General features: G+C 41.0%; 1 protein-coding gene across 13 annotated transcripts; it reads right to left on the bottom strand.

Moving 5' to 3' along the window:
- Positions 1-16777: 16777 nt before the first annotated feature.
- On the bottom strand, positions 16778-45024 carry SLC30A4 (solute carrier family 30 member 4). 13 transcript variants are annotated; one of them, XM_059702347.1, is made up of 7 exons: positions 43768-44626; positions 34614-34760; positions 24907-25060; positions 23283-23484; positions 22074-22179; positions 20741-20875; positions 16778-19889 (listed from the first exon to the last, which is right to left on the bottom strand). In XM_059702347.1, the coding sequence occupies exons 1-7, from the start codon at positions 44156-44158 to the stop codon at positions 19735-19737; spliced, it is 1290 nt and encodes a 429-aa protein (XP_059558330.1). In that variant the 5' UTR covers positions 44159-44626; the 3' UTR covers positions 16778-19734. The 13 variants fall into 13 exon arrangements, 8 of the variants coding, with proteins under 8 accessions (XP_059558330.1, XP_059558341.1, XP_059558355.1 ...); XM_059702358.1 differs by lacking the exon at positions 34614-34760 and having other exon boundaries at positions 43768-44624; XR_009453563.1 differs by lacking the exon at positions 22074-22179 and having other exon boundaries at positions 19755-19889; positions 43768-45023.
- Between the last annotated feature and the right edge of the window lie 12597 nt (positions 45025-57621).

Raw genomic sequence — 57621 nt, 5'->3', positions numbered from 1 at the left:
TATCAAGTTGTCCATCGTTAGCTCACATGGTTTGGGAGAAGGCAGTTTTAGTTCTCAATGATTCCTGGTCAAAGAATGTGAGAAAAATTGGAAACGTGTGGAGAGTCATAGGCAGATAATGGAGGAAACTGGAAGAATTCAGGATCCAATCTAGTTTATAAGCAGAGAACAAAACAAAACCCAAAAGACAAAGGACAACACTAAAATCTATTATATAAAGATATTTTGTAGTTTCTATTGAAACAATTTTTTTCTCTCTAGAATCAGCCCTATTTTTAGCAAAGATAGCCAAATTAAGACTATTTTCTTTGCAAAATAAATCTAATTTTAATAAACTTGGCCTGATTATTTGTATAAGTCCAGCAGGAATGTTAATTAACCATATTGGCACTTTTAACTCTGCGTTGCTGGAATCTTCCATAAGGAATTTCCAGGTTAAACTTAAAAGGCCTCTCAAGGCCAGAAAAGCCAAGGTAAGGACTTGCCATCAGACACTGCATGCAATACCTGTGGGTGTTGGGTGAGTGTCTCCTTGAAGTCTCCAAAGTATCTCCAGTCGCCTGCACATGCCAAAAAGTGACATTCTTTACTCCCGTAGTAAGGAAGGTATCTGGCCAGTGTGTCCAAGGGTTTTTATTGGCTTTCATATGTCAGCCTTAATTCCTTAAGGCTGTGAGGTCATATCCAAGCCCATGCATTTCTCTCAAACATGACATTCCAGTCAAAAGTTTGATGATAACAACCAGTTTTCAATTATATGCTACTAGAGGCCCGGTGCACAAAAATTTGTGCACTCGAGGGGGAGGGGGGGTTCCTCAGCCCGGCCTGTGCCCTCTCGTAGTCTGGGACCCCTCGGGAGATAACGCCCTGCTGGCTTAGGCCTGCTCCCGGGCGGCAGAGGGCAGGCCCAATCCCTAGGTGCAGCCCCTGGTCGGGCTCAGAGCACGGCCGATTGGGGAGTTGGGGTGCCGCCCCCTGTCATGCACAGAGCAGGGCAGATCGGGAGGTTGTGATTCCACCCTCAGTCATGCTCAGGGTAGGGCCGATTGGGGGGTACGGGCACCGCCCCCTGTCACACTCAAGGCAGGGTCGATGGGGAGGTTGCGGCACCACCCCTTGTCACCCACAGAGCAGGGTCAATCAGGAGGTTCGGGAGATCCCCCCTGTCACGCACAGAGCAGGGCCCATCAGGGGGTTGAGGAGCTCCCCCCTGTCACTCACAGAGTAGGGCCGATAGGGGAGTTGGGGCACCGCCCCCTGTCACCCACAGAGCACGGCAGATCAGGGGGTTGGGACGCCACCACTGTCACACTCAGGGCAGGGCCGATGGGGAGGTTATGGCTCTACCCCATCACACACAGAGCAGGGCCTGTGTGTGTGTGTGTGTGTGGGGGGGGGGGGGTTGGGGCGCCGCACCCTGTCGCAAACAGAGCAGGGCCGATCAGGGGATTGGGGCGGCACACCCTGTCACACACAGTGCCGCAGGGCGATCAGGGGGTTGGGGAGCTCTCCCCTATCAGGCACAGAGTAGGGCTGATCAGGGGGTTGGGGCGCCTTCCCCTGTCACGAACAGAGCAGGGCAGATAGGGAGGTTGTGGCCCCACCCCCTGTCACACACAGAGCCACAGGGCAATCAGGGGGTTTGGGCGCTGCCCCCTGTCACGCTGCTCCAGGGGCCAGGAGGCCTCACGGCTCCGCTGATCCCGGTGCTGGGAGGCATATTACCCTTTTACTATATAGGATAGAGGCCTGGTGCACGGGTAGGGGCCGGCTGGTTTGCCCTGAAGGGTGTCCTGGATCAGGGTGGGGGTCCCGCTTGGGTGCCTGGCCAGACTGGATGAGGCGATGATGGCTGTTTGCAGCTGGTCACACTCCCTTCAGGGTGGGGGTCCCCACTGGGGTACCTGGCCAGTCTGGATGAGGGGCTGAGGGCCGTTTTCAGGCTGGCGGGTGACTGAAGCTCCCAACCGCTCCTTTTTTCCTTATTTTTTTTAATTCTTGGATTTATGGCTGTCACTGGAGCTGAGAGCTGGCTTTAGCTGTGAGACCTCACTGCTGAAAGCAGGTTTCTGGCTTTGTTTACTTTCTGTATTTGAAACTTTGTTGCGACTCCAGCTCTGAGATCCCAGCTGACTGAAAAGAGGTTTCTGGGGTTTTGTTTAGCTTCTATATTTGTAACAATGTTTCTTAGCAGCTCAGAGCCCAGCAGCGGCAGGCGGGGAACGTTGGTTTCCTCCGTCACTGAAGCAAGCAAGCTTCCTGTTAGTTTCAAGCTGCCTGGCTGCTGGCCGCCATCTTGGCTGGCAGTTAATTTGCATATCGCCCTGATTAGCCAATGGGAAGGGTAGTGGACGTACACTAATTACCATGTTTCTCTTTTATTAGATAGTGTTATAAAGTGAATATATTCTGAGAATGCAGATTGGTGCAGCCATTATGGAAAACAGTATGGAGTTTCCTCAAAAAATTAAAAATGGAACTGCCATTTGACCCAGTGACCCCACTTCTAGGAATATATCTTAAGAATCCTGAAACACCAAACAGAAAGAATGTATGCACCCCTATGTTCATAGCAGCACAATTTACAATGGCTAAGATCTGGAAACAGCTCAAGTGCCCATCAGTAGATGAGTGGATAAAAAAGTTGTGGTACGTGGTACATCTACACCATGGAATACTATGCAGCTATAAAAAAGAAGGATCTCCTACCCTTTGAGACAGCATGGAGGGAACTGGAGAGTATTATGCTAAATGAAATAAGCCAGTCAGAGAAAGACAAGTATCACATGATCTCACTCATATGTTGAATCTAATGAACAAAATAGATCCAGAGACATAGAAACAGAACAGACTGCTGAATCTCAGAGGGAAGGTGGGGAGGGTGGGTGGAAAGACATCAACCAAAGAACTTGTATGTATATATGCATAACCCATGGACACAGACAATAGGGAGGTGAAGGCCTGGGGCAGGGGGTGGAAGTGGGCTAGAAGGGGCCAGTGGGGGGAAAAGGGGACATATGTAATACTTTCAACAATGAAGATTTAATTTTTTAAAAAAGAAAATATATTCTTACTGAACCTTTGCAAATAGTCATATTGCCATGAAAGTAAAAATACTCTTAAGAGTTTCTGAATTCTGCTTGTGGAGTCTAAATAAAATAAATGAACAAACAAAATAAAACAGACTTGTAGATACGGAGAATAGACTGATGGAGGGCAGGGTGAAAAAATATGAAGGGATTAAGAAGTACTAATTGGTAGTTACAACATAGTCATGGGGATGTAAATAAGGTAAAGCATAGGGAATGTAGTCAATAATCTATATATATATAAGGCTAAGCGACCATCTGACCGGTAGCAATGAGGCATACTGACCACCAAGCGGCAGATGCTCAACACAGGAGCTGCCGAACTGTGGTGACTTGGCAGCTGTGGTTCTCAGGTGACGCACCCTGGAACCAGAGAGGAGGAAGTCCAATTCCAGGGTATGTCACCCAAGAACTGCCCTCTCGCAATCTGGGACCCCTTGGGGGATGTCAGAGAGCCGGTTTTGGCCTGATCCCCACAGGACAAGCCGAGGGACCCCACCTGCTGGAGGGACCCCACTCATTCTGCAGATGCCCTTTGAGCCGCAGCACCGCCCCAGGTGGGCTGGCTGGGGAGGGGCCCCAGGAGGGTGGCTCCAGGCGTGTCTGGCCCATCAAGCCCAGCCCCACCCCACCGGCCACCTTCTAATTAATTTCCTTTCAATGTGCATGAACCCGTGCACCAGGGCACTAGTATTGTAATAACGATGTAGGGTACCAGGTGGGTACTTGAATTATCACAGGGAACACTATAAAGCATATGAATGCCTACCTGCTGTGCTGTGCTGTACACCTGAAACTAATACGAAAACATGTTGAATGCAAACTGTAATTGAAAAATCAAATTAAAAAATAAAAGTTTCTGAATTCTGGAGGGATCAAATAGAAAGAAAAAGAGTTTTCTGTTTACAAAGGTGTAATTTACCATCATTGCTAAGTCATAGTAGTTTAAGAGAAACAAGTTTCCTTTTATCTGGAAAACAAAATATTAAAAATATCAGCAATATTTTAAACAAAAATTCATAAAAAATATAATCATATCAGTTCAGTCAGTACAATATAATCAGTTCTTATTTATTTTGCTCAATTGACCGCATTTCATGAATACAGTTATTCTTTATAGTTCTATAGATCTTTATCCATTTTAAAGGTCTGATCCAAAAGTTTATTTTCAGAGCCCTGTATTTTGGATTAAGTCAGCGTCCTCTCTATCTTTCTGAAGATGAAACATACTTGCAAAACTATCAGAGTAAAATAACTGTCTGTAAATGACAAAAACTTTAAATGACATGGTTATAGATTGGATTATAATACAATTGACAAATTTTTCTCTGCAGCATAATATTTTAAGAGATCAACTAGAGTTACAAATGAAAATATTATATCAGGACATTGCAGACTCTTGGAGATTACAGTCTCTGAAACATTGATTTTTAGTAAGAAGAATATATGCATATAAATTAAACATAATTATTTCTTTATTTAATAAAGCTTCCCATGTAATTTTAGTATATAAAATAGGCCTAATTAGTTTAAGTTTTCTCTTTTATAAAAAAAAGAGAGAGAGAGAGAGCCCTAGCCGGTTTAGCTCAGGGGACAGAGTGTGAGCCTGTGGACTGAAGGGTCCCAGGTTTGATTCTGGTCAAGGGCATATGCCCGGGTTGTGGGCTCGATCCCCAGTAAGGGGCATACAGGAGGCAGCCAATCAAAGATTCTCTTTCATCATTGGTGTTTCTACCTCTCCCTCTACCTCTCCCTTCCTCTCTGAAATCAATAAAAATCTATATATATAAAAGCCTAATCTATTTATATAAAAGTGACTGTCTGAGCGTTTGACAATTTGGCTGGTAGCTATGATGCACAATGACCACCAGGGGGCAGACGCTACAACCAGTAGAGGAAGGAGCTCAATTCCTCATGGAATCAGCCATAGGTTAGGTTGCTTCTGAGGCACTGTTGGCCTCAAATCTGCTTCCCCTGCACCCCAGACTCAGAGAGGAGGGAGTCTGATTCTGGGGTGTGTCACCCAAGAACCGCCCTCTTGCAATCCAGGACCTCTCGGGGGATGTCAGAGAGCCAGTTTCAGCCTGATCCCTGCAGGACAGACCGAGGGACCCCACTGGTACATGAACCCGTGCATCGGGCCTCTAGTATATTTAAGAGAGAGAGAGAGAGAGAGAGAGGGAGAGAGAGGGAGAGAGAGAGATCAAATTTTGGGGGGCCCACTGGAATAACTCAAAGCCATTTCCAGGTTAAAATAAGTCTCCTTTTATATTCTGAACCCTGGAAGTTTGTCAAACATGCTTGTCCAAAGGATTATATATCCTTTTAGAACAATATGAAATGATCTGTTTTCTCAAAGTGAAAGTAAGAGATGTCAGACACAAATACAGGTTACCTATTATTACCAAAACCTGAGTTCTTAGGATTGAGAGGATTGTTTTCTTGAGAAATCAAGTAGCTGATTAAGACACTATGAGAGAAAAACCTATTCTCATAAAATATAGAATATTTGCTTTCTAGATAGAAAACATAATATTTTATCTGGCACAGAACAATATAGGAAAACGTTATCCTTTTGACAGTGTGAAAGAGAACCAAACTCCAATTCTGTATTAACGTATTTTAGGTACTTAAATTAACTTTATTGAATTTATTTTAATCTTATTCAGTTTGATCATACAGAAAAATTCTTTCTCAGAATTCCTTTTCAAAAAACCTTTTACAGCTTTCCTAGGCTTTCTTAGTTTGTCTCTTCTTACTCATTCAGAAATAACCAAGTTTATTTTAGGACAAACCGCTTTCTCTTAATTCCTTCAAAAATGTATTTCCTACTCTATAAACTCCTTCACTGAAAACACACATCAGTTCCTTCCATATTATTTATAATTCATAACCCTTAGCACCTTCATTTTTACTGACAACTAAAATGCAAATCATCACCCTGGTTGGTGTGGCTCAGGTGGTTGGAACATAGTCCCAAACACCAAAAAGTCACGGTGTGATTACCAGCCAGGGCATGGGGTTGGGGTCTCTCCTGATGGAGAGGCACCAATCCATGTTTCTCCCTCTCCCTTCCTCATTCCTTAGGTTCACCAGCCAGCATCCTTTAGTTAGCAGGTTTATGAATCTATTTCATAACCTTTAGAAACACGTTCTTTTCCTGGCAAAGCACAAAATTTTTTGTTAACCGATGCAAATTTATCTTTTAGTGCCTCTGTAATAAGAGGTCAAAAGTAAATAAATTTAGACTTATCTAGCCATTAATGTTTCAGTATTTCAGGTTATTTGGAAATATCTAGATATTCAATATTTTTTGTCTTTTAGTAAAATTCTAAAGTTTCAAGTTACCAAAGAGAGCTAGAAAATCATTTAAGTAGAGATACAATATAATTATCACTAAAGAGTTAACCTAAAAAACTTTATAATCCCATTTAGTTAGTTTACTTGCTCCTAACAATTAAGTTTAGATTACTTGTGAAACTGTTATCATGCCAAGGTATCTTTCTTGCTGACAAATTTTGCAACAGAGATAACGTGAACTTATTTGACTAATAAACACAGGTAAAATAAAAGTATTATTTAGTGCTGATGATTTCAAAGATATGCCCATTTAACCAAACCAAACTCAGAACCAGCTTTAATATAAAATATTTTCCCAAATCCTGTGATTCTGAAAAGCAAATGGTTTAGTCTGTTCTATTTTTGAGAATTTTCATATAAGCGCTTGTTTGTTTAAGCCAATTTAGTACCACAAATTAGCAATACCATTCAGAGGTAGAAATATGCTATATCTGGAACATACATACATAGACATAGAGATAAACATAAACAGAGATCTCATAGCCTTCATTTTAAATCGCTAGCTTTTGTGTCCCAGGTACAATTCAAAACCCAGAGGAAAAACTGGATCCAGCTTATGTCTCTGGCTGATGGACTAATTTAAGCTTTTGCCAAGATGACTAAAGCTTTGCATGCTGAAAAACAAATAAGGGTGACAAACAGCATCTCACTCAGTCACATTCCTATGCTCCGCCCCAAACATAATACCTTCAAATTTAATTTGCCAGATCTAGACCAAATTCAAAACTGATTTCAAGTTAGAAACAAAATTCCACTGCTTGGAGACTCGGACTCCACAAATAACAGATACAGTTCTGGTGATCAATGCTCGTTGTTAAATGTAACCTCTCAGGTCCTTGCCCTAATCCAGCCAACAGGGGGAGCCCCAAACAAAGTCCAATGAGCTTCTGGAGGACCCAACCATAAGCAATCCCGGGGTGTCCCTGGGGTTATCACCCACCAGGTTACTCCCCTGAAACCAAGGACCCCATCGCTCTCACGGAAAAACGAGAGCACGGCGATCAGCCACGCTGTCAGCCGTGAGCACTGCAGGTCTGGTCCTGGACCAGTCAGTCCAGGCCGCTGCTCGGACAGACCTGGAGAGGCTCACCGGCCAGGGTTGCTAAACGGGCTGGAACGTCCACCCAGGGCTGAGTCCCTTTGTAGCTGCTATTTTTGTTACAGAACAAAGAGTTTGTCCACCCGCGCTAGCAGAGCCGAACACAGAGTTCAGTGGAAAAAACATTGGTTATTTTACAAACGGCACCATCAGGAGAATGGGAAGCTGATTTCAACACCCCCTCCCCTCGGTGGTTTTTTTAGGTTACCGGTTATCCGGGGAAATCACAAGACACCATGGGTGAAGGGTAGGGGCGGTGCCGGGAGCTGATTGGTGGAGGTGAGGCAACGGTAATGAATCACTTCTTCGGCCCTTGAGGACAGCTCTGCGGTCTGTTTGGTGTTCCTCTGTCTGGTCTCCTGGAAAAGGAGCCAAAGGCAGTTCCACCTTAGGGCGCAGGAACTGACTCATAACTCAGGTCGCGCGGGGGCAAAAGGCGAGGCCGAGAGAGCCAGGCTGCTGGCCACCTACCGGCCTCAGGATTCAAACATGTCCACCTACAAACACCACCTTCCCATCCCAGCAAGCGGGGCTGGTTTCCCACTGGGATTCTGGGGCTCACCAAGTCAGTTTTAAGCAATCACAAAATATAATTAATGAAAACAAAACAAAAAGGAGGAATAAGGGAAAGGAGGTGGAAAAATACTTGCACCCCCTAACCAAACCCGTTCTGCTCTCCTTGCAGACCCTGTGCTTTGGTCCAAATGTATGGTAGTTACTCTTCCATCAGCCTGCAAGTTACTCTCAGAGGGGATTGCCATGGATTCTGCTTGGTGCCCCGCCCACCTTCCCACAGCCTCACCTGGCTTTCCTGCCTTGAGGTAAAGACCTTTCATTCCTTTATTCTGAGCTAAAAAGATTAATGTGTTGTTCCTACCAAGAACCCCGGCCTATTTGTATTCCATCTATATCTAATGGTTTAAAATTTGTTTTCCCATTCTTTAACATTGCTCATTTGCAAAATATTTGGGGAGATTTAGGGGAAATTCAAGAAAAGAAAAAAAACACCGTGTTACAGCTCAGGAGCAAGGCTAGGGCGCCATCTGCTGGTCACTTCGGATTATGACAAAACTGAACTTGCATTGAGCTTCCTGTTTGTGAAAATGAATTGATTTTATTATTATTTTTAAATTTCTTTATTGATTAAGGTATTACATATGTGTCCTTACCCCCCATTACCCCCATCCCCCCACTCATGCCCTCATACCCCTGTTGTCTGTGTCCATTGGTTAGGCCTATATGCATGCATACAAGTTCTTTGGTTGATCTCTTCCCCTTACCCCCACCCTCCCCTGCCTTCTCTCTGAGGTTTGACGGTCTAATCGATGCTTCTCTGTTTCTGGATCTGTTTTTGTTTATCAGTTTATGTTGTTCATTATATTCCACAAATGAGTGAGATCATGTGATATTTATCTTTCTCTGACCGGCTTATTTCACTTAGCATAATGCTCTCCAAGTCCATCCATGCTGTTGCAAAAGGTAAGAATTCTTTCTTTTTTACAGCAGCATAGTATTCCATTGTGTAGATGTACCACAGTTTTCTAATCCACTCATCTGCTGATGGGCACTTAGGCTGTTTCCAAATCTTAGCTATGGTGAATTGTGCTGCTATGAACATAGGGGTGCATATATCCTTTCTGATTGGTGTTTCTAGTTTCTTGGGATATATTCCTAGAAGTGGGACCACTGGGTCAAATGGGAGTTCCATTTTTAGTTTTTTGAGGAAGCTACATACTGTTCTCCACAGTGGCTGCACCAGTCTGCATTCCCACCAGCAGTGCAGGAGGGTTCCTTTTTCTCCGCATCCTTGCCACCACCTGTCGTTTGTTGATTTGTTGATGATAGCCATTCTGACAGGTGTGAGATGGTATCACATTGTTATTTTGATTTGTATCTTGCCGGGGTTCATGTCCCAGCATCAAGAAGGGTTCAGGAATCTGGAAAAGGGGCTGAGCATAGATGGCATAGGAATCCAGAGACTAATAAAGAATCTGGAGATGAGATATAATTTTGAAAGGCATTGGAGGTCAGAGGACCTTCAGCTAAAGGAACTGAAGACTCCCTCCTTGTCTAGGACCCTTGCTTTTATTAACACAATTTGTCCTAAGGCAAGGTGGAGATAATACACTTCAAAGGGTAAGGTTTCAAAGGGTACAGAAGCATTGTCAGTTTGGGGAATAGCCTACAGCTGTTCAGGTGTTTGGCCAGTAGGAGGCAATAACATGTAGATTAAGATGCCCTTTAACTGTCTGGCAGCCACAATCAGTTTCCTATTCAGGTTTGGGGAAATGCCTTTAGCCATTCCCAACAGGTGACTACATGTATGACTCAGCCCTGTTGAGTCCCCAAGTCTCATCAACCTTTTGATGAAACTCTTTAAATTATGACATGTTGGAATTGGTCTACGGCAGTATCTCTTGGATGATTAGTGACTTTGAGCATGTTTTCATATGTCTCTTGGCCTTCCTTCTGTCTTCTTTCAAAAAGTATATATTTAGGTCCGTTGCCCATTTTTTGATTGGGTTGTTTATCCTCCTTTTGTTAAGTTGTATGAGTTCCCTGTAAAATGTTGGAGATTAAACCTTTATCAGTGATAACATTAGCAAATATATTCTCCCATGCAGTGGGCTCTCTTGTTGTTTTGTTGATGGTTTCTTTTGCTGTGCAAAAGCTTTTTATTTTGATGTAGTCCCATTTGTTTATTTTCTCTTTAGTTTCCATTGCTCTAGGAGCAATATCAGTGAAGAAATTGCTTTGGCATATGTCTGAGATTTTGCTGCCTGTGGATTTCTCTAGTATTTTTATGGTTTCTCATCTTATGTTTAAGTCCTTTATCCATTTTGAGTTTATTTTTGTGTATGGTGTAAGTTGGTGGTCTAGTTTCATTTTTTTGCATGTATCTGTCCAACTTTCCCAGCACCATTTATTGAAGGGACTGTCTTGACTCCATTGTATGTTCATGCCTTCTTTGTCGAATATTAATTGGGCATAGTGGTTTGGGTCGATTTCTGGGTTCTCTATTCTATTCCATTGATCTATATATCTGTTCTTGTGCCAGTACCAGGCTGTTTTGAGAACAGTGGCTTTGTAATACAGCTTCATATCTGGTATTGAGATCCCACCTACTTTGTTCTTCTTTCTCAGGGTTGCTGTAGCTATTCGGGGTCTTTTTTTTTTATTTTTTATTCCAGATGAATTTTTGGAAAGTTCATTCTAGGTCTGTGAAATATGCCGTTGGTATTTTAGAAAATGAGTTGATTTTAAAGTTAAAGGTGGAAAAGGTATGTGCAACAACACGTGTAACTAGCAGAGAGTTTGTGTCAAGATTTAAAGAAGTTTTACAAGTTAATATAAAAACTCAACAGAAACATGAGCAAGGAGATTAAAGGACACTGCATAACAGAGGATATTCAATGGACAATAATTTTATGGAAGATGGTCAACTTTTTATTCTTGGAGACTCGGGGAGGAAAAGAGGTGGAGGCGGCGGAGGTATAGTGGAAGACTATATGCTGTGAAAAAAAAAATCTCTCAGGTAATTCAGATCTTACCACTAGGGGGAGGTCTTTCACTTCACTTTAATTTGCATCAGGGAAATGCAGATTCAAACCAGGAGGTAGAACCTCCTGGTTTATATACTACTCTCCAGAATGGTTAAAATTAAAAGACTGACAATGCCAAGTTGGCAAAAATGTGGGGCAATGGGTACTCTCATAAACTTCTGGTGAGAGCACAAGTTGATACAATACGGAAAAATTGTTCAGCATTATCTGTAGGCAGAGATGAGACCTGCCATGAGAAGGCCTTCTGGGGCTGGAAATGTTATATTTCTTGACCCGGGGTGCTTAATGTTTACTTTTGATGACTTATCTTTAATTTAAGCACTTAAAATCCACAGAACACTTCAGTTGTAAAGTAAAAAATAAAAAAAGGTTAAAGGTGGAAAGGTAAAATGGGATTCCTAACCAGGAGAATATAGGCAAAAGTATGGAAAGAAGATAGAAACTCAGGAAAAGAGAAAAGCAGGTATATGGGCTGCAAAATAACTCCACATATTTCAGATTCTTCCCCTGAGGGGTCTGCCTCTCCTTCTTCGCCCGGAGAATTCTTGCCCCCATACAAACAGTTTGTTTCGACTTTCCCCCCCCCCGCCCCCCCTCACGCTCCCCCCCCCCGCCCCCTCCCCCCTCCCCCTGCCCTTGAATTGCCTTCATAGGGAATAGCCGCTTAAAGGGCTAAGACATGTTCAGGGGCTTTTAGAAGAGCACCAGTGTCCTTAGGAAAGGTAGTGTGGGCGAGCGGAGGCAGTGAAATGTAATTGTATAAAGTCAAGTGCTCCTAAACTTTTACACTTCCATTGCTTTTATACATCTATTACCTAAAACTTGGTTGTGATTTTATTTATTTAAAAATATTTTTATTGATCTCAAGAAGAGAGAGAGAGAAATATCAATGATGAGAGAGAATCATTGATGGGCTGCCTCCTGCACACCTCCCTGCACTAGGGATCGAGCCCACAACCAGGGCATGGGCCCTGACTGGGAATCAAACTGTGACCCCGGGTTCATAGGTTAACCTTCAACCACTGAGCCATGCTGGCTGGGCTAAAGGCTGGTTGTGTTTTTAACTATATTAGTCTACATTGGATCCCTTTTGTATTAACATGTTTACTAGTTTTACTATATTTAAGAGTTTTCTGTGACCTATTCCCAGTACAACTCTACCTGTCTGACTTTGGGCAAGTCACTTAACTTCTCCTGGTCTGTTTCTTCATTTGCAAAACGAAGATTATAATGTTCTTCAAAGTACCATCACAAGATTAAATAATACATATAAAGTGCACAACACAGTGTCTGGGATGCAGTAAGGGCTCAATAAATATTAAAATTAACATTTCCCCTGTAAACCAAAAGTTGACTGTTGTCTGGTATGGCTGATACATGGGAGGCAGGATAGTGGTGGTGGAGAGGATGGACTGTGGGTGGAGAAAGAAGTAAGCAGTCACCAGATCAGCAGGGTTTTGTATGTCATTACCAAGGTGATGGATTTTATCCTACAGGCCACAGTTTCTCAAGCCACCCCTAATGGGAGCGTGATCTATCTGTAGGGGTGAGGGGTAGACCAATATGTCCCCCCAAAACATAATATTATTTCATTTCCCATTTAATTTTAAAAATACATAGGAATTTTGTGTTTTATTCCATAACATGTTCAGTGGTTGGATAAAATGAATGGCATTTGGAAGTAGTCTCAGTCCACTTCAGAGAAAACCACTTTCAATCATTGAACCAACTTTCTGAGATGTCCCCAATTTCAATATCATGGTATTTCAAAGATAAGAATGACATATATATATACCATATATATTGTATATATAAACATATATATGTATTCAATGGTTAACATTGTAAATTCTGTAATATTTTATTCACAGGGGCTCAAAACAATCCTGGGCTTTGGAAAACATTCTTACACGTAACAGCAAGTGGGAGTCTGTGCTGTGGGACTCTTTCCCCTCCCCCACGGGAGTCTGTGCTTGTTTCTCAATAAATTCCCACCTTTGCCATAAAAAAAAGAAGCAGAGAGGATGGAATAGTCTTATATTCTGTTTATTCTGAAACTCCAGTCAAGCTTAATTGATTAAGAGCCTTTTAGAACTAGGCTTTGCCCTGTAGCATTCACAGGTGAATGTGATAGGATAATGAATGGAGGGGCAGGAAACTCTTCACATCTTCAAGCCTTGGCTGAGGTCACACATTCACTGTAATCACTGTTCAGAGGCAACATCCCTGTAACCATTTACCTGTCTTTCCTCTGGAAAGGAAGTGAGGCAAAGATGAGAGAGGAGGGTGGGGTCAGATGTTCAGTCCCAGGCCAGTGGAGGGAACAGAGGTGTCAGCTTGTCTAGGACTGGCCTTGCTTTCATGAGGTCTCTACACATTTCCTACTTAAAAAAACAAACAAAAAACACTCTCTTACCAAGAAGTAGCTCTATATATTTTGGGAAAAAAACCACAATTTTTCCCCATGGTGTCAGCATTTTGGTAAAGTGACCAAAAGTGTTAAAAAAACAACCCATAAACCAATATGTGGAAATTGGCAAGTGAAACACAGACAACAGGAATTTGAAAGTCTAATCAGAACAAGTTTTTGAAAAGTCGAGGACAGGAGACATGAGAGCTCTTTGGTAACTTACAGAGTATAATCTTCAGGTATTTTGGGTAATACTCATAGGCTAAATTTTACAGTTTATGTTTTTTTCAAAGTCACATGAGGGCCTTAAACCGGAATGCTGCTTTAAAATGATGAGATCTTTTGGTGATATTTCATTGAGGCTGGATTTTTAAGCCTTCTAATCTTAAACACATCATTAGAGGTGATATTTAGTCATAAGGCTTCATACTTCCTATTTATACTTTGTCTAGTCTATTTTATAGCATATAGCTATTACAATAGATCATAGTTGGGACTGAATTATATAATAAAAAACATAAGCCTACTAAAACATTAAATAAAGCTGAAAGCTTAGCATAAACAAGAGCTTGCAAGGCTGTGGCCCCAAATTAGAATTTATTTTAGCATATGACATGGACAAAAAAAAAATGACACATCAAAACAAATATAGCTAAGCAGATAAGTAGATAAACAATATGCAACATCTCTTTATTTGCTAGAATAACTTATTTAAAACTTTATTTTATTACTATTTTCAAAAATAGTTGAGTCTTTTCCTAGGTAACTGGAAAACTTTTAAGAACATTCTTTTAAAAACTTCACAAACATCTTAGCAGAGAAAGTGTTTGCATTTGTGAGCTTTCACTTGGCACAAACTGCATAAGGTACTCAACATACATATTTATTTTATTTTTGTCATAACTTTAGTAAAAAAATTAAAAATCAAATGAATAAAACTTTATGATGAAAAGTATTGTTAAATGATTCTGTTGATCATGTTGTTCTGGGTAGAAAACTGCTTTGCTAGTGAACATTAGATACAGCTTATGGTGCATAGGTAACATCTGAAACTTGCTACTCTTTTCCTGTATTTCTGCCCAAACTCCAAGGGGGATAAAGACAAGAAAATGGATCAAAGGGAAGAAAAGAGCCTTCGGTGACTCAGCTAGCCTCTGAGGGACCAGTCTCAGCAGCTTCTAAGTGGGCTCTCGAAGGGCTTGCTGCATCTGCATATGCTGCCAGGCCTCAAAGGGTACAACAGGGGCTTCCGCCAGGGGTTGGCAAACTTCTCCTCTGACGGGACAGATGGTACAGGCTTTATATTGTTGTAACTACTTAACTTTGCTACTGCGGCATGCAAGCGGCCAGACAACACGTAACTGAATGCGTGGTTGTGTTTAACATTTTATTTACAGGCACTGACTTTTTTTTTTAGGGTGACCTCATCATTTATTATCATAAACTGGCCACTTTGAGAATAAAAGGAGATGCTATTGTTAATTATGCCAGGACAACAGGCATAATTGAGTGGTCACAGACAAACTGGGATTTCAGCATTGAAATTTAAAGTTCATAGAATTTTCACATCATAATATATTATTATTCTGATTTTTAAAAACCATTTTAAAATGGAAAATCCATTCTCAGTGCTTTGGCCCTGGCCCCTGAGGTAAGGTTTGCTGACCCCCCATCTACGTTCTTGGAGAGACACTAGGTCTTCGCTCTCGGACTTGGCCGTGTCTTCACCAATCTCACTTTCTCGGGGGCTTCTTTCTTTCCTTTCTGTCGCTGTTGCTGGGCTGGTGGGACATTAAATGTGACTGATATAAAACAAAAAGATGAAGGTTCTTTAGTATCTTTTTATCCAATTTGGAAGATTTTTTTTCAGGCTTGTTTCTTAAACATCTAAGAGGGCATTACAATCTGAGATTATAAAACTGGATAGGTTATCATCTATTTTCCATTGCTTTTTAAGAAGATATGTTTTGAGGCCTACTACTATGACTTACTCAATAGAAACCCAGAAACTTAATTTAAGGAACTGTATTTTTTCATTTTTAATAAACCACATGGCAAAACAATACTTTATTTAATAAAGGCATAGGAAATTACAATTTAAAAATTGTAAATACAGTACATATACTATACTTTGATTTTAAATTACATGGACAAACACCAGCTTCCAAATCTTTCTAAAATCAACCATATGCAAAATACTGGTTTCTGAAGGGGTATGTGGAAGAGTATCTACGCCTTGTTTCACTGTGATATGGTTTACTCAGCAACATCTATTTAGAGAAGCACAAACCTTCCAGGTGTACAGTAACTTCCAGGTGCAAAGCAGACATACTGGCACATCCCAGTTTTCTGTGGCAATTATTTCAGAAAACAAGTAATTGCAGTATTTAAACTGACACTGTCAGAGAAAGTCCCCATAAATGTTTTCCAGTCTTACTGAATATCAGAAACTGTTTGTTGGTCCTCACAGTGTAACTAGAAGAACAGGTTAACCCCTTTGCAGCCAGAACTCGATGACAGGCTGGCCAAACGCATACACACAATTCAATGCTGAGGAGCTACCACAAGTTATCCCCTCCAACTTCTGTGCTCCCACCACCACCACAAATGATGTCCCTGCCTGGTAATCTGTGAAACAAGTCTCAAGCCCTGTCTGGCGATTCACATAACAGATCTGCAGTTAGGCATTTTGGTTAGAAAGATATTAAGCTTAATCAGTTACTTGGAGATCAGACTTGCCTCCCCTCAACACAGCATAGCGAAATGTCACTTCATTTGTGACTGTGACCCAGATGGCTCATGAGCGAAGCGTGGTTCAAAGACAAACTGAACCAAATGAACCGATCTTATACTTAGGAAGATAGTCTGTACCTTTAAACTTACTGTATGAAAAGTACAGTCAACAGAAAAATTGCCTAAAACCTTGTACTAAAGGGGCTCAGTTTCTCTAAGAACACCTTATTCCTTATGACGAAACAATGAACATAAATGCATAAAAAGAAAATAAATTTAGCTGACTGTGCTTGTTTCAGAAGTGAGCGAGTCTCCCTTCCACAGGAGTGGGCGTGGGAGTTCAAGCAGCACAGGCCGGCATCTCATTAGCGATGACCTTCACTCATGCTTGCAGTGTGCTGTTCCTCCCGCCCGAATTGTGTGCAGAGATTCTGAATCAGAACCATCAGCTGTTGGAAAAATGGTTTTTCCCACCCTGAAGCATCTTTAAAATGGTGCTTTGTTTCTGAAAGTTTTTTCCCCCCTCACATTAAAAAGAAAGGGAAGCTGATGTCTGTTTATTCTGGGAAAATTCTACCAAAGATTAACACTGTCAGTGAGGACCTCTGGGTTCAAGAGACAGAACTAGAACACTGAGACTCCTAAGAGCAGGAAACTTCGGTTCAGAAATGGAAATATGGCATCCAGAGTTGAAAAAGAAACAGAAAGATAAGAAATCCAGTGAGCTGGCAAATAATACTGACGGGAGCCGCAGGTGTGAAAATCTGGGCTCATGCTCCACAGGCAGAGCTAATGGAAAATGCATGTGGGAATGACGTAATTTCGGTTCTGCATTTCAAAGCTCTCTGAAATATGCTTATTCAACTGCATTCCCCACGGTGTATTTCTAAGGCAGTACAGTCATCAACGAAACAATAGGCCTTTTCCTAAGATAAATCAAAAGGCTAGTCTGGCCAGAATTGTGAAACACAGGTTTATGTACACAACTTTGATTATTTGCAAATGTTAATGAAAACACATCGCACTGAAGAACTGCCCAGTTTTTGTTATGATGTTTTCCCGGTGCAAAGTGAACAACGGTAGGTGTTAATCCAGGCTCAGCTGTGCTTTTCACAGGACAATGGGTGGCTCTTTCTCTGTGTCTCTGTCAGACGCTGTGCAGCCCCTGCTCCCATCTGCTAAGTTCACATCCTTCTCTATGGGTTTTGTCAAGTTACAAAGAGTTAAATCTATCAATTATCAAATCTCACAGATCCAGTAAAATACAAGCATAAAATCTGTAGTTGCTGCAAAAAAACACACAAAACAACAAAGCACAGAAAACTTCATGTGTACCTAATTTTAAACAGAAAATAATTAAGATTTACAAAAGTTGTCAGTGTTTCTCCATTATACAAAAGGATCCTTTTCAATCCTCAAGTGGATTTCAGACTGTTTTACTCAATAACTTTTCAAGGAACAGGTCGATGTGAAAAGTTAGATAAACCTATTTAAGATAAAAGAAAGTTTACAAGAAACGAGCTCAGTAGATATGGGAACAGCTGCAAACGTGGAGAAACCTATTAGCACAGGCACATTCTCTTCCTTCCTCTGCTAGGTGCTCAAAGTCATAAATGCCCAGATGTGCACGGACATGCCTCTCATTTATTCTCACTTGCCTTCTACATTTAAGAGTATTTTTTGAAATACAGGACATTATATAATAAAGGAGTATTTTTTATTATATGTTCCTAAAATTTTTGAAAAATTAAAATCATTATTTTAAATGGATTTACAGTAAGAATCCTATAAAATTTTCAATTCAATTCAACAAATGCTGGGCTTTACTAGGTACCATTAACACTCACTAAAGCTTTTGTTGGACACCATTGACGCTTAACAATCTTTTAGGTGAATCCAGGTCTTACCTTAGGTTTATTTATAGTGAGGCCCTTGGCAGAAAGATGAAATGTTTCATATTCTTCCCTTACATTTTAAGTCACTGGCCTGCCTACCTAGGATTTCATCTCACAGCCTGTCTGGTACATGTTACTTTATCCTGATTCTCTGCTGAAAATGGACTCCCTAACGTGCACTAAATATAATCCCAAAACCAACAGTTGACAGGAATAGTCACAGTTGCCTCTTTAATACAACTGTTACCAGCTAGGTTGCCTTCTGTTTGGAAACTTTTATGCTTAACTTCCCTACCACACAGATTTAATGTCCATCCATCTGATTCCAGTGCTTTAACACACACACACACACACACACACACACACACACACACACACACACTCTCCAAAACCCTTAAAATTTCTGTCTTCTGAAAATCATGTCTTCCCCCAATCCCTTTCAGCTTTTCTGCTATGGTATTATTGGAAAACCTCAAAATTATATCTTAGGGTTTCTGGAGCCCGTGGAGGATTCCTAATCCATATCATCATACAGAAATTCTCTCTGGAGAAATGTAGTTAATCTGCATGGGAGAGACGGGTATTAAACTGAACCTTGGCCCTCTAGAGCTCTACCCTGAAAGGCACAAGCAGATGACCTGGTATGGAGGCAGGAAGCAAGGTACCAAGCAAACTTTCTGTACAAAACATAAGGCAATTTCTAAAAGGACAGAGCATCACTGTTTGCATTTTGCGTCGCTTGCTGTTCGTAAGCAAAGATAAATTTCATGGGCAATAAAAGTGATTTCAGAAAGACTTAAATCTGAAACTCCACACCCCATCCTTGCTCCTATATTTGTTCAAATTATCATATAGTAATTCCAGTTTAAGATTAACTTCTGCCATTCAGAATAAACTGAAAATATTTCCTAAGCAATTTAATGACAGTGACCACAATACATAAAGATTTGGTTCTGATAAGATTACAAATAACCAAAAATTGAGATTCAAAACCCTGTAATATCTGGAAAACTTTGTTGATAAAGTATAATAAAGTATACCAATAAGACTTACTTGTGAAATAAAACATTTCTGAAACATTTAGGAATACATGCTTATTCCACTCTGGATAATTACTAGTACTTTCTGAAATCTGCTGAGAAATAATTTCTGTAAAAAGAGAGAGCTGGGTGTCAAATTCCAGAAGCTGGGTATCAAGATTACATTAAAAAATCAGTTTTCCAGCACTGGCTTGATAGAAATGGGCTTTAAAAAGGATTTTTAAATGCAAATACAGAACTCTTGATGCTTCCTTCATGACACATGCTCTGCTGTGATTGTGAAGTACGGTCTTCGATTGTCTTCTCTGAGGTATCTGTAGAGTCACGTCTCATTCTGTAAACAGTGTTTTGGAAACATCTTCATCTGAAAATCATGGTGAAGTCTCACTTTACCATTGGACAGAAACTAGCGCTCTCAGGCTGACTGCGAGGCAAGTGCCTGGGCATGGCTCTCAGGAATTCCATTCTCCCATTCAAGTGCATTTATTGCTCTCAAGTCTGTGACTGCAGGGTAAATAAGGCAGTAGTCCCCCAGACATCTTCAGTTAGGAGCTGGCATTCTGGCAGTTTGCACAAGTTCTGTCCACGTCTTGCCGGTAACTCTGAAGCTGAATAGTACATTTATACATGCCAAATGTGTTCAACAACAAATGCCTGGCTTTGGACTGTACCTCCTCCCATTTAGATGAACTTCCAGGAACTGCAATGTCAAGAAAATATCGTTACTATTCATTGTACATTACACATTAGTGAATAAGACCCAGGGAGAAAAAACAACCTTAGTATGCTCTGAACATATTTTTACTAGTTTGATTTCTACCCTCCTGAAGCTATTGTGAGAGAAGTGTGTCAGTTTGCCAAGCCAGATCAGCTTCTCATTATCCCTCTCTCTCCAGTCCACTTTCGGGTAGAGAAAGAAATCTAAACATCAATTACAAGTCTTTCACCTTTTGTACTTTTTAAAAAATGTATATTTTATTGATTTTTTACAGAAAGGAAGGGAGAGGAATAGAAAGTTAGAAACATCAATGAGAGAAACATCGATTCAGCTGCCTCCTGCACACTCCCCAATGGGGATGTGCCCACAACCAAGGTACATGCCCTTGACTGGAATCGAACCTGGGACCCTTCAGTCCACAGGCCGACGCTCTGTCCACTGAGCCAAACAGGTCAGGGCTTATCTTTTGTACTTTAAAAAATAAAACTCATGCACTTACTATTTTGATCAAAAAATCAAATAAAAAGCATCGATCTGTGAAATGATTTAAAGAAAAAACACAGACTCTAGCTTTTCTTATGTAGAAAAAGCATGGTAAATACACCCAGTACATTTAATCTGAAGGCAAAAATCTGTGTTTCATCTCATCCCAAAGGGATAAAAATTATTGCTCTGCTATAAACATCAACATGCAACTCATCTTTTGGAGAGCCCACACCCTCCCTTAAAACAAATATTTCCAGAAGTCTTCCTACTTAATTAATTATAAGCACAGATATTTAATCCCAAAGACAGAAGTCCACCAACCCCAGTATTTACCAACAGCAACATACTTAGCTGTATGTGTGCAATGGCCATGGGCTTTCCTGAAGTGAGAGACCAGACATTTAAATCTTCCACGGAATGGACATCTTCTATTTTCATCAAGGCTTCTTTGATATAGTCAACGTGCAAATGCCTTGGTACACCTATTAGTTCAGAATATATCATTTATAAGTAAAATTTATCTTAGGGGAAAAAGTTATAAATTACTGGTGGGTCTTCCCCCCCGAAAACAAACAAACAAACAGACAACTAGCTTTGTTAAATTCATTTTAAAATGAACACTTTCTAATAAAATATATTAGTATTTTAAGATAAACCATGCACACATATAGTAGGATATACACAAAAAGTTAAGAAATACTTTAAAAATGTTCATTCTCACTAAAAAGGTAGGCTAACCAGCCCAGGCTACTTCATTTAACAAATAAGCTAGGATAATAAAAAATAAAAAGAAAGGAACATCCAATGATGGCTAAACTAGTGTTGAGAACTTATATTTCTATGCTTATATGTAATATTGGTAAGGCAGGAATGCTGAAAATATAACAAAGCAGCAAGTTAAATTGAAATTAATCTATAATAATAAAAGTGTAATATGCAAATCAACCGAACAGCCAAACAGCAGAAGGACCATCCGGACTACCACATTATGACACCCACTGGCGCCAGGCCAGCCAAGGCAGGTGCGATGCGATTGGTCAGGGGCCCGGCTATCACCCCATGATCACCTTGCAGAGGGAGGCCCAGGCCACCGGCCAGCGGGGTGATCAATCGGGGGGATCCATGATCGCCCCAAGAGAGAGACCCAGGCCACGGATCGGCAGGCTGCAGTGGTGGGCGCGGCCTACCTCTTTGGGGCGACCGATCTCAGGGCTCCTAGACTGTGAGAGGGCACAGGCCGGGTTGAGGACCTCCTCCTCTGAATGCACAAATTTCGTGCACTGGGCCTCTAGTAAATTAATAAACCGCTACACATACTTGCATTAAGAATCAAAGAGCTGCATTCTTGTCCTAGTTCTGTAATTGAGTAACAGCATGGCCTTAATCAAGTTATACTACCCCTCTGAACCTCAATTTTCTTATTGGTAAATGGGGATAATAATGTTTGCCTTACCTACTTTTCTTAGCTATTATAAGGATCAAAAAAAAAAAGGATCAAATAGGTAACATATGGGAGAGTGCATGGATTCTTATACGTCCTATACATGTAAGGTGGTGTAACTGTAGCCTAGTAAGCATCAATAAAAACAAGAAAAGACATGGCTCCTACCCCAGAGTCTTCCCTGACCCGCAATCTGACTTAGGAATACATCCACAATGGGGATATTAATGAGATCTTACCTTCTAGTATTATAACTACTGTGTCCCATATGATGCGAAATGTTGTAAAAGCCACAAGTAATGAAAATACATATGTACAGATGGGATCAGCAATCTTGTATTCTGGCTGTGAAGTGACAGATCAAAATTGTGTGGTTAAATATTGACAGACATATAACAGACTGTGAGGCAAACTAAGGAATACTCTGCCCCCTGTCCTCTAGCAGGACTGCAGAATACCTCTGGGACCAGGACACTGCATCTGAGAATTCTTTCCTGGGTTGTTTAAATACCTTTCCTTGTGGGACCATTTTCAGCAGTTTAATCATTTGTTCTGTTCTTTTCCCCTGTGCCTTCTCTAAATCGTCTGCCCACAACCATAGAACATCAGAGCTAGGAGGAGTCTTAGCAGTCATCAATTGGATTTAAGCCCCTCATATTAAAGAGGAGGGAACTCAAATTTTGAGTTGAGGGACTTGCTCAAGGTCAAAGCATTAGTGGCAGAGCCAACACTAGAACCCAGATCTCAGGACTTCACTACAGGCACATTCTAGTACCTGTCAGTTACAGGTAAGTTACCTCGTGATGTGATACTAGGGCAGCCGTGGGCAAACTACGGCCTGCGGGCTGGATCAGGCCCATTTGAAATGAATAAAACTAAAAAAAAAAAAGACCGTACCCTTTTATGTAATGATGTTTACTTTGAATTTATATTAGTTCACACAAACACTCCATCCATGCTTTTGTTTCAGCCCTCCGGTCCAGTTTAAGAACCCATTGTGGCCCTCGAGTCAAAAAGTTTGCCCACCCCTGTACTATGGTGTTCAGTGCTAGCAAAAGAGCTATATAGACTGTTGGCTCAATTAGGTTTGCATAAGTGTAAAATGAATAGGAGCGGCACTGGTGTCCAGTATACTGATGAAAGACAATCAGTTCGTTTTTTCTTGTTTAAATTAATCCATACCCGAGGATATTTTTTCCATCGATTTTTAGATAGGAGGGAGGGAAGATTACAGGGAGGGAGGAAGAAAGAAAAACATTGATATGAGAGAGACACATTAATTGGTTGCCTCCTCCACATGCTCCCACCGGGCAGGGTATCAAACCTGCAACCCTTTGATGCTCTATCCAATGCTCTAACCACTTGGCACACTGGCCAGGGCCAATCAGTTTTAGTTTTAATGTTGAAATTAAATATATGTTAAAATAAAAAACTAGCAATCATAGTACCTTGAATCGTATGATGTAGGCAGCTATTAGCACACCGACACTTTGTACCAAATCCCCCAAAGCATGTACAAATGCAGCTCTCACTGCCAAGCTATCCTGCCCATGGTTGTGCCCATACCCAGGACCTGTGGTAGGAGAATTTGAAGGCAGGGAGTGGGAATGGGCGTGATGGTGACCAGATTGGTTCAACAGAAACCCCATTCTGTTAAAAAAAAAAGAAAACAACACATTATTATTCATCCTAATGCTATTGATAAAAATATCTATGACTAATCAGATATGAATGAGGCAATATTTACTAAATATTTGAGCACCTATTCTGTATCAGGTACTATTTTAGGTGCTGGGGTCAAAAGAGTGACTGAGACAGATCCCTATCCCCTTAGAGCTTATGTTCTAGTACGGAAGGCTGAGCAGTTAGCAAATAAATCCCTAATGTACTGCTAGAAGATGGGAAGGCGTTGAAGAAAAGTAAAGCGTTGGTAGTGATGGAGAGTGATGGGGAGAGTGGCCTCCCTTAGATTCCATCAGAGCAGAGACTTGAATGAAGCCAGGAAGCAAGTTATGGTGGAAGAGTGTTCTAGCAGAAGGAATACCAGGGTAAAGGGCCTGGATGCAAAGGTGCTCTATGTATTTTAAAAAAGGCAAGATAGCCACTGTGGCTAGAATAAAGTCAGCAAGAGTGCTAGGACATGAGTTGGAGTGGTACACAGGATAATATTAAAAGGCCATGGTAAGGACTTTTGATTTTATTCTAAGTATAGAATAGAAGCCACTAGATGGGGACTGGCAAACCATGGTCTGTAGACCATATCTGGCCCATAGCCATTTTTTGTAAATAAAGTTTTATTGGAACACAGCCATGCTCATTTGTTTACATACTGAATAGGACTGTTTTTGTTCTTAAACAGCAGAGTAGCTGAGAAAGAGCCTGTATGGCTCTAAAATCCTAAATATTTATTATCTAGCCCTTTACAGAAAAAGTTTGCTGACCCCTGATTCAAATGATTGAGTATTTAACTTAAAAACTTCATGTGTTTAGGAAAAAAAGTTGGTTGTTAAAAAAAATCTCAACATGAAAGTATTATAAAAATTAAAAAAATTTGTCCTACTTAAATTTCTGATTGTTAGTCAAACTTCACTATACCTGAACAAACCAATGAGGAATTTATAATTCCAACAGTGTTTTATTAATATTTATAAGAAAAACTGATGTACTATATAATTTATAAATACATTAAAATATCACTGCATATTACTGAATGCATGTATAGTCTCTAAGTTCACAGTATTTGAGACTATTCATGTGAAAACAACGTAGAGTGTATGCTACTAAATGTTGGATACATGTCATTATACATTGGTCCAAACCCATTCATGTACAACACCAAGAGTGAACCATATAAACTATAGACTTTGGGTGATTATGATGTGTCAGTGCAGGCTCACCAACTGTAACAACGTACCACTCTAGTGAGGGATGCTGGTAATGGGGGAAGCTATGCATGTGTGGGGGCAGAGGGTATGTGGGAAATCTTTGTACAGTCCCCTCAATTTGCTGTGAACCTAAAACTGCTCTACAGAATAAAGCCAGTTAAATTTTTTAAAAAAACATCGAGCTTACATTACATTGACTGCAACTCCAACAGCTGCGGTAATGAGCATTATATCTCCATTTATTTCATAGTTCATATGGATAGTTCTTTGGACAGCTTCATATAGGAGAAATGCCATAAGTATATACACCAACAGCACACTAATCATAGCTGACAAAACCTCTGGAGGGAAAAATATAAAAAACAAATGTATTTGCAGCATGGTTAGTAGACCTCATACAAACTAAATATTGTACAATCTTTTATTTATTTAGATCTCCTTTCCTCTAAGAAGATAAAAGCACTATATCATCTGTCATGTTTTTCTTAAAAATTATTTTAAATAGTTTGATATGGAACATTTTTTAAAAGTTGAGGTATAGCTGACATATAACAGTATATTAGTTTCAGGTATACTATATATATTTTTATTTTAAAAGGTTTAGTAGTTTGATCTGAATCCCCCACTAGCTCACTCCTACCACTTGCTACCTTCAATCATAATACAGTAAATTCAGTAGGATTCCTTTTTGGCCCTTACTAAAATGGCAACAATTAAAAAGTTTGATAATAGGGTCAGCAAGGATATACTGATGGAAGGATCAAATAAAACTATCTTGAGGTACCATCTCACACCTGTCAGACTGGCTATCATCAACAAATCAATAAACAACAAGTGCTGGAGAGGATGTGGAGAAAAAGGAACACTCGTGCACTGCTGGTGGGAATGCAGATTGGTGCAGCCACTATGGAAGACAGTATGGAGTTTCCTCAAAAAACTAAAAATGGAACTCCCATTTGACCCTGTGATCCCACTTCTAGGAATATATCCCAAGAAACCAGAAACACCAATCAGAAAGGATATATGCACCCCTATGTTCATAGCAGCACAATTCACCATAGCTAAGATCTGGAAACAGCCTAAGTGCCCATCAGTAGATGAATGGATTAGAAAACTGTGGTACATCTACACAATGAAATACTATGCTGCTGTAAAAAGGAAGGAACTCTTACCATTTGCAATGGCATGGATGGAACTGGAGAGCATTATGCTAAGTGAAATAAGCCATTCAATGAAGGAAAAATACCACATGATGTCACTCATTCATGGATAATAGAGACCATTATAAACTTTTGAACAATAATAGATACAGAGGCAGAGCTGCCTCAAACAGACTGTCAAACTGCAGCGGGAAGGCCGGGGAGGGGTGGGGAGGAGGAGGGAGGGGGGTAAGAGGTCAACCGAAGGACTTGTATGCATGCATATAAGCATAACCAATGGACATAAGACACTGGGGGGTAGGGGAGGCCAGGGGATTGTCAAGGGCGGGGGGGGAAAAAAAAAGGACACATATGTAATACCCTTTGTAATACTTTAAGCAATAAAAAAAAAAAGAATGAAAAAAACAAACAAACAAATAAAACAAAAAACAAAAACTATCTTTTTGGAGAGCACTTACCAAAACTAATAAAAATTTAAAAGGCATGTATCCTTGATTCTAGGAATCTAGAATCACATCCACATGTATGCAAAGATATCTACAAGGTTTTTCACTGCGGCTTTGTTGGTAGTATCAAAAAAGATCCAGAGACATCCTAAATGTTTCCCAATAAGTAATGTAATGGATAAATGGTGGCATATACATATAATGGGATACCATACAACCATTTATGTATAAAAAAGAAAAAAATAGGCACATTGGTAACTATAGGAAAGATAGACAAGAAAATGTTACATCTGGGAAGTGGGAGGAGGAGCTTGGAGAATTTAACTTTATCTTTTCAGTAATTTTTGAAATGTCTTTAAGTTTTTAACCACAAAGATGTATTACCTTTAGACTAAATAAAAACAAACTCATTTTTATGCATTCAAGTATTCATGATGTACTCTGATCCAGGAATTCCTCTTCTAGGAAGGACAAACACACTCATGCCAATTGAGCTGCACATGTGCAAAATGTGGTATGTTATGAAGCTATTCATCAAGCACTGTATGAACAGCAAATAATTCTAAACAATAAAAATGTTATTAGTAGAAGCCTTATAACATAGAATGCTGTGCAGTTGTAAAAAATGAGTAAGGCTCTTTATGTACTGACAAGGAATAAGTTCCAAAATACAAAGTGAAAAAGCAAAGAACACAATTGTGTATGGTGTTACCATTGTGTGAAAAGAAAAAAGAATATCCTATATAATAAAGAGCTAATATGCTAACTAGACCGGATGGCGGAAGACCTTCCGGAATGACCAGTGGGCGGGGGGCAGGGCCGCGAGGCAGCAGGGGCTGCGAAGTCCTACTCTTGCATGAATTTTGTGCATCGGGCCTCTAGTATATAAATAATGATCTGCAAATGCAGATCCAGAAGGATGTACAAAATACTGATAAAAAACTGGTTATGAGGAGAATGGGCAAGGAGACAGGGATGGCTTTGTACTATATATGCTTTCATACCAGATAAATTTTTCTACCATATGAGTATAAAGTACAGATAATTTATATCTTTTCAAAATAAAAAATAGGCAATGTAAAATATATATTAAAATAATTAACTAACATTGTTACATATGTTGACACTCAAAACAAGAAAATACTTTTAAAGAAAATTTTTCCTTTAGAGACACCGGACATTAATCCTGTTAAGTGTTAAAAGGTAAAAGAATCTGGAAAACTGTTGTCTGGGTCGATTCATTCCTCAAAGGTTCCAGGTAGTTCTAGCATATTGGACTTTGATACATTTTTATTCCAACCTATAACTTACAATACAGAAAAATTATCTAGAAGTTAGAAACTATTTCCTGACATTTCATTAATTTAGGTGAAACTCCAATAAAACTTTGTGCACGAACAGAACTAATATTGGAATAAGACAAATAAACACAATTACTACTCAAAGCCATGGTACACCATTAGTCACTCGATAGCCCTCTCAGTTATCATATCGGTTATGAGAGAGAGAGATCAATCACATTCATATAACTTTTATTATAGTATATTGTTATAATTTTTCCACTTTATTATTATTGTTGTTAATTTTTATCTGTGCCTAATTTATAAATTAAACTTTACCATAGGTATACAGGTATAGAAAATAGTACAGTATATATAGGGTTATATATTATCCACAGTTTTAGGCATCCACTGGGGTCTTGGAATATATCCTCTATGGATAAGAGTTATTTATTAATCCCAAAGAAAAAGTAAATAGGTTAAAAGAATTAAGCCAAATACAAGACATAAAACACATGAATTTCTTAAGTTATAGCTGCTGATGGTAAAATACACACATAAATAATATAAAGAAAAAATAATTAAAATATTTTAAACTGTAAAATTTTATGTACTGGTGATAGCCTCATTTTACTCACCAAAAAAACTTTATCTTTAAAATTGGTATTTAAAAAATATTAATCCTAAAAAAATTCTTCCATAAAAAGACAATGTCAAGGTTGTCCTAGCAATTAGGCCACCATAACTTTAAAGGTGCCTCAATAAAATTTTTAAATATGAAATTATAAAGCAATAAATTTATATTTATATTAATGACTCAGAGATGTGACTACTTATAAAAACCTATAATCAATAATTTAAAATACTTTCAAAACCCCCCTACTATTCGGTTGACCATACTTTCCAGTTTTCCCAGGATAGTTCCAATTTATGCCTTTGTCCTGGCATAATTATTAAAAGTGTCCCATTTCACTCTCAAAAGTGTCCTGACTTGAATGATAAGTTCTATAGTTACTCTAGTAGGTCTGCCAGGTAAAATACTGGATGCCCAGTTCAATTTGCATTTCAGATAAAAAAACAAATACTATTTTAGTACAACTATGTCCCAGGCAGTATTTCAGACACATTGGATATCATATATTTCAGAGAAAGTGGGAACGTGTGGCATGCATAAGCTAAATCTGGTAAGCCCACATCCCAGTAATAATTTACCTTAACACTTAAAATTACCTTTTTTGTAAATTCTCAGATATGGCAAAACCACCTTCAGAATAAAGTAAAATGAAAGTCAAACTACAGCATAAACAGAGTTTTTTGGCAAGGAGGATTCCCAGCCCACTAGGAGCTGAAAATGCAGTTTTTCACAATATAGTTTTCACCCAGGAGAGTAGCATAAAAGGGATCCCAATGACTTTCCACAGTTAAGAGTAATGGAGTTCAGCTGATTCCTAGAAATTCCCAAATGACATATTAAGATGCTGTCATCAATTATATCCCTTTTCCAGCAATTCAGAAGGAATGTGTCTCACATCTAGTTGCCTTGGTGAAAAGCAAAGACATTCATTTGTTAGTTTTTATTCTAATTGACTGTAAAAATGTCTTCTAGCTAGAAAACTGATAAGTGCAAAAGAAAAACACACACAGAATTTTAAGTAGATTTTTGGGACTGAGATTTATAATTGAGAAGTATAAGGCATATATAATACTACATAGCTAAAAATCCTAATAATAGTAATATGACCATTTTACTCTGATAAAAGGAACAACAAGTTCTTTCATTGTGAATAAATGAAACTTTGGTGAAATATGAATAGGACTAATGAGTGTTTAACATTTTTGCCTAGTATTTTTAACATGATGGAATGCAGATAAATATAGGCAAGATTCTTTTTTCCTCCAACAACGTTTAACAGGGAGGGAAATTTTCATTCAACAATGAAATTATGACTTGCTCCAATCTTCTCATTGTTGCTCTGGGTTGGTCTCTGGTCACATAATGTACAATAAAGATTTTCAAGACAAAAGGAGTGCATAACATATACAGATTTTCATTTTCTAAAGGAGACCCAGGAACTTTCCCAACTAAAACCCTAGATTTCTGTGTAAGTTACTACCCCATTAGCTTCGGAAAAATTGACTAAATGGAAATTTAGCAAAAATGAAAAACTCTTAAAAGGGATTTTTATAGAAATTCTTGAAAAACCTATTGTTATAGTAGTTCTAATATATTTTGCTACTTTATGCACAGATAATTAAATCACTGCACCCAGCTGAACTAGTATTGGAGTAGTGTGAATAAACAGTTTTGGTTTGAATGGCCAATAAATTGGTAAAAGAAAAAGTTAATTGGGAGAAAACATAGATGATTATTAAGTTTTGCTCATACCATAAAATACAATAAATGTTTACGTACATTTTAACACATCTATAAATTGTCAAACTAGAGGTTTTCAATGTTCATATGAAAAATATTGAGTTCTTCGCCATCCTTTGTTATTCTCCATCATAGTACCTTATTCTTTTCTTTGTAGCATTTAATACAATTTATGATTATGTTGTGTTTGTGGTACGTATTTACTGCCTGTCTCCCCACACTATACTATTATTCATTCACTGAACAAGTAACTATTGAGTGCCTATTCAGTGAATGAGTAACAATCTGTTTCAACTATGTAAAACCACACTCAGTCAGCACATTCACTTTTGTGTGAGTGCTGCCTAGGTGTACTGGCCTACATTTAACTGTTAACTTTGCCAACACTGCAATGACAATAATGAATACATTTCCCTTAAATTATATAATGTTGTCTTTCTATTGCCTCAAGGAACTATACATAGCACATCTAAAGACAGATTTGAGAGGTCAATAAAAATCAATAGGGAAGGAAAGTGGAGATACATTCTTTCCCCCACTTCCTTTTATGCTCTTTCTCTTTTCTACCTTCATCCAATAGAAGATAGGAAGGAAACAGAGGAAAAATCAGTGAGCTGTATCGGATCTGCCTAGGACTTTTAAACTAATATTTGTATTTCAACGCAGCCACAGATAACCCAACAACACTCAGGCTAAAGACATCATATAGGATTTTCAGTGGCCCAATTTTGCTACCAGAATGTCAAGCTAAATTGCAAAGTTTGTCTTTGGATCCTCTCACCTCCTATTCTAAGCAATCTCCTATTTTCTATCTTCTTACTACTCCCTCTATCCATACGCAAGGTGCCCCCAGTACTCCAAGTTGACTTTTGGCTAGTCAACATTGACTACCTCACTCATGTCTTCTTCTGCCTCAATAAAAACTCTGAATTCTAGGAAGTACCTATTCTTTTCCTAGAGATGTACATGTGATATGAATTAATTCTCACTAAGATGTGAACAATGAGTAGGCATAACTCATATCAGAGGGGGAGGAAGTTGTTAAAATGAATCACTAACTAGAGAGAAGAGATTTTTTTTTTTTGGCTGCATGTTTGGGGATAGAGAATTTTTAGCTGAATACTTTCTGCTAAATGCTTTAGCATCAGGGAATAAATAACAAACTAGGTAGAATTAACATTATTATCATATACATATCCCAGAACAACAATCATCTAGCCAGATCTGCCAAGGCCTTTGCTTAGTAGAACTACATATTACGAAAGACTCCCACACTGTCATTTTGCCACTAACCTAGGCTGATGAGCTGAATTACCATAATGTGTATCTTGCTTTTTATTTCAAATGCAGACATATCTGCCTACTACAGTCCTTTCACATGATCACTATCTTTATCTAATCCATCCAGCCTCTTCAGCTCCAGAAATAAAAGAAAAACCATATAAATAAAGTCAACTAATAATCCTCAGAGAAGGAATAAAGCAAGCAAGCAAGCAAGCAAGCAAGCAAGCAAGCAAGGGATGTTCTCTTTAGAACAGCATGTCCCCTTGGTCTGGGAGATAGTGCCATTCTGCCTAAGGGTTTGTGGAATTTCTCCCCACGGTGTGGTTTCATTCAGTTCTAAGTTTTATTAACTTCCAGGATGAGAGGGCAAACCACCCACAGCCAAATAAATGCAGGCACTTAAAAATAACTCACATGTGGTTTCTACCCCCCTCTCCCTCTTCCCACAAAAGAGCTGCCACTACAGCTAAAGGAAAGGAAAATACCAACAGAATGGTACTGATTCCTGGGACAGCCCCTTGGGTTTACCCTTCAAATCCAACAACCTTTCTTTCACCAGGATGGAATGATTTTTGCTAAAATGAATTTTGCTGTATTGCCAAAAATGCTCCTGAAGACTCAAGTCAAAAAGCACATCTTTTAAAATTGTTACTCATCAGGTTGAATCATCTTACTTTTCTCCTACTACCTAGCTGAGACAGTTATGCTGAGAGAATAAGAATGCTGATATGGAAAGAAGGGAAGGCAGGCAATCTAGAAGCATGGGTCATTTTGAGAGCTATAAAGTCTAGTTTAAGAGGGAAGGAAAACATGACTGAAACGAACATTTACTGAAAATTTACTCTGTGCCAAGTACCCTGTTAGGTACTTATGCCTTACCACTTTACCTTATGTATTTTTCACAATTCTGCAATACAAGTACTATCATCCATATTTTATAGAAGAAACTCATAGAGAAATTAAATCATTCTCCAAAAGGTCATACAGTCATTCAATTAATTTTCCTTGTTTTCAGGCCCAAGTCTCACTCCTGATGCTCTTTGTTCTGAGCTTTCTTTAGCGATCTGTTGGGCTGACCCAGTTCCTAGTTTGGTGTACTCTAGGCTGCGGCTTCTTGGCTTGTTTTCTCCTTCAACCCACTCCCATCTACTTTCTAACTTTCAGAAGTTTCTGGAAATTTGTTTATTGGTGACCCAGCATTGACTTCTCTTTGTTGTTTTGATGCTTTTTATTTCAGTGGACTCTCAGGAGAGACAGGAGTCAAATGCTGATATCTAGTCCACCATCCTGAACTTAGTATTTGTAAGGAAAGGGAAGTATCTGACAGTCTGCAGGAATTTTCAGAGACACAACAGGACCAGTCAGTCCTATTTTCTCTCATCTTTTCATAGTGCTTATAGTCTTTAAAGAAACAAAGTGACCATCTAGGTAAATACTAAGTACTTCTTTGATATTTAATAGAATTTTCATGATTATTGGTTTTTAATTTATTATATGTAGGACTTCCTATGTTGTATTACTGCATATCTCTGGGCTAGAGTGCCGCTGACTTCATTAAATGAAATGTACTCTCTCAAATGGTGCTAGAGGGTAATCCCCATTCCAGGATGCTATGTTTTAGATCTTAAATTGCAGGTGTTTAAATCACAATAAGATTGGAAAATAAAAAAATTTTTTTAGAGGATTGGGGGGGGGAGAGAGAGAGAAATATTAATTCGCTGCCTCTCATACATGCATGCCCAACCATGGATCAAACCTATACTGTAGGCATGTGCCCTGACCAGGAATCGAACCCACAGCCTTTTGGTGTATGAGACCACACTCCAACCAAGCCATCAGGTCAGGGCAATTTTAAAGTTGTTAAAAACCCTCAAGTCAATCAATTAACAAATGAATGTGTATGTTGGAAAGTAGTGAGGCTTCTTTTTGGAACACATCCAAATGCATTATGTAGTGGCTTATAACAGAAACACCTCACTCAGGGCTTCAGTTCTCTTGTATAGCAGTTGAGAGCTGAGGGGTGGAGATGCCAGATAGTTTCCCAGCCTGATGGCCTGGACAGCTACTCGGAATATAGCTATTCAGCTAAAATGTCAAGTTATATACCAGAAGACCCAGTGATTACATTTTAGAAGACCTAGATGCTGAGTTAATATTAGGTCAAAAAGTAACACAGAAGGGGAGACTGATTGATATATTAGCCAAGCGAGTCAGTGTCTACACAAAATAAAAAACAATATATTAATTCTGGTTCTTTAAGACAGGTTTTGCTGAAGCTACCTAAATGTCACCTTTTGGGTTCTGAGCAAATGACATGTGGTCATATGGCACTTCACATAATAGTAAAGGCAATTATTTTTAAAATAAGCAAAAAAATTAAAAAATAGTAACACAGCAAGAAGCACAGTTGTATATGATTATATATGATTTTAACCTCAATTAAATATTAGTATCTGTTAAAAATAGGAAAATAAAATGTGTTCATTATTAAAAAGAAAAAAAATCAATGACATTTGTTACAACATGGTAAAGAACACTTTATTCACGAGGGGAAGCTATTGAGACAGGCACAGGGACCACTGCAATGGTATTTTGCAGTGGGGGAGAGAGTTTGGGCTCAACTCTGAATACCGTATGGGCAAGTGGAAATTTATAGCAAAGAAGCTGGTTGGAGTCTGTGGGTGGGAAACTACTGAGGAAACATCAGGAGGAAGGGGGATTCTGGTAAAACTGACCGAATAGAATTCTTGTGAAGACAGGCCGGGGTGGCGAGACATCACCTGAAGGATAACTGGCAAGATACTGAGAGTGGGAGGCTTGGGAGAAGGTTCAGGAGACTGACTGAAGTGTGATTAACCAAAGAATCTTTGTCAGCATTTTCAGAATTGTGTTGATACAATGGCCTCAATGAAGGACAGCCACACAGTAAATGTTATATGTATTATAATAATACTTAAAATCTTGGCGACAGTAGCCTTGGTTGAAATAACCTGAAGTAAAAGAAAGAAGCTAATGCTCATTAATGAATTAAACTCACATAATTTTGCTTGATTCAATAAACTGAAGGTAAACTTTTTTTCTGATAACATCATTAGGACATAGGGAAACCATTTACAAATTAATGATTACCATATAAGTTTATATGTGTAAACTGTTCAGCTGACTGGGCTGAAGTTCAGTACATGGGAAGATATGTATCTGAATAAATGCTGTTCACCCATTTTCATATGCTTTGTTCATCTATTTCAACAGGCTTATCACCAGAAAGATTTCAGCTAATCAAAGGTTACAGTCCGTTGCTGGTTTACCATAAAACATTATAATCTAAAAAATACCTCCCAATTACCTACCTAAGCGATGAAATCCAAAGGTGAATCTTTTGGTTGGTGATTTTGAAGACAGCCACAAAGCAAGCAGGGTCAGTATGATAGCACTTAAGTCAGTTAACATATGAAGTGCATCTGTCATGACTGCTAGGCTATTTGCAATGTATCCACCTTAAAGTAAGGATAAGCGGGAAAAAGGAATATGTTAACTAAAATAAACGTAAGTAATAAAGCCAAAAATATGTAACATCCTACAAAACATGAACTTCTAACTAAATCTTTATCCTATTACAATGAAATCAAGGTAATTGAAATTTGATGCAAAACATTAAATATGCATATATTTTTCTAGTGACAATGTCCATTTCTATGAATAGATTTCTGAGGAGTCAACAACCTTAAAGAAATTAAGAATCACTAAACTGGAGCTAACACATAAATAGGAATTTTGTGTTTTAGCACTGCAGCTTTTACTCAACTAACTATACTACTCTTAGTGAAATTAATAACCATAATATCTACATATTACAATAAAGCTGAAGAAGAGGTAGGTACTCACTTGTTTGGGAGAGTTTGAACATAAAATTGAACTGAAGAAACTCATAAAATGTACATTAGTTCAAAACAAGAGATACAAATAACAGATTCATTTGGATACATAACAGCAATGTCTATTAATAGAGGAATAAAAGGTGGTATTTAAAATACACAATTTAAAATTTTATATTGATTTTCTAGACATTTTATATATACACACACATAATTTCACATATATGTCTCTGTGTATAAAAATATGTTGTTCCATTATGGTTATATAATTTCCTATTACCATTCATTGTGTAAGCTTTTATAATTAATACAGAGTATTCAAACTTTTATGGGTACCAGAATCATTTGGAAGTTTTGTAAAAGTGCAGATTGCTTGACCCGACTCTCAGAATCTCTAATTAAGTAGGTCTGGATGGGACCTGAGAATTTACAGTTCCAACATGTTCCCAGGTGATGCTGATGCTTCTGGGCTCAGAACCACACTTTGAGAATCACTGTTACACTGTACTAGTGGTTTGTGCACATTGAAAGGAAATTAAGAAATATTTTAATATCACTATTCGCTTTTTCTCTATAATAGAATGTCAAACCAAATTCACGATTGACAATGACAGATCGAAACACATTCATGCGATTGGTGCCAGCAAGAGCTTTATATGTATCAACGTTTAAATTGCCAGTGCGCATCATATGTACTGGCCGGTCGGTTGGTTGGATGCTTGAACGGACGGTCGGTCGGGCACTTAGCCTTTTATATATATAGATAGTGGAACTTCATGGTCAGGGTGTCTTGACATACTAGTGTGCTGGGTTGCTGATCCCTCTATTTCTAGGATGACTGTGCAGAGCCAAGAGCAGCAGAACTGGAGGCAGTGATTTTGTAGTCACATCCACGTACTCCAGTGTGTTCTACACAAATATTATTTTTTATGTACAGCAGGTCCTTGGGTTATGTCAGAGATCTGTTCCTACAGCATGATGTAATGCGATTCGCCGTAAGTCAGAACCCATCTACATAAGCACCTACGTCACTCACATGGAGCACATACACAGCAGTAATGAAGTGAAACAGTAAAAAAAATGTAAAAGAAAGATAACAATTCCTGACCTTTACTTGTGGTAAATAAATAATAAAAAACATAAAGCACATATGTACATATGTTGAAATGACAGAACTTTTTTTTTTTTTTTTTTATAAATACTGTAAGTGGGAGATGGCAACGTAACCACGAAATGATGTACGTCGAGTTCTGACATAACCCGAGGACTGCTTGTATTCCCTGACATGAAAATGCTGGAAATTGGAGAAACCAAGATGGCGGCATAGGTAAACACCAGAAATTGCTGCCTCCCATAACAAATTCAAAAATACAACTAAAAGACAAAAGAGCCATCATCCAGAACCACAGGAAGGCTGGGTGAGTGGAAATCCTACAACTAGAAGGAAAGAGAAAAGCACACTGAGACTCAGAGGAGGTGTGGAAGTGCAGAGGTATGGAGGTGCACGCAGCAAGGGCTGGCAACTGAGGACGTGGCTGTCTTTTTGAATCAGGAGGGAGACATACGCTCCCGACAGCTCTGAACTCCAGTTCCAGGTGAGTCTCTGGGGACCTAGACTCATACAGGGAGAAACTGGACTGTCTGGCGGCAGGCAGAACTCAGAACTCGAGGGCGGCTTTCTCTCAAAGGTGCTTGCAGCGATTACCCGGACACTGAGATGTGCGGCCCCTTAGGGCAGGGCTGAGGATCAGCCATAGCTGCTTGCTCCGCCCTGTTGATTCCCTGAGACCCTGCCCCACCCAAACTGCTAGCAGAGGTTTTTGCATATGAATGCCCTGGCCCTTTGCAATCTGAAAATTACCTAACAAACTGCAGCTGGGCCAGACAGACCCAGAACTTCCAAGAGAAGGCCCAAGGCCCCATAGCAGCTTGCATTGCTTCACAGCTGGGCCTCATTTGGGCACCTCCAAACCCCAAACAAGGAAGGGGAGTCTGCAGATCTCCTCGTAGCTCCTGCTGGGTAGCCACAGGCAGAGGCTAAATTAGCTCCTCCTTAGATCCTAGAGCCAGTGTACCCAGTGGTCAGAGTGGGACCATCCACATTACAACTCCTCAGATCCATAAGGGACACACTCAGGGGGCAGACTCAGTGAGCACCAAAGCCCCACTGAAGCAAGTCTCGCCCCATAAGGGTGTCTTCAGCACAGAAGTTCTCCCACTGTAGACATAGCTGACTCTCACAGCCAATTGGCCTGGAGGTAAATTCCTCCCAGTGATACCAACAACAATCAAGGCTTAACTACAACAAGACTGGGCACAAAGCCCACAAAGGGGTGCACCAAGAGTGTCCATATCAGGTAATTGGGGAGGCTGAGCCACTGGGCCCTATAGGACACCTAGCACACAAAGCCACTCTAACAACACAGGGAAGCATAAAAAATGCTGAGACAAAGAAACAGGTCACAAATGACAGAAATGGAGGAAAGCAAACGACTGGATATAGAGTTCAAAACCACACTTTTAAGGTTTTTCAAGAACTTTCTAGAAACCACCGATAAATGTAGTGAGACCCTCAAGAAATCTAGTGAGACCCTCAAGGTTATGAAAAAGGACCAACTAGAAATTAAGCATACACTGGCTGAAATAAAGGATATTATGCAGAGTTCCAACTGCAAACTAGAGGATCGCAAGAATCAAGTCAAAGATTTGAAATACGAAAAAGCAAAAAACACCCAACCAGAAAAGCAAACTGAAAAAAGAATAAAAAAATACAAAGATAGTGTAAGGAGCCTCTGGGACAGCTTCAAGCGTACCAACATCCGAATTACAGGGATGCCTGAAGAAGAGAGAGAGCAAGATACTGTGGGGCCTTGACTTACAAGTGTCCCGACTAACGAGTTTTTTGAGATACCAGCTCTCTCTCCACCGATTTTTTGCATTGAGTTGATAGAATAATTTGAGTTAACAAGCTCCTTAACGAGTTCCTTAATGAGCTCCTTAACGAGCTCGGTCTCAGAACAAATTAAACTCACGTAAGTCAAGGCCCCACTGTATTGAAAACCTATTTGAAGAAATAATGACAGAAAACTTCCCCTACCTGGTGAAAGAAATAGACTTACAAGTCCAGGAAGCGCAGAGAACCCCAAACACAAGGAATCCAAAGAGGACCACACCAAGACACATCATAATTAAAATGCCAAGAGCAAAAGACAAAGAGAGAATCCTAAAAGCAGCAAGAGAAAGAAACTCAGTTACCTACAAGGGAGTACCCATACGATTGTCAGCTGATTTCTCAACAGAAACTTTGCAGGCCAGAAGGGAGTGGCAAGAAATATTCAAAGTGATGAATACCAAGAACCTACAACCAAGATTACTTTATCCAGCAAAGCTATCATTCAGAATTGAAGGTCAGATAAAGGGCTTCACAGATAAGAAAAAGCTAAAGGAGTTCATCACCACCAAACCAGTATTATATGAAATGCTGAAAGGTATCCTTTAAGAAGAGGAAGAAGAAGAAAAAGGTAAAGATACAAATTATGAACAACAAATACACATTTATCAACAAGTGAATCTAAAAATCAAGTGAATAAATAATCTGATGAACAGAATAAACTGGTGATTATAATGGAATCAGGGGCATAGAAAGGGAGTGGACTGACTATTCTTGGGGGGGAAAGGAGGGTGGGGGATGCAGGAAGAGACTGGACAAAAATCGTGCACCTATGGATGAGGACAGTGGGGGGGGGGTGAGGGCGGAGGGTGGTGTGGGAACCGGGTGGAGGGGAGCTATGGGGGGGAAAAAGAGGAACAACTGTAATAACCTGAACAATAAAGATTTAATAAAAAAGAAAAAGAAAAAAATGCTGGAAATCACTGTGAGAAAATACTCGTTGGTAGTTAATAACATGGGGCTTTGGAATCTCAGAGATTCTAAGGTAGTTACTTAACATTTTTGAGCCTAATTATCTATAAAAGGAGGTTATGTTAAAGCCACTTTGTCCAAAAGAACTTTCTGAGGTGATGGAAATGTCCGTCTACACTGTCCAATATAGTAGCCACTAGTCATATGTGGCTTTTGAACATTTAAAATATGGCTAGTGCAACTGAGGAACTGAGTTAATTTAATTGAATTTTAATTAACCTAAATTTACAGAGCCACATGTTGGTGATCATCAGCAAAAATAGCAGAGTAGGGACCTCTGAAAATCATCTTCATAAAAGCAATAAGAACATGGACAAATCAGCTTATTTAAAACTCTGGAAATTACCTGAAAGCTGTTATAGGTAGCTATTATTCAAGGGAAATAGCTGAATCTTGCTAAGAATAGTGGGCTCCATGGCATTTCCCCATTTGGTAACCTTGAACACCAATAAGTGGCAATCACAGTGAAAACCTCAGCATGGCAGCCACTGCAAGGGGTAGAATAGGGTTGGCGCTCCTTAAGAGCTCCATTCCCAGAGCACTCTCTTTATGTGACCTTGTCTCATGGTTCCCTGGAAGACCATACTGGCCAGGCTGTTTTTATTTGACTTGACTTGGAGTTCTGCCCTGTGCAAAAACAATGAGAGGCAATAGATAACAATGTGTTCCCCGTGTTCTGAAACTTCAAAATAATGTACCCAATCTGCTGGGCTTTTGTTGACTCTTTCAATCCGGAAATGTATACCCTTCAGTTCTGGGGACTTCTTTTTAACTACCATAATACCCCCTCATCTGAAGGGGATATATTCTAAGACCCCTAGTGCAGTGGTCGGCAAACTGCGGCCCCTTGAGTGTGGCTCTTCCACAAAATACCACGTGCGGGCGCGCACGCACAGTGCGATTCAAACTTCGTGGCCACACTCAAGGGGCCAAAGAGCCGCATGTGGCTCGCGAGCCGCAGTTTGCCTACCACTGCCCTAGTGGATGCTGGAAACTGTGGATCGTATTGAACCCTATATATACTATATTCCTATACACAGATACCTATGATAAAGTTTATGGCTTCTCTACAGCATATTTAAATCGTCAGCACCACAACTCCTGCATTTTGGGGCCATTATTAAGTAAGTAGGGTTATTTGAAGACAAGCACTGTGGGTATCATGACAATCAAAAAGGCTACTCAGTGACTGTCAGGCTGGATAGTGTGGATACACTGGACAAAGGGATAACTCACCTCTTGGGCAGGATGGAGCAGGACAGTGTGAGATTTCATCATGCTAATCAGAACCAGGGCATAATTGAAAACTTATGAATTGTTTACTTCTGGATTTTTCCATATAATATTTTTGGACTATGGTTGACCACGGGTAACTGAAACTGTGGAAAGTAAAACCACAGATAAGGGGGGGACTACTGTATGTTGCTGATTTCTTTCCTTCTGCTTTCTTTTTTCTTTAAACTCTTATTACTTGGCGTTTGGACTAATATACTAATTTTCTTGCCTTTTTTCTCCTATTATCCATTTCTACTTTTTTGCTTTACTCTTGTCAGAGATTACCTTAGTTCATCTTCCAACTTTTCTGTGGAGTTAAAAATATTTTGTGTTTTTATTGTTTAAAAGCTTAAAAAAAAAGACAAACTTCACCAGAGGCTATTTTCTCCATTGATTTTTAGACAGTGTGGAAGGGAAGGAGGATGGGGGGAGGGAGAGAGAGAGAGAGAAACATTGACATGAGAGAGACACATAGATGGTTTGCCTCCCACCCGAGGTAGGGGCTGGGAACCCGCAACTAAGGCAGGTGCCCTTGACCGAGATTCAAAACCACAACCCTTTGGTCCTACGTTCTAACCACTGAGCAACTGGCCAGGGCTAAAAGCTCTTTTTTTTTTTTTTTTTTTTTTACCCCTGAATTTATTTTCTAAAGCAGCAAGATCAGCATCTCCTGGGAACTTGTTAGAAATGCAAACTCACAGGCCAGATCCCAGAACTACTTAATTAGAAACTGTGGCCCAGAGTTTGTGCTTAAGTTCTCTAGGTGTTTCTGATATATTATTAGGTTGGTTCTTGACTTTCCCTACTGCTTGCTTAGGAGTTGGCTTTCTCGGATCTATTAAGGCAGTTACCTCCTTTATCAGCTTCTTATCTAGTTTCCCACGTTTGTGTTGCTGTTGCCTGCTCTCCAGTTTTCCACATCTGTGTGGATATACAGATCCCTTTATTGTAGTTTAAGAGAGGCTTCCGGAGAGAGTACAATTAGATGAGTGAGTTCATTTGCCATCTTTACCATCTTTGCACTCACTTTTTAAACTTGTTCACTTTCAATAAAAATGCAGTTGTTAAAGTAATCAATAACACTGTTATTAAACTCAAGGATATTTTAGTTCTCATCTTATTGGACCTCTTGCAGCTTCAACTTATTTATTGCCACTTTGAAATGCTCTCTTTTCTTGGATTCTGAGATACCTGTTTACTTTCTGCCTGATTTCTAAAGTTGGAGTTCCTCCAGACTTGGGCTCTCTAGGTGGCTTTTTCCATTCCCCATGGCATTACGTACTATATCTCCACCTTGACCTCTTTTCTGAACTGTAGACTCATATGCTCACTAGACATATTTACTAGGCTATTTCACATACATATGATAACATGTTTGAAACAACCATGGCTAGATCCTACTCTATATTTTCTCCCTGCTTCATAAATGACATACATTTCCATACACTCAGCTGCTTAGGTGAGAAACTTCAGAATCATTCCTGACACTGCTCTCCCATCAACCACCATATCCAAACCACTAGCTAAGTTTGTCCATGTCACCTCTAGAATGTTTCTCAATCAGTAAGTACATTTTTCTCCAGCCGCTTTAGTACAAGCCATAATAATTTCTTGTCTGGATCTCTGCAATAGTTTAGTTGTTTCCACGTTTGCACCCTCCAATCCATTCTCCAAATAAGAGCCGGAGTAATCTTTTAAAAAGGTAAATCCTAAACATGTCACACTCTGCTTTTAAAAGCCTTCACTGGCTTCCCATTGTATTTAGAATTAAAAACTACACTCATTTAATACGGTCCATTTAATACAGGACCTACCTGATCTGGTTCCCAGGCCTCTTCCCCTCTTGTTTACTACACGGCAGTCAAACTGTTTATTCTCTAACACAATAAAAACGAGCTCAACAAAAATTTAATGAGTGGCTACTCTGCGCTAATCATTGTTCTAGGTGCTGGGAATTCAGCTTATATTTCAGTGGAGAAAGACAAGATGTTAAACGAGGAATATAAAACAAGAAAATATACAAAAGAGATCATCTCAGCTGTTGAGGGCTTTTCTAGTTGGGGAGGGAACAGGGAAGAAGGAAGGTTTAGTCAGTCAGAAAGGTCTCTCAAGAAGTACCTTTTGAGATGAGATGTGAATAACAAGAAACCTGCCAAGAGAAGATCTGGGAAAAGTCCATCCACAAAAAGCAGTATTTTTCAAACTGCAGACCCTGCTCTACTTGTGGACCCATGAAATCAATTAGGTGGGGTGGAACCACAATTGAGAAAAATATATTAGAAGACATCACATGCAATAAAACTTTTGTTTCAGTTATACATATGTGTTCATACATACGTGTATCGGTGGATACATACATAGGTATGATGCACACCTACCTACACGAGTCACAGTGTTAACTGTATTTCTTACTCTAGTGACTCAAAAAAATCTGTGAAGGCCCTAAGGGTGGGAAAGAGCTTTGTGAGTTATAGGGGAAAGGTGGCCAGCATGGCTGAGCACTGAGGAGGAGTGGTATGAAATGAGGTAGGAAGGGCATGTAACTTTCCTACATTTAACCTCCAACCAGCACCTCAAGTCTGGACTGCCACCTCTAGTCTCATCATGGTTCATCACCAAGAGACACTGTGGCAGGATGGTCTCTCTGCGTTAGTGTCACTGTGTAAACGGTCACTAGGACAAGTCAGCAGTTACACTAATGTGACACCGAATTCTCTAAGCAAAGAATGTATTTTATTGTGAGTGTATTACTTAACTAAAAACTGAAAAATCAACCAAGTTCATACACCCTGGGGGAGCCATTTTCTGGTGCCTTTCAGATTTTCCTTACAATGAAAAACTTTCAGGTTAGTTGGTGGTATTTAATTTTGCAAATCTCTTGGCTATAAATCTAATAGGAAGTAGCACAGAGACCACCTAAGTCAAAGGTAGAGAAAAAAAAGTCAAGAGCCTGGGACATAGGTGTGACTCTTCCATTAACCACCCCATTTCCTCCCAACTTCTTGAACCTCTCTGGCCCTCCGATTCCCTTTGAAAAAGGGGGTGGAGGCTGCAGGTGTTCGGGAAAGTCCCTTCATACTGTAAAATGTTACGGGGTTCTAAGGAACTTTAGAATTTATTTATTTATTTATTTATTTATTTATTTACTTACTTACTTACTTACTTACTTACTATTTTAAACGTTGCAAGAACTAACCTGGTGGTCGCTCACAATTCTTTTGGAAGAAAAGAGGAAGTTGCATGACGTACCATGGAGGTAAACAATAAATCTATGTTTGTACTTAGACTGACCTGCACTTTGGAACTGTGTGGACTTCTTGCACCCCAAGAGATCAGTATCTTGAGAAAGGGCAAGAAAGTTTAAACCTCCAATCCCGTGCCCCTAGAGCTGGACACAACGGAAACGGCAAGTGAGTTGGCCACACAACTCACCTACGAGCTCTCCAATCATGAAGAGCAAGTACAGAACGGCGGCAATGGTCAACCTGGTCTTCACCTTTCTCTGCTTCAGCAGCTCCCTGCGTCTGCTGCAGGTGTCACACGGGTCCACCTTCAGGCTCAGCTGGCTGTTGGTCAAAGGCAGGTCCTGGTCCAGCAGGGAATCGTCGTCGGCCTGGAGCGCCGGGTGCGCTCCGTTAACAGGCCTCTCCGGCGTTTCGGAACCATCGTCGGCCACCACCACTCGAAGTTTGTTAAACCGAGGAAGCCCCTCGTCCCCCGCCTCGTCCGAGAAGTCAAAGGCGCTGGTGTCATTTAGAAACAGCGGCGCGTCGTCCTTCCTCAGCAGAGATTTGAGGCGCTTCCACGCGCCGGATCCGGCCATGGCAGAGGCGGCGCGCCGCGCGCGGAACGGCTCGCGGCAGGCACGGCCGGCGGCCCCGACTTCACCGGCGCGCCCGCTCCCGATGGCGCCGCCGCGCGTCCCTCCCCATCCTGTGGGAAACGAAACACGGTAGCGATTAAAGGCGTCCCATCACAGCCCACAAGTTCCGAAGCCCGGGCGGCGGGGGGCGCAGGGCCAGCTCGGAGGCGCCGTGGCTCCGCGAGGGGGCGGCGCGTCGGTGTGGGGCGCCGCCGCGGGGCCGCCGCTCATCTCCCCGCCCCCGCTCGGCTCGGGGGCGCCCGGCTCGCGCGGCTCGGCCCGGAGCCGCGGGGGAGCGGGGCCGATCTCGCCTGCAGCACCCGCAGCTCCAGGCCGGCTCCGCGGGTCTGACAGGTCCGCGGCCCGGCGCCCGCGGCCACCGCCTCTCCCCGCCCTTCACGGGCCCGCGCGCGTGCGCCGGAGCGGCCGCGGGCGAGGCGCGCGAGGGAGGGGTCGGCGCGGGGACACGCAGGCCGGCGCGCAGGGCTGCGGCGCCCGCTGGGGGCGGGCAGGGGCGCGCGCCGCGTCCCCGGGGTCCTCGCCGGGTCCTGGCTGCCCGACCCCGCGCGCCCGCCTCTGCGCGAGGGATGCGCACGGGCGAAGCCCCGGTCCCGCGCCGCCCTCCCGCTTCCCCTCGTCGTGAGACAGACGGCGGAACCCGGGTCCGCGACCCAGTGGGTCGGGCCGAACGGCCCCGCTGGGGCTGGGAATTCGCTCCGCGCACGGAGGGCCGCGGAAAAACCCAGGGTCGGGTCTTGGCTGGGGGTGCTCGGCAGGAAACCAGTTTCGCCCTTTTTCTAAGTGGGAAGTCAAGCAGCTTTTCTCTCCCGCGTTGCTGCCTCTCTGGCAAGTTGGCAACATTTGCTGCACAGTCAGGTCAACTCGGAGAGGGCAAGGTTTATATCTGTGATCGTCAGCTGCTCTGTGCCTAATACATAGTTACTATTTTTTTTTTTAATCAAATATGCGTTGTTCTCTTTGTGCTCACTCCACCTTCCTTTTGCCTCCAAGTAGTCATAATATGGACTAAACCCAAGCACAGAAAATCTAGTAGAAACATCTGTTCTGGTCCTTGGTTCTGCTTAACAAGAAGTTAAAATTCATTAAGTTCTGAGAAGAAGCTTCAAATTTAGATCTAAATTTTAGTGCAACGGGAATCCCTCCACCACCACCACGGCGAATCCCTGGATGGATTTTAGGAATTTGGGAGGTCTTAAACATAGGAGCAAAATTTTGTGGGCATATGTATTTTCCTGAGTAAGTCCCTTAGGCTTCATCATAGTCTCAAATGGGGTTAAATCTCAAATAAGATTTAATACAGCAATAAAAAAACAAAAACACTGTCAGGAGAAATCTTTTAGATCAAGCCCCTAGCTTCCACTTGGAGTTGAATTATAGTACAAACTCCTATTTATCCAGTGTTTATAAATGTTGTATTTTTGTTTGTTTATTATCCCCCCTCCCCCCATGGATTTTTAGAGAGAGTGGAAGGGAGGGGGGGAGAGAGACATCAATATGAGGGAGACACATCCTGTGCCCTTGACGGGAATCGAACCCAGGACCTTCACTCTACAGGCCAACGCTATATCCACTGAGTCGAACCGGCAAGGCTATAAATGTTGTATTTTAACAATAGTCTACATGGATCACCAAAGTTAAAGTTACAAAAAAATACAACAAAAAGTCATATGAAATAACATTTTCCTCTGAAGATTCAGATGGCACTTTAGAATTTTGCGTCTCAGGTGCAAGAGTACCAGCCCCTTTTGGATTCCAGAAGAGTCCCTCACTTTTGCAGGCCCACAGTCTTCTTCTAGAGCTGTAGCAATGGGAGTCAGGTTAGGAAACCTGGGTCAGAGAGCCCATGGTTCCCGAGACCCAGAATATTCAGTGCTTGTGGCACTTAGGTCATTATCAGCAGAAGGCAGAGAGCTTACTGAAGGTTGCTTTCCTAACTCCAAATCTCTTAATCCACCCATTTGGGAATAGGTTATTGGTTATTTTTAATTTGTTTATTGCACGGCCTGAAATTCTAATGATACAAAGAAGCAAATATTCCAGGAGTGCGATAGCGCTCTCTTCAGTATAAATTCTTCAAATGAGATTCCTTATAAAGAAAGGGGGAGAGATGTTTTCTAGAAAAGTTGAGGTGAGAACATTTTTATTTTTATTTTTTATTTTTTAGTATTTATAGTAAACTTTGTTGGGAAGTTTCTGCATTCCAATTTATTTTAACTATTTTGCATGACTGGGTACCTAAAGAGAGAGATGGGAGGGCAGCCCCAAACTCCATGGTGATTTTAGGATAGGTTCAAAAATTCAAGAGGTGAAGCTTACTTCCCCCTCCCATTGAGTGTGGATTGCTCTCAATGAATAGCTTATGGGTCATAATGAGCAGACTCTGGCAGGAGTGACAGTGTGTGACTTATAAGACTAGGTCACAAAAGGAATTGCAACTGCCTTCCTGTTCTCACTCTAAGATCACTTGTACTGCGGGAAGCTAGAGCTACCATGTCATGAAGACTCGGGCTTCCTGCCAACAGCCATGTGAGTGAGCAATGTTGGGAGCAGATCTCCCTAGTGAAGCCTTCAGATGACTGCCGTCTGGGTGATGTTGACTGAAACCACACCCTGAGCAGAGCCTGAGCAGAACTACCCAGGTAAGCCACTCCACGATGACCCACAGAGTCTGTGAGATAACAGATATGTATTGTTTTAATATGGTGAGCTTTGGGGTAATTGGTTACAGAGAAGTAGATAACTAATAGACTCCATGTCAACTTTCCTTTGTACCAGAAAAGATACTTTTCTTATTCTTTAATCACATGGACTCTTGTCCCTAGGCCTACTTTTGGGTTAGGGGAATGATTTTTTTTATCATTGAACTTTAAAATGGGCTAAATAAATAGACTTCTGTGAATAGTTTTAGAATGTAACCACTATTTTCAATCTTATTTCTATGTATTCAGAGCTTATGACAATAGGCAAATGTACTATTTTGAAATATAACTGTTCATAATCTGGGGACTGCCTGCAGTTCTGCCAGCTATTGCTCAGGACACCATTGTTTTCATCAGTGACTTCATATTCCTTTCTAGTATGAAGGATTTTTCCCATGGGAAAATGAAAAAAGTTGCCAGCCACTTAGCCCATCTCTTAATCAGGTAACCCATAATACAGAGATTATTTAGGTAATAACAGGGGCTTGTCAGTTAAATTGCAAGACACATACCTCGGGGCAATTAACTGCAATGAATACAAACTATCCTATGTCAAAACCTGTTTTCTGGTCCAGATATCTTTTGGAACAAATGACAATGGTAAAAATTATACTGTAGTTAACATTTACTTAAGGCTTGTTTATGTGCCAGGCATGATGCAGGTGCCCTGACTTATATTAGCTCATTTAATCCTTACAACCTCAATATGAAGAAGGAAGTGATTCAAAGCGTGGGTCTTGGAAACAGACTGCTTGTGTTTGAATCCTAGCTCCATCATTTACAGTGATACAATCTCTGGCAGACTGTTTAACCTCTTTGTGCTTCAATTTTCTTAGCTATTAACTGATAATAATAGCACCTACTTCTCAGGGCCATGCTTAGGATTAAATCAGATAATGTATGTAAAGCATGTAAAACTTAGCATGTAAGTAGTCTGGGCTCAGTCAATGCCAGCTATTACTATTTTTTTAAGGAGATGAAGACACAGTGTCCTAGGGAGGTTAAGGAACTTGGCCAGTGTTGTGCAGCTAGCAAACAGCAGAAACTCAATTCCAGATCAGTTTGGCTTCAGAACGCCGGCTCTTAAATTAACCATTACTCCATAACCTCCATACTGATTTCCACAGTGGCTGCACCAGTCTGCATTCCCACCAACAGTGCACAAAGGTTCCCTTTTCTCCACATCCTTACTAACATTTGTTGTATGCTGATTTATTGATGATAGCCATTCTGACAGGTGTGAGGTGATATCTTATTGTGGTTTTAATTTGCACTTCTTTGTTGTTTAGTGATGTTGAACATCTTTTCATGTCGATTAGCCATCTGTGTGTCCTCTTTGGAGAAGTGTCTATTCAGGTCCTTTGCCCATTTTTTTTAAAACTTTGATTTGATAATGAAGAATCTTAAGGTTTTTTTGTTGGTTGGTTTTAATAATTTTTATTGGTGTTTAGAGAGACAGGAAGGAAGAGGGAAAGAGAAACATGGATGTGAAAGCCGCCTCCTGCATGCTCCCTACTGGGGATTGAGCTGAAATCTAGCCATGCGCCCTGACCATTGAACCAGCAACCTTTCACTTAATTAACTGAGCCACATGGGCCAAGACTGCCCATTTTTTAAATTGCATTGTTGGCTTTTTTTGTGTTGAATTGTATGAGTTCTTTATAAATTTTGGATATGAACCTCTTATAGGAAGTATTATTGGCTAATATCTTCTTCCATACAGTAGGTTGTCTTTTCATTTTGTTGATGGTTTCCTTTGATGTGTAAAAACTTTTTAGTTTGATGAAGTTCCATTTGTTTATTTTTTCTTTTGTTTCCCTTGCCCAAGAAGATATATCAGAAAAAAAATATTGCTAAGAGAGATGTCAGAGGTTTTACTGTCTATGCTTTCTTCTAGAAGTTTTATGGTTTTGAGCTTTACAATGAAATCTTTAATCCATTTTGAGTTTATTCTTGTATATGGTGTAAGAAAGTGGTCTAGTTTCATTTTTTCACATTTATCTGTCCAATTTTCTCAACGCCATTTATTAACTAGACTGTCTTTACCCCATTGTATGTTCTTTGCCTTCAGCGATCCCATTTCTGGATGTATATTAGAAGAAACCCAAAACACTAATTTGAAATAATATGTGCCTCCTTATGTTCATTGCAGTGTATTTACAACAGCTAATATCTGGAAGCAATTCAAGTGCCCATCAATAGATGAGTGGATAAAAAAAAGCTGTGATATATATATATATATATATATATATATATATATATATATATATATATATATATAATGGAATACTACTCAGTCATAACAATGAATGAAATTGCAACAGCATGGGTGGTCCTAGAGAGTATTATGCCAAGTGAAATAAGTCAGTCAGAGAAAGACAAATACTATATGATTTCACTTATATGTGGAACCTAAAGAAAAAAATAAACGAACAAACAAGATTGAAACAAACTCATAGATACAGAGAACAGACGAATGGTTGCCAGAGGGGAGAAGGGTTAATTCTAGAGCCACTCCCCTATGGCACCCATCATGCCCCACGTCAGAGGAGCCCATTTGAAATACCCGGGGGGGGGGGGGGGGACACTTTGTAAAGTATATGATTGCCTAACCACTATGTTGTCCACCTGAGAGTAATACAAAATATTGAAAAGTATAGTTGAACCTCCCCCCCGGCCCCCCCCCCCCCACACACAAAGTAAATGTTTCTATGGATTTCTCTAGCCATGTCTATCTAAAAAGAGAGGGAATAGGAGGTGCCAGGTGGGACGGATTTAAGGACTGAGCACAGTAGCCCTGGAGCCTGGAGATGGTGGCTGGGCTGGGGGAACTTGAAGATGAAGGCAGAAGGCCGACTTTGGAAGTGCTTGGGAATGATTCATCATAGACAAGAACACCACATGAGAATGTGGAGAACTGGTTTCAGCTGCTAGTTTTGCCATCCAGTCACTGTGACTCCCAGCAGTATACTATTGCTGAGCTCATTTTCTTATCTGTAAAAAGTAGAAATAATATTTGCCCTCCCTATTTCATAGGGACACTAGACGAATGAGATTTTGAATGTGAAAGCATTCCCTTACTTATTTTACTAGAGAGCGTTCTTAATGACCATGCCATCTGAACCAAACTGCAAAGCTAGAGTATGAGCAAAGGCTGGTCTTCAAGAATCCTCCACTGTATCTGTCCCTTCTCAGGATTTCTGAAGTCCAGTCCTTGGTTTATTAAGGACATGCTCTGACTTATTTAGATTTCTAGATCACCACTATACACATTACTGTTACGATTTCTTCATTTCTATCCTACGCTGTTTTTTTGTGTCCATAGCACCTAGCATTATACTTATAGTAGGAGCCCTGTAAATACACATGAATTAATATATGGAAATATTTTAATCATAGAGAGTTGCCGGGGTCCAGCCCCAGCAGGTCCAGGGGTCCCCAAAGGTGTGGACGGAGTCGGCGAAGAAGGAAGGACACGGAAACAGCGTTCAGTTGATCAGCAGCCTAGCCAGGATCTCTAGCCCGGATCTCCAGCCAAGTTCTGGTCTTGATCTCCAGAGAGGCTCTGCTTCGGATGTCCAGCGAGGTTCTGTAGCCATGTTCCCTCGCTAGGTTCTCCGGCCAGGTTCTGTCCAGGCTCTCCAGTCAGGTTCAGTGTCCAGGTTCCAGTCAGGTTCTCCTGCCAATCTCTGTAGTCAGGTTCAGTCCAGGATCCCTTGCCATGTTCTCCCGCTAGGCTCTGTCTCTAGGCTCTGAGGCCAGTCCCTGTCCAGGATCCTCTGGCATGCTCTCTCCAGCGAAGTTCTTCTGTCTCCAGGCTCCCTGTAGGTTCTGTCTTCTGAATTCTGTCTCATGAGTTCTGTGTTCTGAGTTCTGTCTTCCGAGTTCTGAGTCTTTCTGTCTTGTTACAACTGTATTTATACCAGTTGATTCAATCCCATCAATCTCTATTACAAAGGTTAGGGCGTTTCTTATCTCCATTCCAGGGAGAAAAGATTATGTAGTTTAAGCATGATTGTTCGTAGTTAAAGGGATTAATTACCCGCCTGGCACTTAGTTGAGGGGTTTTATTCCCTCCCTAACTTCAGGGGAAAATCCCTACCTGGGGATTCAACCTTTCTCGGAGAGGTGACCTTGGTTAAAACACAGTGCCAAGAAGGTGAGCAAACATATTAAGAACCGTATGCCATATATGCCAGGTCCCTTGAAACAGCAAGGATGGACCGGCTCCCGGCAAATTCCCCCTTTTTTATTTTTTAAAAGCAAACATTAAAAAGAAAAACCTCAAATGCTCTCTTATATCCATTTTAAGAGTAGGATTGGCACTTTCCGCTATTACCTGAGTCCTGATCTATCATCCCAGGGAGAGCTTGCCAATCCTGCACTTTCCCAGGGTGGAAAGGCTGCAGTGGGGTTAAGGATAAGGCTCCTTGGGCCTACCTTCTCCCATGGCTCTACATTTACCTTTCCGGCACCTTTCCTTCCGCAGAAAAGCATGGACGTATTTCTTGTATAAAACGTTCTGTCTGACTGGGAGTAACCTTAATTCCTCTGCTAGCAAGCATATATGTTAAAAGATCAATACGGAGTCTTTTTTCTTTAGACTCAGTATGGCACATCTTCTTAATCTAAAGATCAATACAGAGTCTTCTTTCTTTGGACTCAGTATGGCACATCTTCTCAAACTAAGAATCAATACAGAGTCTTCTTTCTTTGGACTCAGTATGGCACATCTTCTCAATCTAAGTTCTGTACTATCCACCTTCTTACCCTATTTATCCTCTATAGGGGGGTCTGTAGCACCCTGGTGGAGTCCTATCCGTCCCGAGTGTGGGGGTTTTCAAGGGGGGGGGGCTTACCTAAGGGAATCCTGTTCCAGGGGTTCCCAAAGGTGTGGACGGAGTCGGCGAAGACTATCCACCTTCTTCCTACGGTGGAGTCCGATCCGTCCCGAGTGCGGGGCGCTTACCTAGGGGTCCCTGTTCGGGCGCCATATGCCGGGGTCCAGCCCCAGCAGGTCCAGGGGTCCCCAAAGGTGTGGACGGAGTCGGCGAAGAAGGAAGGACACGGAAACAGCGTTCAGTTGATCAGCAGCCTAGCCAGGATCTCTAGCCCGGATCTCCAGCCAAGTTCTGGTCTGGATCTCCAGAGAGGCTCTGCTTCGGATGTCCAGCGAGGTTCTGTAGCCATGTTCCCTCGCTAGGTTCTCCGGCCAGGTTCTGTCCAGGCTCTCCAGTCAGGTTCAGTGTCCAGGTTCCAGTCAGGTTCTCCTGCCAATCTCTGTAGTCAGGTTCAGTCCAGGATCCCTTGCCATGTTCTCCCGCTAGGCTCTGTCTCTAGGCTCTGAGGCCAGTCCCTGTCCAGGATCCTCTGGCATGCTCTCTCCAGCGAAGTTCTTCTGTCTCCAGGCTCCCTGTAGGTTCTGTCTTCTGAATTCTGTCTCATGAGTTCTGTGTTCTGAGTTCTGTCTTCCGAGTTCTGAGTCTTTCTGTCTTGTTACAACTGTATTTATACCAGTTGATTCAATCCCATCAATCTCTATTACAAAGGTTAGGGCGTTTCTTATCTCCATTCCAGGGAGAAAAGATTATGTAGTTTAAGCATGATTGTTCGTAGTTAAAGGGATTAATTACCCGCCTGGCACTTAGTTGAGGGGTTTTATTCCCTCCCTAACTTCAGGGGAAAATCCCTACCTGGGGATTCAACCTTTCTCGGAGAGGTGACCTTGGTTAAAACACAGCGCCAAGAAGGTGAGCAAACATATTAAGAACCGTATGCCATATATGCCAGGTCCCTTGAAACAGCAAGGATGGACCGGCTCCCGGCAGAGAGTTAATCCATAATTTTATGAATTAATATATGGAAATATTTTAATCATAGAGTTAATCCATAATTTTAAATTTCCCTCTAACATTTCTGTTTCTTTAAGCTGGTATGTAAGGTCATTTCTAAGAAATTCTTAGTGATTAGATCATTCTGTCTCATGTTTGGAGATTATTAATACACTAATAGTCAGTTTATATTTATACTAGACTTATTTCAAAGAACATTGTAACATTGATGAATTAAGCCGGACAGAGAAGCAACTGCAAACAAAGTGACTCTTTTTGTGGGTCTAACAACTTGTGGCTTTAAACAATGAAGGCCATTGTGTCAGAATTCCCTCCCGAGGTTATTGTGGGGATTAATTTCATTAAAATCTGCAGTGTTTTGAGTTTTTCTCAGAATTCTTTCATAAATAAAGATGGCAATAATTTTTTTTTAAAATGTCATTATATTGGTCTTTCCAGAACCAAATGCAACAAGTTCACCTGCTATTTAACTCCCTATTTTCCCTGAAGAAAAATCCCAAGACTAGGCCAACCTAAATTACCTTTAACAGTTTTAAATCTACTACCAGAGCACACATGCCTGACTAATGTTTAGTGCATTAATCACAAAGATCTTGGTGTATGATTTACATGGCACAATAATGCCTCATAATCACTGTGCCCCATGGTAGTTAAATATAAATTACTGTAATTACTACAGTTTTTTTTTTACTGACCAACAATGTTTTACTCTCCTCTTTGTTATTTATATTGTAATAATTCATAGTCTGCTCACTTGCAAGGGTTTGAGGAAGCTTTCCCTTTAGTAGTTCTTCATTGTCTCCAAATATGGTAAATGTTGAAAGTTTTACCTGATACCAGCTACCGTTTAATCCTCACTGTATGCACAGAAACACCACCAGAAAAACAAGGGGAGACTTTGATCCAACTCTTTTTTTTTAAAAAATATATTTTATTGATTTTTTACAGAGAGGAAGGGAGAGAGATAGAGAGTTAGAAACATCGATGAGAGAGAAACATCGATCAGCTGCCTCCTGTACACCCCCTACTGGGTATGTGCCCGCAACCCAGGTACATGCCCTTGACCGGACTCGAACCTGGGACCCTTGAGTCCGCAGGCCGACGCTCTATCCACTGAGCCAAACCAGTCACGGCCCAACTCTTTTTTAAAAATATATTTTATTGATTTTTTTACAGAGAGGAAGGGAGAGGGATAGAGAGTTAGAAACATTGATGAGAGAGAAACATCGATTCAGCTGCCTCCTGCACACTCCCTACTGGGGATGTGCCTGCAACCAAGGTACATGCCCTTGACCAGAATCAAACCTGGGACCCTTGAGTCCGCAGGCCGACTCTCTGTCCACTGAGCCAAACCAGTCAGGGCTCGATCCAACTCTTTACCAGCTGAGTTTCCTTAGAAACTCCTCCTCCTCAGTCTCTCTTCTGATCCTAACCCTGAGCCCAGTGGCCCACCGAGGCCATGCTGTCCCCCTCCCTGACCCAGAAGGAACTGCTCTCAATATTCTGAGTGATGGCCATGAGGCAGCAGAAACTCTGGAGCAGACCCAGGTGAAGCCTGGGGAACAGCAGGATAAGAGGCCCATTGTAAGTGAGGAGCCTGCCTGGCAGGTGACCAACTGCCCTGGTTTACTTGGGACAGAGGGGTGTCCAGGCCGTGGGACTTTCAGTTTACTAGGATGAGTTTACTTCTCAGGAAGAAGAGACTCTAGAACCCTGCGAAGGGCTGAATCTTTGCTGAGCTGGGAGAGAATCTTTCCTGGGAAAGATACCTTGTTCGGATTGGGTCCTGCAGCAAGCTGGGCTGGGTGTCCTCAGGGAGTTCTCTGGACGTGGCTCCTATTACATTGGAATGAAAGCGGTCAGAGCAGTCAGAAAGGAAAGCCAGCCACACCCAGGCAGCACCCTGCAGGCCACAACCATGTTAGAGTCACCAAGGTCCCAGGTGAGTTCTGTAGCTTTGCAGGTACAGAAACTACACCCGAGGATCAGGCTGGGGAAATCAGTGTATGCCTAATTGCCCCAGAGACTGAGTAAATTACTTTGTGGCTGATATGTTAGTAATCCTGCGGGATATACCTTTCCTCTTGCCCTGGATGCCCTCTTGACAGGACCAAGTTACCTTAGAATCAGAGCAAAGATGACCGAGAGTTTTAAATGACATTGTTCCAGGCCTCCTGGCCTTTTGTGCTTCTATTTATCTGCTGAGGTGCTCTTCATCCTCAGCATCTGGCTCACTCCCATCCAGCCTTCAAACCTTGTGGATTCTGCCCAACTTTCACCCTCCTTTCTGCTTCCTCCTCCTTCTCCCTCCTTCCCTTTTTCTTCCCTCTCTTCCCCTCTTCTTTCCCTCCCCTGACTCCTTGTCTCTTCAACAAATATTATTTGAATGTTTTTCATATTCAGTCATAGACACTGGAGCTATAGTGCTGGATAAGACACAGTTTAGATCAAGCATGTCAAACTCAAAAGCTAACACCGGCCAAATAAACAAGGCAAACCTGCAGGCCGAGAGTTTGACATGCTCGGTCTAAATTATATCCTCAGTAGTCCTGTGTACACATCCCAATCCTAAATCATTATTACTAATTTTCCCTGAATTATATGCAGACTGTTGATATCTATACCTATATGTAGTTTTTAAGTGAAAGTGCAAAATAATATAGCCTTTTTTCTTAGTTATATTTTAGTCTAGTCTTCCTGAAATCATTCTCTTAGGCCCCATTAGTTGAAGTCTACAGAAAACCAGCTTCAACCATTGTGTAGTGATTTTATAGTCTAGGGCAGGAAATTCACTTAATATTACTCTAGCTGCTTTTACTTGTGCTGAGTTCTGAGTTGTGATCTCACAGCTCATTTTATAAATAGTTTGGATATTTTTATCCCAAAGTATATTACTTAGTATTTATTCCCACTAAAGCTTATTTGCCAGTTGTCTGACCACATGGTCAGATTTATCGGCTCTTTGGACTAGCCCAGCAAACTTTTTCTATAAAGGGCCAGTAATAATATCCTTTTTACAGCAATACCCTGGTGTCAGTCAGCTTTTCAACTCTGCTGTTGTGTTGTGAAAGCAGCCATAGGTGATGATAAATAATGAGTATGGCTGTATTGCATAAAACTTTATTTATGGACCCTGAAATGTGAATTTCATATAATTTTCACGTGTCACAAATATTAGAGTCCTTTAGATTTTTCCCCCCCCCAACCATTAAAAAAATGTAAAAACCACCCTTAACTTGTGGGCTGCCCAGAAACAGGCACAGGCTGGATTTGGCCTGAGGCCTATAGTTTGCTGATCCTGATCTAGGCCCATCGTTAGTGGGATGTGTTGTTCAGATTTTACTACATTCTCTCTCCTCCAGATCATGAGCCCAGGTCTTACTGAGTCTCCTCCCACATAGATGCTTGAGGCTCTTGACTGGGTTCCATGAATCCCTGCTTCCCAACACTATTAAAGCAGCTACAGTTAGACCAACTGCTCTCATAAAGGTGTCCCATAATCCACCAGAGGGCTCTGCTTGTGACTCTCCAGATCTCCCAGTGGCTCCTGTTAAAATACCTTGGAGTTTCCAGAATGGAAATCTGACTGTGTCTTCACCCTTCCCTACACCTGAGCTGTACCTACTCTGAACTTGCATTGTTTGGGGACCACAACCATTGTACATGCAATTGTCTCATTTGAAATGCTTTTCTTCACCATTCCTTCACCTAGTTAATTCTAGGTAAATTCTAGAGCCACTCCCCCATGGCACCCATCATGTCCCACGTCTATAGGAGTCTATTTGTTGCATGCACTAATGTCTCACTTGTAATTTTATCTTCATTGGTGGCATTATTTGACTAATGGCTGCTTCTAACTCCCTTGTTAGACTCTACGTTCCATGAGAGTAGAGGACTCTATCTTTGTTGACCACTGTGTCTCCTGCACCTGGCCCTGTGCCTGGTACATAATAGATGCTCAATAGGCATTTGTTGAATGGAGAAATGGGAGCCACTAGACCTCAGCCTATTGGCTGGGGCATTACTGTCTAGGACAGCCCCCTCCCCTTACTAGCAGAGCCAGCTTGGATGAATTACTTGATGATCTCTTTGATCCTCAGTTTCCTTCTCTGTAGAATGGGGGTAATTGCCGGGAGCCGGTCCATCTTTGCTGTTTCAAGGGACCTGGCATATATGGCATACTGTTCTTAATATGTTTGCTCACCTTCTTGGCACTGTGTTTTAACCAAGGTCACCTCTCTGAGAAAGGTTGTTTCCCCAGGTAGGGATTTTCCCCTGAAGTTAGGGAGGGAATAAAACCCCTTAACTAAGTGCCAGGCGGGTAATTAATCACTTTAACTACGAACAATCATGCTTAAGCTACATAATCTTTACTCCCTGGAATGGAGATAAGAAACGCCCTAATCTTTGGAATAGAGATTGATAGGATTGGAATCAACTGGTATAAATACAGATGTAACAAGACAACAGGACACAGAACCTAGACACAGAACCTAGACACAGAACCTACACAGAACCTAGAGAGACAGAAGAACTTCACTGGAGAGAACATGGCAAAAGATCCCGGACAGAAACTGGAGACAGAACTTAGAGATAGAACCTAGCGAGAGAACATGGCAAAAGATCCTGGACAGAAACTGGCCACAGAACCTAGAGACAGAACCTAGCGAGAGAACCTGGCTGAAGAACCTAGAGACAGAACCTGGCTACAGAACCTGGATAGAACATGGCAAAAGAACCTGACTAGAACCTGGTGACTGAACCTGGCTGGAGAACCTGGACAGAACCTGGCTGGAGAACCTAGCGAGGGAACATGGCTACAGAACCTGGCTGGAGAACCTGGCTGGAGAAC

This window comes from Myotis daubentonii, chromosome 1 (assembly GCF_963259705.1).
Source record: "Myotis daubentonii chromosome 1, mMyoDau2.1, whole genome shotgun sequence".
In the NCBI taxonomy this organism is placed as follows: domain Eukaryota; kingdom Metazoa; phylum Chordata; class Mammalia; order Chiroptera; family Vespertilionidae; genus Myotis; species Myotis daubentonii.
This window is presented reverse-complemented; position numbering and strand designations above follow the sequence as displayed.

Bases quoted from the DNA above. Each gene is read 5' to 3' on its own strand.
- SLC30A4 (XM_059702347.1), bottom strand. From the start codon at position 44,158: ATGGCCGGATCCGGCGCGTGGAAGCGCCTCAAATCTCTGCTGAGGAAG. The intron at 34,761-43,767 runs GTGAGTTGTGTG...CCTTACTTTAAG, and splicing joins CATGATTGGAGAGCTCGTAG to GTGGATACATTGCAAATAGC. The intron at 22,180-23,282 runs GTACTATGATTG...GTCACTTCACAG, and splicing joins CCTACATCATACGATTCAAG to CCAGAATACAAGATTGCTGA.